Here is a 72,089-nt window from a genome sequence, read left to right on the forward strand (position 1 = left end):
TTGAGATTATGATCAAAGTTAGGTCACTTGTTCACATTCATTCACTGCTTACACTCATAAATACTCTGCCAAGAACTCTCTAGCAGTTCATACACAAACACAATTAGATATTCTTTGTAATCTTTGATCATATCTCCACCTTTGTAACCCGATTTTTACCATTAATAAACTTGACGGTGATAATTTTCACCGTCCGGGGGTTTTTTGTGCCGGAGATCACGATAATCATATACTCGTCGACCAAAGGTTACCTTGTTGATCATTGACTAAAGTAATTCGACCAAAGATTATCTTATTAATCCTTGACCGAAGTTATTTTACCAAAGATTACCTTGATAAGTTTTGATTGAAGTAAGACTATCTTGGTTAAGGGCTTTTTCCCTCGTGATCAAACCTTTGTGTTCACCAATATTACGATTACACACTTGTCATTATTGAGTTAGCACCTTACCTCACTTAACAGATTTGGATACTTGATCCTTAGCAGATTTTTGTCCAAAACACTTCCCTTTCTCGGACTTGTACAAATGCTTCTGCGTCAATCCATTTGGAGAAGTAGTCAGTCATAGCAAGTATAAAGACTTTTCCACAGGGTGCTTTTGGCAGCTTGCCTACAATATCCATACACCATTTCATGAAAGGCCATGAGGAGGATATAGGATATAAAGGCTCCGCTGGCTGATGAAGGATGTTTGCGTGTATTTGACAAGCATCACATTTCCTTGAATACTCCACTGCATCCTTCTTCATTGTTGGCCAGAAGTATCCAGTTCTAAGTATCCTAGAAAATAGTGCTCTTCCACCTGTGTGGTTGCCGCAGTCTCCTTTATGAAAATCCTTGAGTACTTCTTTGATCTCAGGATCCTCGATGCACCTCAAGTATGGACCTGCAAAAGATTTTCTATATAGCATATCATCTAATAAAATGTACAGTGATACCTTGAGTTTGAAGGATCTGGGATTCTATGTTGTTGGAATTTCTCCTTTTTGTATGTACTTTTTGATCGGGAGGATCCAGGATCCTTGATTTTCCGAGAATAATGGATCCCAAAGCACAATCTGCTCATCATTTGTTATGTCCCCAATTTCTTGCTCTCCTATTGCTGGCGAGAGTATGTGAATAATTAGGATCTTAGTATTTTCTAGTATTTTTAGGGATGAAGCTAAATTTGCCAAAGCGTCTGCCCCGGCATTTTCTTCTCTTGGTACCTGTACTATACTAAATACCTCGAAGGAGTTTGCTAATTCCTTCACAATCTCTAAATATTTGATCATATTTTCACCTTTTACGGTATAAGAACCGTTAAAGTGGTTAGTAATGAGTAAAGAATCCATATAAACTTGAAGATACCTGATCCTCATATTTTTGGCTAAGAGTAAACCTGCTATAAGTGCTTCGTATTCTGCTTCATTGTTGGTAGCTTGGAATGCACATGCAATGGACTGGGGTATTATGTCCCCCTGTGGCGATTTCAGTAGTATGCCCAATCCCGTTCTTCTTACGTTGGATGCTCCATATGTGAAGAGGATCCAAGGATCCTTGATCTTTTCCAGTTGTTGGACCTCTAAGTCAGCTTCTTTTTGTAGATCACTAGTGAAATCAGCCACAAAGTCCGCCAGTGCTTGAGACTTGATTGTTGTTCTCGGCTCGTACTGGATATCATATGCACTTAACTTCACTGCACATTCGGCCATTCTTCCTGATAACTCTGGTTTTCTAAGAACATTCTTCACAGGATAATTATTTCTCAAAATAATAGGATGAGTTTCAAAATAATGTCTCAATTTAGTAGAAGCCATAATTAAAGCAAGAATTAATTTTTCAATATGAGAGTACCTGGCTTCTGCATCTAACAGACTCTTACTTACATAATATACGGGGTGTTGTTCACCTTCATGATCCTTAACGAGAACAACACTTACTGCATTACCTGAAACTGCTAAGTATAAATACAAGGATTCTCCATCCACAGGCTTCATTAAGGATGGTGTTGAGGATAAGTAGTCCTTCAACGACTTGAGTGTTGCCTCATGTTTTTCTGTCCATTCAAACTTCTTATTCTTTCTAAGAATATCGTAGAAGTCTTTACATTTCTCAGAGGATCTTGAGATGAATCGGTTGAGAGCGGCTATTCTTCCTGTGAGCCTTTGGACATCCTTTGTATTTGCAGGAGATTTCAAATTGAGGATGGCTTCAATCTGCTCGGGGCTTGCTTCAATTCCTCTCTTAGTCACCATATATCCCAGAAATTTTCCAGCCTTATCACCAAAGTGGCATTTTGACGGATTCAGCTTCATGTTATATTGGTCGAGGATGTTGAATGCTTCCTCGAGATCTCTAAGGTGATCCTCAGCTTTCTTTGAGTTTACCACCATATCATCTATGTAGACCTCCATAGTCTTACCCAAATGATCATTGAACATCATGTTGACTAATCTTTGGTATGTTGCCCCTGCATTTCTTAGTCCAAACGGCATGGCAGTATAACAGTATATGTCGGTAGGAGTCATGAATGTTGTATCCTCTTGATCAGATGGTTCCATCTGAATTTGTTGAAATCCAGAGGAAGCATCCATAAAGGTAAGCATTTCATGTCCTGCCGTTGCATCCACCATGGAATCTATATGTGGTAATGGGAAAGGATCCTTAGGGCATGCCTTGTTTAAATCAGTAAAATCGACACACACCCTCCACTTTCCATTCTTTTTTGAAACAACGACCACATTAGCTAGCCATCGAGGATACTGAACCTCTCTGATCATACCGGCCTTAAGAAGTTTTTCAACTTCTTCATGTTTGATCTTGTTCCTCTCAGGAGCGAATTTCCTTCACTTCTGATGGACGGGTTTAACAGATAAATCAAGGCCGAGTTTATGAGTGATTACCTCTTTTTAAATACCTGTCATGTCCGAGTGCTTGAAGGCAAAGGTAGATCTTCTTCGCCCTAAGAAGGATATATATCCTCCCCAATCTTACTTGGGATACTGGATCCTAGGAACACCTTTATTTCAGGATCCTCGAGGTCCAATGATACTTCTTTAAGGTCTTTCTCCCGAGCTTCCATCACGTCCCTAGGATATTGCTGTAGTTGCTATGCTATGGTCGGCTTGGCTGTTGGCTTCATTGATGATGAATAATAATTCTTGGTCTCCGCTTGGTCACCTACTATCTTTACAACTCCCCAAGGAGTAGGTAACTTGATGCACTTGTGGTAAGTTGAGGCTACAGCCTTCATTCCATGGAGCCACGGTCTACCTAAAATAACATTGCAACAGGAAAGGTTATCTATAACACAAAATTTTTGGTATGAATTTAACCCTTCGATATAAATTGGGAGGTTGATGTCCCCTAGTGTCTTCTAGGTTTCGCCACTGAAACCAACTAGCACCGATGTTCTAGGGATGATTTCTGAATCCGGGATATTCATTTTCTTAAGGACATCATGTTGGATAATGTTGACCGAGCTGCCGCCGTCTACTAGGATCCTGCGTACATAATGGTTAGAGATAAATAAAGTAATAATCAAACCGTCATGATGAGGATCTTGAATGTTCATTTTGTCTTCCTCATCGAAGAAGATTCTCTTGTCTGTTGTTAGGGTGGTTGACACTATTGGTTGATCTCCGTTATCCATCTTTATCTCTTTAGCGAGTCTTTTTGCTGCAGAGAAAGAAGTTCCACATATGTCTGAACCTCCTGAAATGAAATTGATCGTTCGCACATCCAGCTTGTCCTGGTGAGGATCCTGGATCCTTGAATTGAAGAAGATTCTCTGATCAGTCACTCGAGTAGTGGGGATGAGCGGTCTTTTCTCGTCGTCCAGTTCGAATTCTACTACGGGATCTTCTCTTATGGCACAAGAATCTTGAAATAATTCGTAGTCTCTGGAGACAAAATTGATCACATGAGCATCTGGTGGTGGCGGTGTTGCTTTCTGTGGAAGGTCTTCAGGATCTTGGATTTCTTCCTTCCCAAGAGTTCTTTAAAGTGACCTTTGCTCAGGAGGTAACCAATTTCCTTCCTTAAGCCGATGCATTCGGCTGTTGCGTGGCCAAAATCTTCGTGGAAAGCGCACCACTTAGACTTGTCCTTGAAGCCGACAACCTTCTCATTTTTTCTGGGCCACCTTGCTTTTTCTCCCAGATCCTTCATGGCACAGATCAAGCCATGAGTATCCATAGAGAAACAATAATCGGAGATGCAAGGATAGTCTTCATCTTCATCTCCTTTTTCAACTTCCCGCACGTTGTGATTATTGGGCTTGGCGAACGACTTTGAATTGTTGTTTCTATTCCAGGATCCTTTATTCTTCTCGGGAGTTTCTTGTTTCGTTTGTCCTCCAAGACGATCTTGGATCCTTTTATCTTCTTCTAATCGGATGTATCTTAATGCCCTGTTTCTGACTTCGTCTAATGTCCTGCATGGAGTATTCACTAAATCATCATAAAAGGGGGAGCTCTTCTGAATTCCCATATTGAATGCTTCAACAGCAGTAGCCATGTCAAGATTTGGGATTTCTAGAGCTTCCTTGCCGAATCTGGTGACGAAATCCCTAAGGGATTCATCACTAGGTTGGACAACACGATATAAATCACTGGTTAACCTTTCAAATTTCCGACCACAGGAAAACTGAGTGTTAAACAAGTTAACTAAGTGTGAGAAAGAAGTAAATGAAAAGGGAGGAAGACTTAGCAGCCATTTTAGAGCGGCTCCCGTTAGTGTGGATCCAAAGTCCTTGCATAGGCAAGCTTCTTTGAGTCTCTCCGGAATATGATTGATCTCCATCATTTCCCTATATTGTGCTACATGTTCTTCAGGATCAGTGGTCCCGTCGTAAGTCTTCATATTCGGAGTCTGGAACTGCTTCGGGATTTCAGCATCACATATAGGCGGAGCGAATCTGGATACTCTGTGGCTTCCCTCAGGTATCTCAGGAATTGGTCTTATGACCCCGGGAACACTGAATATCATATCCTTGAGCTTCTGCAGCTCCTTGGCCATAGCTTGGTTGATACCTGCATCCTGCATGGAACCACGATTAGCATATAAAGATAAAGGATCGTACAAGTTACCTCTTTGCTGAGTGAAGGTTGGCATCTCGGATGAGTAGATGGGATATGAGAAGTCTGCGATAAGAGTTGGTCCTCCAGAGGCTATAGTCTGCATGGGGATTATGTTCCCTTCATGGACTTCGGAGGATCGTTGATGTTGGACGCCCGAGGATCCTTGATTCGGAAAGAAGGATCCTTGATTCGGGATGAAGGATCCTTGAGGTTGGGTACCATAGGATCCTTGTGGAAGGATGACCGATCCTTGCCGATAACATGAGGATCCTTGATTCTGCTGACCCATGGATCCCTGTTGATGGATAGATGATCCTGGCAGAAATAGCGAGGATCCTTGAGTCTGTTGACCCATGGACCTCTGTTGAAGGATAGATGATCCTGGCTGAAATAGCGAGGATCCTTGAGTCTGTTGACCCATGGATCCCTGTTGAAGGATAGATGATCCTGGCTGAAATAACGAGAATCCTTGAGTCTGTTGACCCATGGACCCCTGTTGAAGGATAGATGATCCTTGAGAGAACTGAGCCATGGATTCTGGACTGGTGAAATCCAACATCCTTGGCATCAAGGGGGTGAGATCCTCTGCTGGCCTCTTGTTCTTCTTGAGATCCTCTATCTCACGGAGGATCCTCTTATTAGTCTTGTTCTGCTGCTCCATGTATGCTTTAACCTGCGAAAACATAGATGAAACATCACTGTTAGTATTAACCACCGGGGCAGCAACAGCGGTCCTTGAGCTCTGGAAGACTGGTAGTTGCGTCTTGCTCCCAGTAGCAGCAGGCCGTTGCGTTCCCGTGATTGGCGGAGGAATCGGTGGCAAAGTCCTCGATGAGAGAGGAGCCGTGGCCGGCATGGTTGATGAAGCAGAGGTTAATTGAGAGGTCATTGATGGTGATATGGGTATGAAAAAGTTGAGAATGATAAGAATAATATGGATTACAGCACCAATTGCCCCATGGTGGGCGCCAAATTGTTTTGGATAAAAATATGTTAAGGATCAAGTATCCAAATCTGTTAAGTGAGGTAAGGTGCTAATTTGATAATGACAAATGAGTAATCGTAATATTGGTGAACACAGAGGTTTGATCATGAGGGAAAAAACCCTTAATCAAGATAGTCTTACTTCGGTCAAAACTTATCAAGGCAATCTTTGGTAAAATAGTTTCGGTCAAGGATTAATGAGATAATCTTTGGTCGAATTACTTTAGTCAATGATCAACAAGGTAACCTTTGGTCGAGGAGTATGTGATTATCGTGATCTCCGGCACAAAAAACCCCCGGACGATGAAAACTATCACCGTCGATTATATTAATAAACAAAAGGTGGTTACAAATGTGGTGGAGTGTATGATCGAGATTACAAAGTACGCTAGTGTAGAGAGAATGCTTGTTTCAGCTCTAGTGTGTGCAATATTACATGTGTCATTTCTACTCGATCATAGCTCGTTTAAATAAAATAATAACATTAACAATATCCACTAATTAACCGGAAGTCCTCCACTTAGCCACTCCACGATCTTTGACCACGTGCCAATAGTCATCCAGCAACGATATAAGCGGTAGACCAAGTCTAAATACTGTTGTTGTTATTAAACATCAATCTTCTAGAGAATTCGTCCATAATCAGCTGTGTTGAAGTACGATCCTGGATCCATGCTCCAGCTAGAAGTTGCTATATGAAGATAGTTGATACAAACCTGTCTAACACATCACCATACTAAACGCAATCATTAGTAAACAAATAATACCGATGATCGTCGGTCCTTTATATCCTGATACATATTTCAATGATAACCTATCCATAAGACAGTTAAGGATAAATGATCCTCGGTATAAAATTCATGGCCTAACAAACATGATAACAAGTCGAAAAGGAATTGAATATGTTACATTTTTTTAAGACCGGCTAGCACATTCACTATCTAAACTTACTTTTAGGTCTACGTATTGGCCACCATTGGAACTAGATATCTCAACCGCCTTGGGTGGAACACCTTTTCACACGCTTTTGTACCGTCAGACAATAAGCCATTTAGTGAATATCATTAATGGTTTGATAAAATATTAATGTATGTGCTGCAATGGGTTAAACATGTCAAAAAGAGGTTGACTTTACGTAATATATTTTAAACGGTTTTATTCTAGTAAATCTGACTGGTATAATTAAAAGCTTAAACGTTTCAACTCAAACCAATCACGTTTACTTAAAAAGGTTAAAAGGAGATAAAATAAACCATTACTAACAAGAAGAGAAAAAATATGTGCTAATGAACCAGGAAAATCACTATAATAGACAAGTTTGACCTTTTTTTTAAAAAAAAAATAGACTTTAACTTTTATCTTACAAGTTACAACTCTCTACCCATCTCATTCTAATCGGTTTGTCACAATGTCACTTGTGACGCAACTCGATTAGTCTAGAATGGGATGTATGTAGAGTTATAGGCTAAGTTAAAAATCATTTAAATAAAAACAAAGTTTCAAAATTGTCTATTTTGGTATTTTCCCCCGGTACTTCCACCTCATAATTAAAATTACATGATGTCATCAAATATAGGCAATGGAAGGAAAACGTTTCTGTCAAGGAATTTCCAATTTCCATCCCATAAAGATAAGATAAAATAATAGTGATAAAGAAAATATATTGTCAAAATTACTTCCATTCATGTTAATAAAAAAAAATAGTACGTGCCAAATAAAATGCATATAAAACAAGCAGCACTTCATTCTGTACTGCTACGAGAACAAACAGGCGACAAAGATAATATCTTTATGTTTTATTATCAGATTCAAGTGACACATGATCAAAATCATATATTCAAGGTGAGACATGTAGTAAAGAATGAGTAGTTAAAATATTCATTCCTTTTTAAGTAATATTTTATATATATGCCCCCCTGTGAAAATTAACACCGACAATGGAATGGACTAAGCTAGTGTTGGTCAATTTCATTTGTTAGTTAGGCTAGAAAAAAATTATCAAAATAACATAATCAGAGTATTAGTAGATTTATGCTCTATGCGTGCAAGTTTACTAGTTAGAATAAGTCCATGTTATCTTTCTAAATAGTATGGGTTTAAATCCCGCGGATGACAAAATAATAGAAATAAAAAAAAATGTCCTTCAAAATGAAACCATAAAACAAAGTAAATCAACTTTTAAAAAACTTTTCTTCATAAGATGATATTAAAAGATATTAAAAGTCTTGGTTGTATGGTTTCTTAAAAAAAAGTGTATATCAAAGTTATTTGAATTTATAAAATGCAGTACTAAATTAGTAAATTTAACAAAGGAAAAAGTCACTAACAAAGGCCTATTCAATTTTTTCTTATATACTTTTTGAGCCATTTGAAATTCCTTATTATACTTTTGAGTAAGTGCTTATACCCTAGCTCTTTTATTGTGTGTTTTGGTGTTTCTCTTTTCCTTAAAAAAAGGTTGTTTCTCTTTAAGTAGTTTAAAAGATATTATGTTTTTGCTCCATATCAATTCTAACTATTGAAATTGTATTGCTCCAATTTTATCGTATATCCCGAAGGAACGTCAATAGTCCATATCAATTCCTACGATGTGTTACATCATTTCACTTCACTTTGTATATCCGATACGAGCTCATAGGCCATCACACCTTATGGCTCCACGTAGTATGAAATTTGGAATGGCATTCCTTCACATTTAATTTTGTAAAACATAGATGGAGTTTACTCTGTTTATAAAGTATACTTTTTAGAGAAAAAAGACTTTGAATTTTGACAATTAGCTTTTGTGTAACAATTAACGACCTATTTTCCTTGTATCACGCGTTCTCTGATACGATCTTATTATAATATTATTACTATTATTATTATTGTTTAAGTTTATCTTTTATTTAGTTTCTTATTGTAATCAAATTATGTTTCCATATTGTTTATCTTTTCTAATTATTATGTCTTTGGTTTTCCTATATATTGTAATCTTGTTTAAGAAAAAAGAATAAGAGAGAATTATTATTTTGAGTCTCTTTTCTCTTCTTCTCTTGTGTTCTTGGGAGATTGACGGTTGTCTCGAATAAACCGTAACAATTGGTGCTTTCATTGAGAGAAAATATCATTCTCCTTTTGTTGTAGCTTTTGATCACACCTTTAAAATATCAACCATACAAATTTGAAATGTGAATCTAACTATCTATGTAATCTTGCTCATAAAATAAATTGATAGGTTTTACCATATTATGTGTTATTGCCATGTTGTTGGTTTTCAAAGAAAGATGTAAAAGGTGATTGATTCACATAACTCATGCTTAAAATCACGTGTGATATGGAATGGAGGAGTCGTGATATATCGATAGTTCAGATATCTTAAAGACACTTGCCTTTATGTAGTCAAAAGCCTTTTTTGACACTTTATAAAAGAAAAAAAGTTATTACACATATATTGTAAAAGATCTTAACTATTTAATACATTAAACAATACAATAATCTTGTTAAACTGTAAGTAAATAATATATAAGATTTAACAAATACACCCGGTATATCCCGCTCATAGTTAAGCTACCGGTTGGTTTTGGGAGAGAAAGATTTAGGTAAATTGCATGGGTTTTCTAGGTATACCAAACGGGCCTCTATACGCCCCGTATAAGCCTATACGGGGCCATATAAGGGGATGTCGTTAATAAGACCCTAAATTGCATATCATAGAATAAAGTGGTTGTCCAAAGAAAGTAAGAAACCTATGACTCCAACATCTGGACATGAAAAATATAATAGAAACATAAAATTTTGTTATCTCCAAACCCTCTAACCGTAGTTCAAACCCTCTTAAGGCCACCATCAGCTTTCCTAACCCAGCCATACGGGGCCTTTAAGCGTCTTCAAGTTATCTCCAATTCTGAGAGAAACACACCAGTCTGAAGGCCCGTTGGTGGTAGAACCCGAACGCCCTCAGGATCGAACTGAAAATCACAAAATCTCAGTTTTTCTTTATTGAGTCACTCATTTCACTCCTAAAGTGCTGTATGGCTTGAACTTCGGTCTCTATTGAGAAACTCATACTTTCTATCCTTACACCATATTGAAAATGACATTTATATTATTTTAGATCCAATTTGTGAAAAACAAAAGTTAAACCCACGAGGGGGAAAGTGCCAAAATGGGAAACTATAATGGCCCCCTCACGTATGTTCAGCCTACCTGGCTAATTTTGTCCACGTAGACTCGCGCCTCCGCTTAACGACAACATGGCTCACCTAATTTTATCTTGTCTACAAAGTCAAACCATGATTATAAGGATATTAATTGAAGTTTGGAAATTAAGAATAAAAAATATATTTAATAAAGACGTTTGCAATTCTTGAGGGAAAAAAACAGTAACATGATGTTATACAATGAATCGATGATTTTTAAATGCTTACTTTTCTATGAACCGCACACGTTAATAGTCTAACAGATACAATGAAGGTTCATCAATAATCACCCAAGCATACAAGAAAAAAACATCTTAGAAAAAGCATGAAAGTGGAAACTTCTTCATTTCATCCTGCGTAAGGCCTTGTGCTTTGTTATGTGACATCCATTAAATGCCAACTTGTCATTGTTGTAAAGGATGTAACTAGTGTTGTATACTTGTCTTGGACGATTGCTGGTTGATAAGTTGGCAGATTGAATTGTTTAATCCAAACACGACTCAAGTTTTTATTTCTCAAAAACATCAACCCACACACGCATGTGCGCATAAAATAGTGTAAAGCATAACCTGTTTACATAAACATGTTAAATGAAAGACTGATAATAATCAAGTTGTAAATGAATTAATTGTGGACTGATCGTGTATGTTCATAAGTGATAGGCGTGAATTAGATAATCGACTGGTAAGTTGGTGCCTTGGTGGTCAAGTTTGGTGGGGTTCAAATTTTGATGTTTGAGTCGGTTTAGGTTTTAATATTTATTAGAATATCTCCAATAGATGGTTTTTTATGAGTTTTCTTTGATGTCATATCGCACTTGCACCCATAAAAATACCTCATTTCTACTCTATTCTCTTTCCTTCCATTCATCTCACAATCCCATTCTTAGTACGTACTTCACCATGAATCTCACATCACCTCCTCCCCTTCACATCATAACCTCTTTCATCCACATCACTTATTTCCCCTCTAAAACACCTCAAGAATTCCTTTTTGTGGATGCTCTTGTGGTTGTTTATTTCGTTTTCATGTGTGTCAATGCATATATAAAAGTAGTTAGGTTTTCATATTGTAGGTCTTATTTCACCATTTAACTAAACTATACACAAACAGATAAACATATCCATTAAAATTCAATATTCTAAGATGATGTTTGATACGCAGAAATAACAGGCGGAATGAAATGAATCATTATAAGGAAATATAAATAGATGTGTTTGGTTAATTAATGAAATGAAATTAACGATTACATAATAATTCATATTTCATCAAAACTATGATATCAATCCATGAATATGATTACATATCCTGATACTAAGTATTCATCAATATCTAGCCAAATAGTCTAACACTTAATTGAAGGCATTTAATGACTAAAACTAGCAAAATTAACTGAACAATTAACTGGTCATAACAAACAAATAAGATTAACAATTTGAAAGTTGTAAGAACAAAAACATTGTACGTCTATGCTTCGATAACCTGGACAATTTTTCCTTTTGTTTTTTTTTTAATACTTAGTTAAACATTGTTAACCCACGACACCCTTGTTAACGGGTTAGCTAGTTAAAGTTTCACTGTCTACGTAACAGTGACGCGAAGTTAATGTTACATATAACGAACATTGCTAATTTAACCATAATGTGTGGTCTTATTATCTACGTATCGGTGTAAATTTTATCTGTAACCATAGAGTGAAAGCTCTGCCGTTAATTTGCCGATAATTTGATTCGTAATATAGAGTAAAGTAAAAATACAAAGGGAGACAACAAATGAGAAGTGTGATAAAGATTTGTGACCACACAAAAAACCTCTTAAAAATAAATTTAAATAAAATAATAAAAAAAATCATAACTCAAAATATAAATAAAAAACGAAAAAAAATCAAAAAACTAAAATGTTTATGTCATTATTCTCGTTAAAAAAAATACAAAAAATACAAAAAAATAAAAAAATTTGAAGAAAAGACATAACGGCGAGATCAAAGACACAATGACGAAAATGAACAAAATACACAATTATAACTAAAAAAGACACAATAGATCGCAAAACATAACACAATGCCGAACAAAATATAACACAATATAAAGAAAAAAAGACACAATTTAAGGAAAAAAGACACAATAAATGAGGAATATAAACACAAAACACAATGATAAACAAAAAGACACAACAACTTTTTTCACTTACCATTGTGTTTTTTTTATTAGAACGAGAAAGACGGTGGAAACATTTTTTGTTTTTACTTTTTTTGATTTTTTTTAATTTAATTTTGAGATATAATTTATTTATTTATTTTTATTTTTTAAGGAGTTTTTTTTGTGTGGTTAGAAATCATTCTCATCATTATCATTTTAAAGGGTTATTTTCGTTAATTTGATTCGTAATATAATACTCCCTATGTCCCATTATAAGTGTTCATGTTTGAAAAAAAAAAGTTTAAGGTGAATTAAATGATTACTTTTTTTTCTTAACAACTAACAATAATGTCCTTGAAAAGTGAATCCATCAATATTGTTTATTAATGTTAGTTTTGTGTGTTTAAAGGTAAACTTAAAAATTGACTATTAAATTTTGAAAGTTGACCCTTGTAAAGAGACAAATAAAAAAGGAAATGTAGACACTCATAATAAGACGGAGTGAGTAACAAATTTACAATTATATACTTTTGATTCGTAGCATACTCGTGGTTAAGTATACAGGGGAGAAGAACTTGCCACAACATGGAGTTGATAAATGCCGTCAAAATCTTGGTTTGACCCGCCGCCTTGCGTCATTTGACTCCGTGCTCGCTACAGTTCCTATTTCCTGATCTATGGCTTTTACTCTTGTAAATCATGCATCCATACATGTAACTTATCATGAGTTCTTGACTAATTAGCTACCTTTTATTATGTGATCAACTAATATTTTATTCTCTAAAATGTAATGTTGCAATAAAGAAAATAATTCTATCAACGTTAAGGAAGCCCTTAAATGCTTCTAACTACCGAGATAACTATTACATCATATCCTTATAAGACATTAAAGTTTTTACAAATTGTTCATAACCTCAAATTTTCATTTTCAACCATACAAACCTCCTTATTACATTTTTACGACTTATCATCCATTTTTTCTTAAATTTAAATAAAACTTATAAATCAATTTAATTATACAACAAAAACTTTTGTCATCTATTCAATTTAATTAGTCATTATTAATACCTTAATATGAAATGTTTAACTAAAAAGTTATTTAACTAAATTGTTGAATTTATAACAAACATAAACTAAAAAGGACTAGCATGAAATATAAAATTAATGTAAAAGTTTTTTTTTTCAGTGACTACATACATCTCATCTCCTTCTACTCTTAACAAATCTATCTCATTTCATATTTTGTACGCTGGTATTCACTCTCAACTCTCAATTAAAAGACCATTTATCACCTAGCCTGTAATAACTCGGGTTTCGAACTTATACTTTTACCCGACTCGGTTCAATGCTCGGGTTATTTCTTTTTATTAAATAAATATAACTATCGTTTATCGAGCAAAATTGATTATTTTATTAATATAATTAAATCTTTATTTATTTATTTATTTACACTTATAGCCCAAATCATATAGTTTAACCCGTTTTTGAATCTGGATCCAAACCAAACCCGAACCCAAAACGTTTAATACAAACCCTAGTTTGTTCTTGAGCACAAACCCATCAACCAAAGTCTAATTAAGTTTTCCTAAACCATAATTCGCTTCCAGCCGACTCTAAACCCTCATTTAATTGCGTTTAGAAGGATCCATATCATGGGCCGCAACTTATTGCTCACGCTATGAACCCTAATCTCGTTTTCTATATAAACGATCTCATAAACACAATTAAACTCACACCAACCTTCCACTCACCATCGCCAACAGTAACCCTATAAATAATTTCATTACATTTGCCATTTACTTGTCGTTCGTCATCGTTTTCTGGCCGACAACTGTTTGATCTCATTCACCATCGATTAGATCGAGTTAAGGTAATATATGTATATGGTTTTGATCGCGATACAGTACTAAACAAAAGCCCTAAGGCTAATTTGATTATCATTAACAGATTTGGCTCAATTGAAGTTGTTAGGATTTATAAGCAACTCTGTTCAATCTGCTTCTGTTTATAAAGTTTTGGTTCTGGTCATACTTTGCGTGTGTTGGGTTGCCCGGCTGCTTAAAACAGCTGAATATCAGGGGGCAGGTCGCGGGTTCGAGACCCTGCCACCCTGATTTTTCTGCTTTATTGTTTTATATTTATTTTAAAACATTTTATTAAGTATATTATTAATATTAATAATCAAATAAAGTTATTTTATCAAAAACCGACTATGTAAATACTTGTTTTCTAACGTCTTGAGTCCGTGTATGTATGGATATGTAAACATATACGTATATATACATATATATATAATAACATGAAAACAAATATTTATATTGTAATATATATATATATATATATATAACTAGTAATATTTTTAAAGGATATATTTTCTTTTATATACGATTAACAAACTAACTATTTTATATAATATATCTTTATATATAATATTATATTAATCATGATTAAAAAGGGAGTATAATATTAATTTAATAATAATTATAATTATCAGGTTTCATAAATCAATCTTGTACATTTACTTAAACGTATTCGTATTATCATTGCTCTTTACTAGGCTTTAACGTTCACGTGTGATTTCCCGCATTCTTAATATTCTCATTCACCATTGTTCGTCTATCGAGGTGAGTACCACATTTCCCTATTTTACTTGTTTTTCACGTTTCGGGGACATATGCGTAAATATACTTTTCATATATACTTATACTAAAAACTGCAACCTTGTCTTATGTATTAACAACTTATACCTTACTTGTTTACGTGCTTATTTGCTTTGTATGCTTCCGCATTCGGAGAGGTCCAACATAATCTCAGTCCAGTACGATCATACGTCAGTCGTTAGCCTTTGTGCTTCTCGACATCTCAGTTATACTTGCTCATTTGGTTAATTTGTTATTCTCATATGACTTGTTGCAACTACATATTTTTGTTATATACTATATGTACATTTAAACTGGTGTGTTCTCACTCAACCTTGTGTTGACAAGCTATATTATTTTCAACGCATATGCAGGTTATCGTGTGACGTGATTATCAAGACTGTTTGAAGCAACTTAGGATGTATGTTAGAGAAAAGACACAAGAACTTAATTTTGAATGTTTAATTTAATTGTTTATTTATAACATTGATGTACATGAATATTTGTTTTATTTGAAATTATTAAATAGATATTGAAATTTATATTGTGCATGATAGTAACCTTGTGAGCTGTGACAATCAGTTCACGTCCCGGTATTTCTGCCGTAGGTTGGAGTGTGACATAGCCAGCCAAAGCTAGAATGACATGTAACTTGAAAATTAAAACCCACTTTTACCTTGGCTTTAATTTACCAACACGAGAATCTTTAATATATTTCTATTTGCGTTGAACTTCTAGTTAGCAAGTTCATCCTCCATCTCTCACTTTTTTTATTTGTTCTTGATAAATTGATGACAGAAAACGCCCTCCAAAATTTAGTGTATCTAGTCTTTTTTTTTCGTTCTGAAACTTGGCTCAATAACCAAGGAAATCCACACCCGAAATTACGGACTTTTTTTTTCAGGTGATGATCAGACATTGGCCTCCAATGCATGGACAACTTCCAACGTGGCTAAGGTGGATTCTAGACGGGGTGGGAAAGGCGTGGTTGATAGAGATAGTCTAATATATGTTTCTAAAACAAAAAATAAATATAAAAAAAAATAAAAAAGAAATATGTATTATAATATGACCTTTTAAATCAGTAACAAATGACTTATGAATAAATGGGGTGTGAATATGTGTGTGATTTTAAAGAACTTTAATGTACAAAGAAATGTGGCTGTGCTCATGTTTATTCTAGAAAATGTCAAGCTCAATATAATATAATATTTTCATATTAATTGTCCGAGCTCTACTACTCGGAAGGGCTACCAATTACCATCATACCATGTACTAGCTCTCCGAAGTCCGAATTGAACGCCCCATCCACCCTTGTTGTTTAAATATAATAATTAAAAATAAAAAGTTAATAGTTTCAAATTTATAACCTCAAGTGATTTCTAATTTGAGTAACAAGCATTAAAAGAAGCATTAAAAGAAAGAGAGATTTATCACCAAAACAATTCTTATAATCGACTAATAATATATAATGAAGAAAACATACCTTTTAACCGAGCTTTAAAACCCATCCCCATTAAAGTATATATAAGTAGTAATTGATAATTGATTTGTGTTTATAGTATTTTATTAGATTCGTTTTAGATCTCGTATGTCATATATAGTAAAGTTATGCTATATATTAATCGAACTCTAGTCCCTACATATTGACTATTCATTTAAATAACAACTTGAAGTTTAATATTAGTCTAACACTCATATTGTATCCTAAATTCCTAACCATACGTTTTATTAGATGTGTGTTTTCAAAATAGTTAATCGACTTAAAAACCTAAATTAACTATCAAACAATAGACTGATCATTTATTTAAAAAGAAGATATTTATTTTAATTAAATTGTAGTGAAAACAATCAAATTAGATTTACTATACACTTCAAAGTTAATATTAATTTTCTAAGACACCTAAACAAGCCGCTAAAAACATGCTAAAAGTGACAAAGCATACAAATCAAAGCTTATGTAATCAATTTCTTTTATTTATAACTAAACTAGTTTTTATCCTCCCGTATTACAGAGTTGTTTTATATTATTTATTTATAATATTTATACATATTTTTATTTTTAATTTTATTTATTGTATGGAAATTAATAATGCTATTATGATTTGATAATCACATAGTTTCATAAATAAATAAGATGTTATAACATGTTTTAAAAGTTATCTCGGTTTAGCGAGACTCATAACCATTTTAAAACCCTACTTGCGGTGCGCACATATAATGTATATATGTGTTAATCATCGGGTGGGCAAAAGTGAAATTGTACTAATTTTGACGTTATTTTACTAATCTCATGAAAATAACGTTAAAGTGTCGGAAGGTTAATCAGACATCATGTGGTGGCGTTGATAGCCGAAAGACAATGGTACATGCACTAATCAGCCGGTGTCCCGATGATTCAGTGCTATGTGCCTTATGTCCAATGCTTGATGCAAAACTACTATCGAATCGGGGGTCTCACCGGAAGCAGCCTCTCTATCCCTATGAGGTAGAGGTAAGGATGTCTACATCTTACCCTTCTCAGACCCTACAATAGCTTTGTGATTGATGGAATGACTGAGTACGATGGTGATGATGAAATTGTTTTTTAATTAGAAATAATTTTTTATTTAAAAAAAATAGGATATGAAGTTTTAGTATATCTCTATTTTATAGGAATTTTCATATTGAGATTAATTTTAATTTAATAAAATGTTATATATAACCTGTTTAAGAGCTATCTGGGTTTGATGAGACTCATACCCGTGAATTCGGGTTAAGTGCATGAAAAACATTTATTTACAAATAAAACAATACGATGTTTTGAAAAAAAAATAAGAAAGCAACGAGAGAGCTTTTAAATGTGTCGTTTATATATATTTTAGATATAGATATAGATTTAAAACACTAAAACTAAAAATAGATTCACTAGCGAATTGATGTTTTTTTCTTCTGGTTACTCTTCTAATATTTGGTGGGTCAATATAACTCAAGTGTCTACCTTATATAAAAAATGTATATAAGATATCATATAGCAAATACGATTTTGTACACGTGCCACTTGATTAAGTAAATTTTTTAAAATAGAGGAGTTCGGACAGCTTGAAAAAAAAGGAAAAAACTCGCTCAAATGTGATTCGGTAATAAATGAGCCAAGCCCAGGCTAAAGTTGGTTCGCCTTGAGGTGGCTTGTTGGTTCGCAAAAAGTCTAAATAAAATATTCAATTATAACATCTAAGGTAGTGTTTGGTATGCAGTAATCATAGAGGGAATGTAATGATTCATTGCTTGGGAATGAAAAATATGGTGTTTGGTTGCTTAATGGAATGGAATTATCCATTACACATAGAATCCCATTCCATCCCACCCTCCTTTTTTTTCATTCCATCCTCATTCACCATATTTTCTTAACATCACCACCTAAGAACATCAACCACCACCACCTGCCGCCAGCTTCGTCGTATCCACCACCACCTCCGCCACCACCTCCGACGCCACCACCACCACCACCGTCGTCACCACCACCGTCGTCGCCACCAACACAACCTTACCACTAGCGCTACCACTGCCACCACGCCGCTGCCGCCACCATTGTCACCGTAACCACCACTACCATTTCCACCGTAACCACCGCAACCATTGTCACCGTCGCCGCCTGACTATCACCGCCACCACCACCTGACCTCAACCACCGTCGCCACCACCCTACCATCGCCATCACTACCAATGCTACCATCGCTTGACCACCGCCACCACCACCTGACCTCAACCACCGTCGCCACCGCCCTACCATCGCCATCACTACCAATGCTACCATCACTTAACCACCGCCACCCCTCCCACCACCACCACCATTACTACCGCCCTTGACGCCTGACCGCCACTACCACCACCGTCGCCACCACCATTTTTTTTTGTAAAATAACTTACTCTGAGAAAAAAATATTTTTATTATTTATATTTCATTCCTATAATTTTTTTGAATACCAAATAACATTAACTAATGATTCATTTTTTTGAATACCAAACAAGACAAATGAATGGTAATGATCCATTTCATTCCCTTGTTCATTCCATTCCTTCTCCCATTCTATTCCCCATTCATTCCATTACCTCCAACCAAACATACTAAGATTTAAATACATTTGTAGCTTTGCAATAGATGGTAATGTCTTCCCCAAGTCGAAGGTCTTCCCCAAGTCGCATGTTCGGCACCTGACAACTTTTTTTTCTTTTTTATTGTCCCGCAAACTTCTAACCCCCTCTCACTTCTGGTTGCCTTACTTATCTCACATCATCCTAATCAACAAACCTAAATAATAGCTATTCTCAATAAATTAAGAACTTGAGTATATTCACAATTCATCCATTATATTCCGTGACTGTGGTTTTTATGATATAAAAAGTGGTTTAAGGTGTTGTGAGTGATATGGAGAGAATTTTATGATTTTTCTGTATACCTGTAAAATTTTTGTAACACCCTATAAATTTTTTAATATTTTTTTAAAATGGTTATGAGTAGAGGAGAAAGAAAAAATAATGATAAATGTGTAAAAAAATTAGTTAATTATAAAATTTAGAGAAAATACAATAATTTTTTAATTTAATTTTGAATTTGATAATATAAGAATGGATGAAAATGCTCTTAGGTGTCACTCAAGTCTTATCAAAACCCAAGCCGGAAAGGAGCTGAAGAAACACGGATCTAATCTCCTTACGGTTCTGTAACATCCCGAAATTTCAAAGGTAATATTAATTATATTACTTATTAATAGATGGGAAGTTTACTCGGGTTATCAGGAAATAAATAAAAGAATAGGAGTTGGTATGGGTCGGGCTAGTGTCGGGTAATGGAAGTGGGTTATGGACTTGGGTTAATTGAGATAGGTTAAATGAGAATGGGATTTCAGGGATATAAATACCCCCAAAATCCCAAAATATCTCATTTTCTCACCAAACTCCCTAACACACACTCCTTACACCCTCAAAACACACACATTCTAACCGATCAAGATTCGGAGCCGAGACCCGAGGTTTTGTTGATAGATCTGCGTTGGTAAGGTAAGAACATATCCAACAAAGCTAATATTACTGAAAATGGTTAGGATTGGATGGGTTAAACCGGACCCGAACCCAAACTGCCCAAATCGGATCCCTAAAACGTCGATTTTAGGCCGATTTGATGGTTAGGGTTTGTAGGCGCCGATCATACGATTCCGTGGGTACCAAAATCGAGTTATTTGGCTAAGAAACGAAGGAGTTATGGGCAAACAGATCTGCAGCGCGACAACTTCGCCTGCAAGATCAAGTTCGCCTGATGAACTTCGCCTTCAAGCGTAACTTCGCCTTCAAGCGTAACTTCGCCTAAAGTATAACTTCGCCTACGGCCAAGTTCGCCTAAGGTATAACTTCGCCTGAAGCCAAGTTCGCCTAAGGTATAACTTCGCCTGAAGCCAAGTTCGCCTAAGGTTTAACTTCGCCTACGGCCAAGTTCGCATAAGGTATAACTTCGCCTGAAGCCAAGTTCGCCTAAGGTATAACTTCGCCTGAAGCCAAGTTCGCCTAAGGTTTAACTTCGCCTGAAGCCAAGTTCGCCTAAGGTATAACTTCGCCTGAAGCCAAGTTCGCCTAAGGTATAACTTCGCCTGAAGCCAAGTTCGCCTAAGGTTTAACTTCGCCTGAAGCCAAGTTCGCCTAAGGTATAACTTCGCCTGAAGCCAAGTTCGCCTAAGGTTTAACTTCGCCTGAAGTGAAGTTCGTTTATAAAATAAATTAAAAACCTAATGGAAAATGTGTTAAGGCAGTTATCGAAAATAAAATTTTTCCAAGCTGACCTGGCAGCTTAACCCCAGCCAGGGGCTCTGCCCCTTGGACCCCGCTAGGGGCTGCCGCCCCTAGAACCCCGCTACCAGGGGCGCTGCCCCCGGACCCCCGTTCGTTGTGGGTCATATAAAGATAGAAACGCAACATAAGTAGTAGTAGCTATTTGATACGTGTAAATATTATACAGTTAGCCGTGCACAGCTCAAGAGGGGAATAACTATTAACGGAGAGCGTAACAGTATTCAGGTGAGTTTCTAGCCCCATTCCTTGTTATGTTTTCGGGGCTGTGTGCATACTCGATGTGTTGTTAATACATTTATCCTAAGTGATAAGTGTATGTCATATGTGATATGTGTGATAGATATGAATGATTGTTTGTCGGTACGCGAACGATCTTCGGATATTGCGCGTACAGTCAGGTTAAAAATAAAGGTACGAATATTATATATCGTAGATGTATGAATATTCAAATGAATACTTGTCGGGGCGTGAACGATCTTCGGATATTGCACGTAACGACAAGGGGTATAGTTGTTAATGAATGAGGTAAAGAATGCCTAGAGTGTTCTTATGTTATAATGTAAGTATGTGTGTATAGGTACACGAATGGTATGTGATATGTGTGATATGTATGAATGATTGCTTGATGGTACGTGAACGATCTTCGGATATTGTACGTACTGTCAGGTTGTAACGTTATAAATATGGTAAGTATGATATGTATGTTTATGTGTATGAACGTAATAAAGTTAATAAAAGAAGGAAATGACGGTTGTATGGTTGTATAGTCACGAAAAGGGTACCGAGCCCTAATAATACTCGAGGTAGGATGTATGGTTGTATGGTAACGAAGAGGGAATCGAACCCTACTAATATTCGAAAACCAAGGGACCAGACCCTTATAATATCTGTGATGTTAGGGACCAGACCCTTATAATATCTGTGATGTTAGGGACCAGACCCTTATAATATCTGTGATGTTAGGGACCAGACCCTTATAATATCTGTGATGTTAGGGACCAGACCCTTATAATATCTGTGATGATAGGGACCAGACCCTTATAATATCTGTGATGTTAGGGAATCGAACCCTTCTAATATTCGAAAACTAGGGACCAGACCCTTATAATATCTGTGAGGTTATAGGGCGAAAGGCTCTTTAAAACGTATGATTATGAATGTAAAGAAAGTATGTAAGTAAGAAAGAAAGTATGTAAGTAAGAATGAAGGTATGAGTACTTATGTGTGTATGAAAGAAAGTTATGAGGTTAAGTACGTATGTATGTAAGAAGGTATTGCATGATATTGTATGATTAACTAGAACTCACTCAGCGTAGCTGACTTTTAGTATGCACGCAGGTGAGCTGATTATAGAGTTAGCATGAGGATGACACACGGCATGGATTGAACGGCTGGCATCTGAAGAAAGAAGTAAAGATGTTTTAAATATAAAGTTTTGTGTTATGGTATCAAAGAAAAGATTTAATGTTTGGTAACAAATGATTGATGTTTTATATTCCGCGAAAAGTTTTAATAAACTCTGATTTGAAGAACTGTGTTTATGAGTAAATCCGACGCTAAAGTAGGGTCACCGGGTTCGGGGCCTTACAGGTTCTTAGATCCAATGAGTCCACATGGTATGGGTCAAGTACAAACCGACTAACGATACGAGTTCAATCTCCAGAAGTCCAATGAAAGAAACCTGCAAAACAATCACCGTGAGTTCGTTACGGGAATGACAAGAGGGGGGGGGGGGTCTTCCCGTAACCCCCCTCTGGCGTGAGAATAAATACGATTTCCGGTGAAGATAAAGTACTTAAGTATTTAGAGTAGATAGTGAAGAGTGAATGTATTACCTCATGGAGATTGTGGAGTATCTATAGTCGAATAGTGTGGGAATATTAATTGCCCAGTTGTCCCTTTCTAGAAGATGCCCTTGTAACCGCCTAGACATGTGTCCTCTTGTGATAGGATGGGCTATACGACCCATGTGTATGGTTGTAACAACCTAGACACTTGTCCATATATGATTGGACGAGATAAACCTGGCCATGTGCACAATTATAACAACCTGGCCACCTGTCCTTACTTATATTGGCTAAAGGGAAACGTGTTTACCAAGAGAGGATCTTGGTAAATCTTTTAGAACGAAGTTGGGAAATCACAGCTGTAGTATGACGTTGCTTTCTGGTCATCCTTGCGGGTGTAAACAGTACCCTGCGGATGTCTTATGTGGGCGTCTAAATCCTCCCGCACACAGATTCAAGGATATATAAATATTCTTCCTTTGTCTTGAGTTATGGTGATTTATATGACCCGCGGGTGGCTTGCGATGGTGTCCCCTCTGACCCGCGGATAGTACTTAAAGATATTTGGGTATTTTTGGTACCCTACCTCTATAGGAGCCTAGTTAAGTTGGCTCAGTTTATAAAATTCAAGCCAAGCCAACATAGAAAGAAGCCAAGTTAAGCTTGAACTCTCATGGCTTGGCTTGATTTGGTTTAGCTTGTGAACCCCTAGATCTTGTAAAAAAAAACCCTTTTGAGGGTGGACATAAAAAATATATAAGTGAAATATATCACAATTTGAAATATAAAACTATTACATTTAATTAGTTAAACACAGAAAATTAAACAAGCCACCATTTATTACTCTTAATAAATCTCTCTAGAACATCAAGATTTTCCAACAGTATATATAAGGCAGAACACTCTGTTTCCATCACTCATCACAAATCTCACAAATGGCAAACATTTCCTTTATTCAACAAAACCATCCCACCTTAAACCAATCATGGGACCAACTCCTGTTCCACCACAACTCCCTTCCCTTTAACCTCAACGACTCCGAAGACATGCTTCTTTTCAACATGCTAGCCAAAATCCCTGAACCCGAACCCGAATCCGAATCCTCAACCACCCGAATCATCAAAGAAGAGGACGTAACGTCCGAATCATCCCAATCCAAACCCGAGCCCCCACGGACACCAAAGTCTTACCGAGGGGTAAGACGACGCCCATGGGGGAAATTTGCGGCCGAAATACGAGACTCCACCCGACACGGGGTCCGGGTGTGGCTCGGGACGTTTGATAGCGCGGAAGCAGCCGCCATGGCGTATGATCAAGCCGCATTTTCGATGAGAGGGAGCGCGGCCGTGTTGAACTTTCCAGCCGAGAGAGTGAAAGAGTCTTTGTTGGAAATGAAGTATGGGTTTGAAGAAGGGTGTTCACCGGTAATGGCATTATAAAAACGTCACTCCATGAGGAAAAGACCGGTTAATAGGAAAAAGAAAGATAATATTGGTGTTTGTGGGACGGATGACAAGAGTTTGGTGGTGTTTGAGGATTTGGGTGCGGATTATCTAGAACAATTGTTGTGTTCCTCGGAAACTAGTTCCACAATATCTTGGTAATCTTGTTTTATCAATCTATGATCTTTGTATTTGTTGTATCTTCATCTCTATGTAAATTTTTCTAAGTTTAGTTACGGGTTCTCAATGCAGAACTGGTTTTAAGTAGAGAACTTTGAGTTGAGACGCATACTGCTTTTTTATATAGTGCGTGGTAGATATAATGGGAGTCAAAAGAGAGTGTGGTAAACGGTTAACTAACCGTCTAATCGTCTTATGTATTACATTTAATATATATTGTATACTTGTTTATATAGTTATTACCGTTATGTGTTTAAAGTTGTTTATGTATTAGGCGTGTAAAATTATTCCTGGTAATTATATTTATGATTTAAAGATTAAAGATGATGAAAATACTTACATTTTTTATATGTTTCTTTGGAAACGCATTAGATGGTACGTGGCAACGGTATTAACGTGACATGATCAGTTGTAAAAAGCTTATTTTTCATATGCAAACGTGACAAATATGTATGGACTTGATTTTATGTTAAACATGACAAAATTAATAATTGTGTTGGCCGAATGTTTTCTTTCTATATATGACAAACAATTGTGGTGCCCTAATCGTCTTCTGAAATGCCATTCTTGGTTGGTAACTCTTTAGGTCGTAATCTAACAATTATAACTTTTACACTTAAAACACGTTAAAAGCGCGGCTCTTTCGGTTTTATGTAATCATATAACCACTTGTACTAGTGTTGATCAGATATAATTTTATATGGACATCAATGGCGCCATGGCGGTGATAGCGGAAGTGGAGGTGTTGGCAAAGGATGTGGATGGTGGGACAGTAGCAATGGTGTTTGCAACTACGAGCAGGTGGTAGCAATAAACAATGGTCACGTATGATACTAACATATTTAATATTTTTTTAAGACCATGCGTAGTGGCCTAGTTATGGCAGGCGTTTTGGCCCATAACGCCGGGGAACACCGCCCCCATGCGCTATGGGGTTTTTTTGAGCGTTTTGTGTATAACGCTGGTGGAAGACACAAAAATAAAATAACAAAGTTATGGCTTTATGAGGGCGTTATGACTACACCATATTTTTGTAAAAATTCATAACTCTGACTGAACGTCACGTGACACATAATGCCTGAGGATAAGGCTTTATGACTACGCATGATCTAAGTTAGCAAACTATTCTACCCGTTTAAATAACATTAAATACATATTATAACATAAAAAACCATGCCTACTTGTGTTCAATTATGACTTGCAAGAATTGTAAGGCATATTTGGATTGGCTATGCCTTTACCAAATTGCCCCTTATTTTGTTGGAAATAACGAGGAAACAAAATCGCAAATTAAAAAAATCGTGTGAGCTTGGTCTTTTGTGGGACATCTTTTCTAAATTAAAAAGAAAAAAGGGAAAAAAGACGAAAGAAGCATGTTTCCTAAAGGTTAGCTAGATTTTTTTGACTTAAGGGAAATAAAACACAATTAAGTGAAACCTGCTAATAAATATCCCATTCGGAACCTTTTACTATTAAGAAAGTTATATTAATATTACTTAAGTAATTTATCATTATATTTTCACCATACTCTTCATTGTTTTTGTTGTCGTAAAACATGTATAATCTTTAACTAAAAATAGGGCCGGTTTCATATTTTTACTATGAATATTACAATTATAGTAGTATAAATAATAATAACAATAATATATTATTATTATTATTATTATTATTATTATTATTAAGTAACTCATTATCCATCGATCCTTTGTAATATATAAATTTGCAACTTGTAAAATTAAGATGATTGATTTTAGTTTAAAGCACGGGTTTCATTGTTTCAGGCCGTGTAATACTTGGATTTCTAATAATAATTATATAAAAGAATATATTCAGTTATGCTTTAATAGTTGCATTTTAGCGACTGTCAAACAAAGATTCAAGCATTTAGCACACATCTAAAAAAAAGTCAGTATTCATTGAATACTTGAATAGTTGAATGTGGTTCTTTTGGGACTCTTCGATAAAGACTACTGGGCCGTTTGCCCCATTCTGCTACTTAACATCAAATTATTTGAGAGGAGACTCTTCCATTGGGTCATTTAAATTAAACCTTCTTCCAAGTTCTTTACAAATTCATTTTTTGGTGTGAAAATAATGTTTTATTAACATCTAAGTACGTAGATTTGTGCATGACTCGGTTTGGTATATGGATCCATGATTATGAGCTTGAGTTGGACATGTAAATGATGTTTAGTTTTTGTACTTTGTAATTATTTTCAATTACCACGGTAAGGTTATTTGAGTTATTTAAAAAAATGGGTTGGTTAAGCGGTAGTTATATATAATACTATGTTAGATACCCGTGTATTACACAGGGTGAAATAGTTAAACGCTAAAATTCATAAATTTGTAAATTATTTTTTGACTGAAATCATTACGTGAACCGGACCATTAGCATGAAGGGTCGGTTCTATGTTTGTACAAGGGTAAAACAAATAAAACCGTTTAGCAATTTCCACACAACTCAATGAAAATAGATAGCAACACATTGTTCCAAGTTTTTTTTGAACGGCCAACTAAGTAACGCCGGGTACCCTGTACGCGGCCCCCATTGGCTAAAGGTAGCCCGAGCCGGCCACTACTCCGGACGGACGGAGCCCCTAGCTGTCCACCTGTTGAGGGATTCACCGGATAAAACCCGACCCCCACGCCCGCCAAACGATACGACAACGAGGAGCTGGTAAAACCGGGTGAGATCAGGACTCGAACCCTGGCAAGCCAGGGTCATCCCTCATATCTCCCATATAAGTTGGTAGTAGTGAGGTTTGATCCCCCTACCTCTCACTTGTAAAGTGAGTGCTCTACCATTGAGCCACAACCAACTTACATTGTTCCACGTTTAATTATTAAATGCTGCACGTTGATGCAAACACAATAATACACACAAATTAATATATCCATAATACAAATACACAACATATATGCAATATATCAAATTAAAAACTATCAAGTATTACTACTAATTTATAGTTTTAGTATTAATTTTATAAATATTTATAATATCTTTTCTTTATAATACAAAATAAACCCTAAACCCGAAATCATAAAAAAGCGCAATTTGAAAAAAAAAATTAAATTCTTAATTTTATGCTAATTTGGTAATTATCTGATTTTAAAGGGTAATATGAAAGTTGGTTTTTCCAGAAGGAAATGGATGGGGTATGACAAGGGGGTTATGTTTAGCTAACCCCAAATAAAATATTAATTTCCAAATATTATTTTACGTAATCTAGACATGAATTTCCATATAATTCAAAAAATCAATGAATTAATTACTAAATTAATAAATAAACATATTTCCCTAATTAAAGTATTGGTATCATATGATGATATCATGTTTACAAAGAAATAAATTAAATTAAATAGTAAAATATGGTAGTCTCAACAATCGTAGCAAATATCACGGCAGATCAAACTTTAATATCGGATTGTTTGTTGCAAATCAACACCCTGCAGGCCTATTAATCTCTATCCTAACTTAATTCCAACTCTAGTTTCTTCTCCTCTACACAAAGATATATACCAAACCCTCATCAAATTCTTAGACCGAATGGTTTCAGTTTCGTGACCTATTCAGGTATCTAGGTTTTTGTTTTCTTCTTTAATTTACTGATTATGATGCATGCATTTATATATCAAGTCCAGACCAAGATTTTATGCAAAACCCAAAAAGAAGATGAATCAAAACAGTTTTTGGGATTTTGGTAGGATATGGTCACATAAGTTATGATCAAGATGAATATTAGATGTTACGAGTTTTATTAATATTCTTGTAATCTGATTAAATTTATGTCATCCGCATGAAGAAGTTAGGGTTACTAAAACTTTAATAGTTGAGTTAAATTTTGATGGAAAAACGGTTAAGTTTGATGGAAAACTCTATGTTGTTTGCCTAAAAGTATACGTGAATCGCCTAAAAGTACAAAATTTTTCAACACATGTAAAATTACCAATCTTGCTAAGTGAACTAATTCTGTATACAAAGGTTGCGAACATAAGTTTTAACTCTGTAAAATACAAATTTTTTTATTAATGTTTTTAATATTCGAAAATCCATGTCGTCCTTCGTCCCCTATAAGTCCCAGGCCCATGAAAATATATCTTGGGAGTTCGGTAAAAAAAAAATAAAGTTTGGTGAGAAACTATGGTAGGACGACCGGATTTTACCAGAGCCAACTGGGTTTTACCGGATTTTAAAACATGTCGTGCCTTCAGGCAAGGTGACCCAACTGGGTTTTACCGGGAACGCCAAGCCAAACTCGGATGTCAGCGTGGATCCCGATCATATCAACATAGTTGGCCTGAGTGGGGTGGCGGGGCCAACTTAACTGTGAAAGTCACCGTTAAAAAAAAAAAAGGGCTCAAATACAAATAAGTTTCTAAAATAAACTGAACGTTACACGTCTTTTTCCTAAATAACCTACATAAAGTTTATCCTCATTGAAGAATTATTTAACTAATATTTATATACATGTTGTATTTTTGCAGTGAAATAAGGTTAGAGATCATTAATTCCTTAAAAGAATGGCATCTAACGGTAATCTACAAGTTCTTAACGCCCTAGACGGTGCAAAAACACAATGGTACCACTTCACCGCAATCATAATCGCTGGTATGGGCTTTTTCACCGACGCGTATGATCTCTTCTGCATATCGTTGGTTACCAAGATGCTCGGTCGAATATACTACCACCAACCCGGCTCCTCGAAGCCTGGAAGCCTACCTCCAAACGTTTCCTCGGCGGTCAATGGGGTCGCGCTAGTTGGAACGCTCTCGGGTCAACTATTCTTCGGGTGGCTCGGTGACAAACTTGGTAGGAAAAAGGTTTATGGTATCACACTCATGCTAATGTGCATATGTTCAATTGCTTCGGGTTTATCTTTCGGAAGCAGTCCGAAATCGGTTATGACCACTCTTTGTTTCTTCCGGTTTTGGCTTGGGTTTGGGATCGGTGGTGACTACCCGCTCTCGGCCACCATCATGTCGGAATACTCGAATAAGAAAACACGTGGGGCGTTTATTGCGGCGGTGTTCGCCATGCAAGGGTTTGGTATTTTAGGCGGTGGCATTTTCGCAATTATTGTGTCGTCGGCGTTTAACGCAAAATATCCATCTTCGCCTTACGAGATAGATCCCGTGGGGTCCACGGTTCCCGAGGCGGACTATGTGTGGCGGATTATTCTAATGGTGGGAGCGGTCCCCGCGATATTGACTTATTATTGGCGAATGAAGATGCCAGAAACTGCACGGTTCACCGCGTTAGTGGCGAAGAACACTAACCAAGCGGCTGCGGACATGTCAAAAGTGATGCAAATGGAGATTAAGGACAAGCAGTCAAAGGTTGACCAGGTTGTTGGGAAACCTAGTAACAGTTTCGGTCTTTTTAGTAAAGAGTTCCTTAAACGACACGGGTTACACTTACTAGGAACAACAAGCACATGGTTCTTGTTGGATATTGCTTATTATAGTCAAAACTTGTTCCAAAAGGATATCTTTAGTGCCATTGGATGGATTCCAGCAGCCAAAAAGATGAATGCGATCTATGAGGTTTATAGAATCGCTAGAGCACAAACCCTAATTGCATTATTAAGTACGGTACCCGGGTATTGGTTTACGGTGTTCTTGATCGATCGAATTGGGCGTTTTAAGATACAACTACTCGGGTTTGCGATGATGACAATCTTTATGTTTTCCTTGGCAATCCCATATGATCATTGGACTCTTCCTCAAAATAATATCGGGTTCGTGGTGATATACGCTTTAACGTTTTTTTTCGCGAATTTTGGGCCAAATGCGACAACTTTTGTGGTCCCGGCCGAGATTTTCCCAGCTAGGCTTCGGTCGACTTGTCATGGTATATCCGCGGCTTCGGGGAAATTAGGTGCGATTGTGGGTGCGTTTGGGTTCTTGTATTTGGCTCAGAATAAGGATCCGGCTAAGGCGGATGCTGGGTACCCTGCGGGTATTGGGGTGAAGAACTCGTTGATTGTATTGGGCGTGATTAATTTTTTGGGCATGGTATGTACGTTTTTGGTGCCCGAGTCGAATGGGAAGTCGTTGGAGGAGATGTCCGGTGAGAATGAAGAAGAAGAAGAAATTACTGAACAAGTTTAAACTCATAGCCTGAATTGTTTCATTCATTAATATTTGTTTGTTAAAGATTTTAGAGTTGTTGGACACTTGGACTTGCTACTTGTTTTGTTTTATGAACTTTGTTCTTCAAGGTTGTTTTCTAGTAAAGATTGTTTGAAGATTATGACGATCAAATGTTGATTTCAAGCATAATTGCAAATGTTAATTGTATGTAACAAATGATTTTAGAATTCGTATTAAGTTCCACTCGAAAAACATGAAAACCATCTAATAAACATCTTTAATATCGACAAAAGCAATGAGAGAGGGTTTTAATTTATGAAAACAATTTGTTTTAGTCATCACCTACATGAAACCAGATCGTTTTTGATGACAGTATTCGTCGGAAATGCATAGAAAACAATCTTTAGTGATAGTTTTCCTACAAAACTAATACATGCATTCGCAATAATAAGTTAACAATAACAATCTATACTTTTTAAAAAATTACACATCTACGGTAGTTTATATGGTTTGGTTATATTGCTAAAGGTTGTATAATTTATTTGTAAACAATTTAAAGCTTTAGTGCAATTTAAGAGTAAAAAGGACATTTTGTAGGAAAATTTGATAATTTTTTTCATTAAGAGAGGAGATATATATAGGATTTTAGTTTTGAGTTGGTAAAAATAAAATAAATTATTGAAGTTTATAAGAGCTTATATGCAATTGCCTCAAAACTTTTATAAAATAAAGGTAATTTTCCTAACATTTATATGTTGTTAAAGAAATAAGAGGGTTTACATATCTGCCAATGCCATCATATGATTTTAAATTTTTATTTGGTGAGTGTTTAGCATCTTTACTTAAAAAAATGACTAGTTGTTTTGATTGGTGATGACTATTATTAAAGACTAAATATTAGAGTTAGTTATTTGGATTTTCCACATGATTTGCGCAAATTGCAAGTATGTTCTCCACCTTTCTAAAATTTCAAGTATGCTCCCAAATTGCTTCTAATATGTAGCATTAACGCTCCTTAGAATGGATGGGTATTAGATTTTTCTATTAAGTGAATGCAAAATGACTAAAATACAATCACTATTAAAAAAAATAAATGAATTATATTATAATAAGTGGAATTGATATTTAAGTAAAAAAAAAATAAATAAAAAACCAACCCTTTCTAATAAAGAGAGGTAGTTTAGTCATTTCATACTAACTTAACTAGAAAAACTAAAGTTTATTTATTCGAAGGACCACCCATGTTATGTTTTAGAAACAATGAGGAGCATACATATAATGTTATAGTGGTTGGGAGCATACATGCGATTCACACAAATCACATAAAGCATCGAGTAATTAACTCTAACAACTACAACGCTAACACTCACAAACCTTCACCTCAGCATGTCACATCCTATTTCAAACCTGTTTAAAAACCTTCATTTTTTCAACCCATTAAAAATATTAAAATCTTATATATATATATATGTGTGTGTGTGTGTGAGAGAGGGAGAGAGAGAGAGAGAGAGAGAGAGTGGTGGCCACCATAACTCGCCCTACTCTTGTTTGCATCCACAAACCTTGCTCATGAACTTGAGCTTCACAATGCAAGGAAGTTTGTCTCCTCAAACTTGTCTACCTCCATATAGAACCAAATCTCGGGTTCCGGTGTATGTTATGGGTGCTCTAAGTATCATAACCGAAGTAAAAAAATTGTATAATTTGTAAGTAAGGGGGCCCAAAGTAGCACTTTTTAAAACTCCAGAATCCAGGTTGGAGCAAGTATAAAACAAAACAAAACAAAACAAAAGAATGCCGGAATATCCAACCGTTATCACTATCCCAGTTCACCGGCGGCAAAATCTGATCCAATGAATTTACTGGTCTGTTCACTTATTAATCCAATTCTCTATTCCATTATTATTATTAAACTAAACCCATTATTCATTCATATATTTATCAATAACAGGAAAAGATAAACCTGCTGAAGAAAGAAGCCGGAGATACGCTGCCGGAAGTAGTCCCGATGGTCGTCTCCTGGACTGAGACATCCGACACCGTCTCCCGCCACTTTCAGTTTCAACCCGACGGCCAACTCTCCGTGAGTTTTATTTATTAATTTATGCCTGTTAGGTGTTCGACGAAATGCCAATTACAAGTTATAACAAATTTTGGGTTTTTTTTAGTTTTGATACACCAGAAAGTCATAACTAAAATGATAAATTCTGTTATTAGCCTCAACTTAAACTGAAGTTTTACCAATGGGGTTTTGGGTAATTTGGTTATTTTTCGGCTTGATTCGTTTAGTTTCGGTTTATAACAAAAACCAAACTTGGGTTAACATTTTTGCTTAGAAATGCGTGAAATGGAGGTATAAATACATGAAATGCAGGTATTATAATATGAAATGGATGTATAAATACTTTAAATGGAGGTATAAGCTAAGAAATATATGAAAATACAAATGGTTAAGTTCGGTTAAGTTAATTTTGGTTAACCGAGGGTACACCCCAATAACTGATATTGGTTAATTTCGGTTCGGTTTTGTTGGTTAGTTTGGTTACTTATTACATGAAATTGATGCATAAATACATGAAATGGAGGTATATTTACATGAAATGTAGGTATAAGTACATTAAATGTAGGTATAAATAAAGCATGAAATACATGAAATGAATGTATAAAAGATTGAACTATATGAAAATATGAATGGTTCTGTTAATTTCGGTTAACCCAGGGTACACCAAAAACTGATAACTGATTTTTGGTTAATCGATTTTTGGTTAATTTCGGTTTGGTCTCGTTGGTTTTCAATTCAGTTTTGGTTGACGATTCGGTTATTGCTCTTTGGAGGTTGTTTATGATTTGCCGTAGTTAATTGGGGATTTGTTTTTTAGGTGAAGGTGCTTAATGATTCAAGACCAATTATCCACAAAGTTTCTGAGTCTTTTGTCAATACTTTCTTCCCTTCCGGTTATCCATATAGGTGAGTTCATAAACCCCAATTTTAAGTTGTCATTTAAACTTTTTAACTGCCATTTCTTATGAAACTCAATCTAGTGCAGTGTTAATGAAGGGTATCTCAGATACACACAATTTAGAGCATTACAACACCTTTCCAGTGCAGCATTATCTGTGTTATCAACGCAGGTATTCTTTTGATACTTCATATTATCACATAATTCCATTCATTATAAAATGTATTTATTGATTTATCATATTTCTTTTGCAGTCATTGTTATACGCTGCAGGATTGAGACCTACACCTGCACAAGCAACTGCTGTTAGTTGGGTAAGAATGAGTTTCTAACAGGTATCATGAGATCAAAATCATTTTAATTGACTGTTGGTTTAAATTTTCAAATAGATACTTAAAGATGGTATGCAGCATGTGGGAAAGCTAATATGTAGCAATTTAGGTGCAAGAATGGATTCTGAACCCAAACGATGGAGGATTTTTGGTTTGAATCATTCCATTTCCACTGAACATATTTTTAAAACTTTTTGTTAACATTTTCACTGAAATATTGTACTTTTGACTTTTAGCTGATGTGTTATATGACTTTGGCACCGGTTTAGAAGTCCTTTCCCCATTATGCCCTCAATTGTTTCTTGAAATGGCTGGACTTGGAAACTTTGCAAAGGTAATTTTTTGTTTATTTATTTGAACGAACGGATATGAACACATGTCTCACTCGTTCATTTATGTTCATGAACGTTGACTCTTTTATGTTTGTTGTTCGTTTACGTTTAATCATATATTGAATTTGACTTTTATGTCCGTTACAATTAGTCTAGTTTTATTAATCTTGGCACTACAGATTGATATCCACGTTTACTTTTAATGGTGTTTGCCCGGTTATGATTTTTTATCTACTTTCAATTACGTTTGTTCGTTTGTGTTTGTTTACGTTCGTGAAATGCTTGTTTTTACTATTAACAAACAAAGACAAAAACGAAGACAAAAACGCTCATATTCTTAACGAATGAACACGAACAAGAAAACCCCATTCGTGTAGTTTGATTTTCTGTCCGCTTAAAGTTAAACAAACAAACAAAAATATGCCCTGTTCGTGTTCATTTGTTTGTGTTCGTGATTCATTTGTTTATACTATTAACAAACGAACACCCTCATTTTCTGTAAGAACAAACACAAAAAAGAAAACCTTGTTCGTTATTGTTCGTGTTCATTCGGTTCGTTTACAAACTTAAGTTTACATGATAATTATCTCATCAATAACAGATCTTGATTTTGTTAATTTAATAGGGGATGGCAACTGTTGCTGCAAGAGCAACAAGATTGCCAATTTATTCTTCGTTCGCGAAAGAGGGCAATCTTAGCGATCTATATGCAAAAGGCGAGGCGATTTCTACTGTGTTTAATGTGGTCGGATTAGGTGTTGGGATTCAGTTAGTTTCTACGGTTTGTTCATCAATGCAAGGAAAGGTATATACTATTAATATCTTGCAAACAAAATGGTTTGCGTATTTTAAATCTTTATTGCTGTTTTGCAGATGCTTGTTGGATCTTTTCTTTCTGCAATACATATTTACAGTACATATGAAGAAATGAGATCGGCTCCTATTAACACGTTAAATCTACAACGAACTGCAATGATCATAGAAGATTTCTTGAAGGTTATGTTTCGTTTTCTCTTGTTACTTTTTTGATATCTAATTAATGTTATTACTCATATGTCATTAGTGTTATTCAGAACCTAATAGGAACGAAGCATTTTTATATACATACTAATGGATAAATATGTTAATATTTAGTTGGTCAAACTGTTTTGACTCATTCGGTTATTTAACTGTATGCTACAATTCAGACAGGAAAGGTATCAAGTCCTGCAGACCTAAGATTCAAAGAGGATCTTTTATTTCCGGGGAGAGTAATAAAAGGGGCGGGAAATGTTAAAGTGGGAAGAAATTTGCACAAAGTTATGAAGCCTTCAAAACTTCGACAGCTCAAAGAAATATTTCCAGATGAAAAATTTGTTTTGAATTTTGGAAATACATCCTTAGATATGGTGTTGGAGCAGACCGCTAGCGGTGAGGATGCGTTACGAGGGTGGTTGGTGGCGGCTTATGCCTCTTTGGCCGCCAACCGAGAGGTTGAAGTGTTAGAAGAAGCTTATGAAAAGATGAATATGGTAATGCCGACACTGGTGTCTGAGCTACGCGCAAAAGGGTGGCATACCGATCGGTTTCTAGACGGAACGGGTAGTCGTTATGGTTTCTAGTTGTGTAGATTTATTTTGTAATTAGGTTTTCATGTATATGCATGTTTTAGATGAAATGCTGAATGGAAGTATGGTTTTTGTTTTGAAAGCAAGTGGCTCTTATATAGTTATATCATAGATCATAGGATGTGGTTCTTTAATAAACTAAATGATCTTATTTGGTCAAAACACCTAACGGAAAACTCTTATCTTTCATTCATTACAGTATAGATGAACAAGTTCTTGGATAAAAAAAGTCTCAAGGTTTTAATGATATCGATATTGATTTGATGTTTAGATGAACTTATTTTTGGCCGTGAAATATGGATGTGAGATTCATAAACAATTTTTAAACATGGGACCAATTATATACAATATAAATAAAAGATTTTTCACATTTTATGTTTTCAAAATATTATGTATAAAGGGATTATAAAATACTTTTAAATTATAAGCATAATTCAATTTTTGCTAAAAATAGAAGAATATGGTTTTGGGGCACTTGAGAGAAGTCATAAGTGTTACGTGTGATTAAAAATGCATAAATAGATGTCAAAATGAAAAAAATGAAGCCAAAAAAAATAATTGGACACAAAAATAAAGAAATGAAAGCCAAAACGCATAAATAGAGGATAAAATGTAAAAAAATCAAAGCCAAAATGAAGCAATGGAAGCTACAATGCATAAATGGAAGCTAAAATGCATAAATGAATGCCAAAATTCATAAATGGAGGGAAAATGTATAAATGGAGGCCAAGATGCATAAAGAAAGCCAAAATACAAAAATGGATACTAAGATGCATAAATGGAAGCCTATATGAAGAAATGAAAGTCAAAATGAAGAAACGGAAGCCAAAACGCATAATGAAAGCCAAAATGAAGAAATGAAAGCAAAAATGCATAAATGAAAGTCAAAACGCATAAACGGAGGCCAACACGCATAAATTGATGCCAAAACACATAAATAGAGGCGCAAATAAAGAATTGATGGCCAAAATGCATAAATGGAGTCCAATAAATGTAAAAGAAAATGAAGATATGGAAGCTAAAATGTGTAAATGGAGGCCAAATTGAAGAAATGGATGCCGGAATGCATTAATGGAAGCCAAAATGTATATTGGAGGCAACAATGCATATACAGAGGCCAAAATGTAGAAATGGAAGCCGAAAGCATAAATGATGGCCAACACGTATAAACGGAAGCCAAAATCCACGAACGGATGCCAAAACGCATAAATGATGGACAAAAGGCATAAATGGAGATCGAAACGCATAAATGAAAACCAAAACGTATAAATGTAGCCAAAATTAAGAAAATCTGATGTTGGAAATCAGGCCCAAGAACACAATATTTGATCTCAACCAAGATCGACTCTTTCTCTGTTATATTATAATTCTTGACTCTTACAAATTACATAAACCCTAACCATCTATTTATACTAAACTAACAACTTGTAAAACAAGACAACTCATTCTAGGAAACTAAATAACTAGTTTATTCTTACCATACTAAATCAAAGTATCAAAATAAACTTAGTAAAATTCTTTCACTTAGCCTCTTCAACTTTCTTGATGAACCGTTTCAAGATTAACTTTCAATATTCCCCCTTAATCTTGAAACCGACAGATTCTCTTCTTTTCTTGCTTCTTGCTCATTCTTATCATTCTTTCTTGTTAAGATCTTTCTTTTGATGAATTAAACTTTCTTGCTTTGAGGTTTCTTGTTTTGTTCTTTCTTGCTAACGATCTATCTTTAACTCGAAAATGAGTTTCTTTCTCTTGCTTCAATTCTTGCAAATTTAATTTTGTTCTTGCTATAACCCGAACTGGGTTTCTTGCTTTTACTTCTGATCATAGGATCATATTACTTGCTCCGAACTTGCTCTGGCCAACTTGCTAATCAGTTTCCGGCCTACTTGCTAACCGGTTTTTCTTGCTCCTGACCCACTTGCTAATCAGGTTTTCTTGCTACAGACCTACTTGCTTATCTGACTGACCTACTTGTTGATCAAATTTTTCTTGCAACTTGCTGAAACGGACTTGCTTTCTAAAACACAGATTCAAAACAAACCTGCTCCCTTCTTGCAACTGCTACTTTGTTAAAAGAAAAGAACAAAAACAAAGAAAACTACTTTCTTCTCGGCTTGCGTCACTTTTCACACAAACCTTAATTTGATCGTAATTTTACCACCCTGTCACACTCTTCCTTGATATGCATAAACTAATATCAACCACCAACAAAAACAATAGCACCCCACTATTCCGTCTTTTCGGTCGTCAAACTACTTTCTTCTCGGCTTGTTTCTTCCGCGACACGCCCGCTGGTTATTCCGCCATGAAAATCAAACTCCTCGCTATGATTTTCAACCTTGGCGAGAAAGGGTGTCCAACACAATAAAACACAATCAAACAACCAAGTTGAACCTACCCAATAAACTTACCCAATTTATGTCTTACCCAACCAAAGTTGCCTCTTTTTAGCCATGACTTAGTGTGATACACAAATCAACATCTTTATCAAATTATTGTTGCGACGGCACCTTTTATTTAATATTATGACTTCATGAATGATATTCCAAAAAAAATAGAAGCCGCCACATGGACTTTTCACCAACTTGGAACTCCTCCAAATTTAATTCCAACGATTTCAAAATTAAGACACCACTTGATCGACAATTAATTCGACCACCGATTTCACTCCAAACACCTCCTTTACAGCCGTCAATCACCACCTTCGGTTTAACCGGCGTTGCAACCCCGCTAGGGGCTGCTCCCCCTTATTGAAGAACGACTCTCAAAACCGCTAACCCCAAGCTCTGATACCAATTGTTGGAAATCAGGCCCAAGAACACAATATTTGATCTCAACCAAGATCGACTATTTCTTTGTTATATTATAATTCTTAACTCTTACAAATTACATAAACCCTAACCATCTATTTATACTAAACTAACAACTTGTAAAACAAGACAACTCATTCTAGGAAACTAAATAACTAATTTATTCTTACCATACTAAATAAACGTACCAAAATAAACTTACTAAAATTCTTTCACTTAGCCGGCCCCTTCAACTTTCTTGATGAACCGTTTCAAGATTAACTTTCAATATCTGAAACCCAAAACAAAGCATTGAAGATGCTGTTATTCTTGAATGATGCAAGGGTGGATGGCTTGCGGGGGTGAACGGTGATGTGCAGGGTGGTCTTTATAAGACCATAAATTAAATGTTAAAAATATGAATTCAATCTGTATCCAAAAGTATAATTGCGTTTATATGTATTTTTGTGTTTTGCATGTGCTGATTTGTGGGGTTGGATGTAAGTGAGAGGGTGATGGCTTGTAGTGTTCGTGGGCTTATGGATGCTTATATCCATATTTTTAAAATATCAGGTTTTATCATTTTGTTACGTTTTTATTTGCTCTGGTTTTATCATCTTGCTTCGGTCGTCAACGTCTCAATCTCCATCGTTTTGATTGCATTCGTATGTTTGATCATATAGTTGTTTTTAATTATTAGTAGTCCGAATTTGTTGTTCGTTTGATTCAGTTTATATTTGGATTTGGATTTAATAAGATATGATTCTATGTATGTGGCATTAAGCAAAATAGTTTATACTGCAACATCACTATAAATTAAACGAACTAAGGGTCGTAGGTTCTTTTATTATTCAAGGCCTCGTAGTCTTTTACATACAGCTCCACACTGATCAACCAACAAACCGCAACACCTTAATTTTATTATTCTTAACAAACGTACTCTAGTCTCGACCATCCAACCACAACCTTAAGCCTTCTGGTCACCACCAACAAAGGGGGGAACACGTTGGTAGGATGTCTGACCGTGTTCGAACATCACAGATTCCCGCCTATTGTACTTGAGTTTTTGAGCGTCTTCCCTCGACAACTGATACGAATATGCTATGACGTCCAACGGCAACGCCCTCATGACCGAGTTCTTTCCAGCTAAGGTGTTTATTACCGAGTTGTCGTTGGTCCTGAAGGATATCCACATACACCCTTGTTCACCCGCTTGTTTCACCACCGCAAAACCCTGTGGGATCACCACTAGTTGTTGTTGGTAGACTTGGTCGTTGAACACCTCCATGCCTTGGTCGTTGACTATCTGGATCCTCATGTCTCCGTTTGTCACGTAGAGTATGTTGTGCGCGTTTGGTATCCAGTATGGTGACACTATAGCGAACTGTAAAAACAATACTTTTCATTAATTAATTCGTTCATATGGCGACACTATAGTTTGAAGTCTTTTCTTACCCTGTTGAGAACGCCACGTTCGACGCTGAGTTGAAGTTCCTTAAGAACAGGGAACTTGAAGCTGTTAAGGTTTGTGCTTTGACCGGCTTGCGGGTTGTAGAAATCGGCTTTTGAAGGATCATTGATGTTCATCCGTAACTTCAATGAGCAAATGGTTTCTTCTAGACCATTAAGACCATCGTAGTATTTTTCTTCAGGGTGGAACGGTGGCTGAATAACTTGCATGCCTCCTTCCACCAACACGATGTGACCCCTCTGGTCATTCTCACTCTTGAGCAACTGTGCCGTCTCTTGATCTACATTAAACACGGATGCAATTATTTCAACTGGGAATGCTTTGAATATGTTATCGGCCCCGGTTTGTTGTGATTGCCCTTGTTGAGTCGGTCTTTGCCATGAACTTTGTTGTGTCTGTTGTATTTGTTCTCCTTGTGAGCTTCCGGCTAGGAAGAATCTCTACAACAACAAACATTAATTAAAAACTAGACAACTGGGACACTGATATTAATTAAAAGATAATGGTAAGTGCAAAAACAAAAACAAAATAAAAATTTGGACAATTATAACCGGTACAAGAAAATTGGACAATTGCAACGACATAAAAAGATAAGAGTAAATACCAAATAAAAACTGGATAGTTGTAACATAAAAAGATAAGGTAAGTACCAAATAAAAACTGGATAGTTGTAACGAAAGAAGAAAACATTGAATGGTTTATAACCTCTTAATGACTTTAAGTCTGAATGTTTAATGACCTTAGGTCTGAATGGTCAAGAGGTAACCATGACTCCTTTTAATGACCTTGAGTCTGAATGTTTAATGACCTTAGGTCTGAATGGTCAAGAGGTAACCATGACTTTTAAGACGTAGTTGTAACAAAAGAAGAAAACATTGAATAGTTTATAACCTCTTAATGACTTTAAGTCTGAATGGTTAATGACGTTAAGTCTGAATGGTCAAGAAGTAACCATGAGTTTTAACTTTTAAGCATTTAGACTTAAGAATATCTAACCATTCATATGCTACGAATCTCTTAACCATTTAGAGGCTATGAACCTCTCTTAAACTAGGTTCATAGCCATTTATAGGCTATGAACCATTAAAACGTAGCCTTTTAATAACCAAGAGGCTATGAACCATTAAGACGTAATGAAGCCCAAAAAAAATATGGTATTATAAAACTGGATAATTGTAACCATATAGAAAACACTATACTAGAAAATTGACATGAAAAAAAAAAGGTACTAAAAAACTAGAAAATTGTAAGAAAAAAAATGATCATAAAAGTAGCGACTGATTTGCGACCAAAATCACAGTCACAAATTTAGCGTCCAACTATGATTTGGTCGCAAAACAGTCCGCCAATTTTGTTAGCTTTCTAGTTTCTGGTACATGTAATGTAAGTAGGCTATTATATAGACTAATTACCCTGTGGTTTGAATCAAGCTGGTTATCATTGTTTGTGGTGTCGAGTAAAGCAATGATAACAAGATCACTCTGTCCGTCGTTGTAAAGCCAGTGTGCGGCTCCGGTAGGGATGGCCACCACGTCTCCTTGCTGGAAATGTTCGATCTTCTGGTGGCGATCGGTGAACGAGCTTCCAACTTTCCGTCCTTCGAATTGTTCCGTCGACACTTCGAATGTCTCCGGACAGCCAGGCAACATCACTCCTTGGAAACCACTTCCTATATTTCCCAACCAACAAATAATAATATATCAATATATTGATTATTTATAGTTTATACGTAAGTTTGATATAACTATAATATGATCTTATTATAATTTTGTTATGATTTAATTAATTAGGCTATATATTACTCCCTCCCATTATAAGTGTCCTACTCCCTCCATCCCATTATAAGTGTCCTAGTTTGACTTTTCAAGTCTTTCTTTTGCAACATTGACCGTAAATATTTTTGTTCGTGTCATATAATAATTGATGAAAATTATATCAATGTAAAATACATTAAAAACCCAATCCATTCATATATTTTACATCAAGTATTATATAACACAAAAAAAAAATATATTGTCGGTCAAAGTTAAACAAGAAAGACTTGAAAAATCAAATTAGAACACTTATAATTGGACGGATGGGACGGAGGGAGTACAACATTGAATGGCCGTCCACAAAATTCTTAGATCATGAACATTTGATTAAGCAAATATCGATGGCCGGGTCCACAAAAGGAAAAGCATGAAAAATAAAAATACTAGTTAAAGTGCCTATCAAGCAAATATCTGGACGGCCGGCCGTTCTGACCATAGATAGTTACACATAAAGTTTTTTTTTTCGTTAAAACGGCCAGGCCTGTAGGCCAGGCCGTTCTGACCATAGAACGCCATATACTTCAAATTTTTTTGTTAAAACGGGTGTACCACCTCTATTCAAGAGGGTTGTTTGAAACAGTGTGGTGTGGTATTAGATGTTAGACGGTGTGTATAGATAACACAATAGATCGAGCTCTAAATAACACAATACACGATGAGATGCAATAAAAGTGTTTTTATATTAAAGTTTCTATTATAGGTTTATGTTACATTAATCAATGTAAGGTTATATATATATATTTAATATCACACTTTTTTACTAAACAAGTCTTATCGTATCTAAACATGTGCTCATTGTGAGCACACTAATATATATACCTTGTTCAACGAAGAAGAGGATAGGGGAGTTAGCGTAGGAGGGCAAAAGAAGTCCTCGTGGACGAATCTGGTGGCGGATGACCTCTACACCGGCACACTGGAACTGCTGTTCCTCAGAGTTAAAGAACTCGGTGAAGCCACCTTCGGACTGGACTCGTTCAACGGGTACAAGAGCATTGATTTGTTGAATCTGGCACTGGTTTTGCTGTTGGAAAGTAAAGGGACGTTGGAAGGCAAGGCAGCCATGGATGAGAAGGAGGAAGCTTAAGGAAACAAAGAGTTTAGCCATCTTGGTTGCTTGGTTGGGTTGTGAGGTGATGGTGAATTGGTGGTGGTGGTATTTAACGAGGTGGAAGGGTGGACACATAGGGTGGTGGTGTCAGGATAATTAAAGACAAGTTGCAGCCTGCATGGCATGGAAGGATGACTAGGTAACACCTCAAATATTGAGTGGGGTTCTGGTTTTGCACATCAAAGAGCGGCACCGGGTGTCTCACTGTCTTGTTTGGATTTTGTGTTCGAATAGAATATGTGTGTCATACCTTATAGTCTAATTTAATTTGTACATGTACTCATGTAGTGTAATTACTTTTTAAGTTTGTAGTTTGTGTATTAAGTATAGTATTAAACACGTGGTTTAGAAAAGCGCCCACCTACTAAACGTGTCTAGGCTCTCTAGGACCAATGCGACACAAGGCGCCATGTCGTGTGCTTTTGGACTATATATAGCGAATGTTGTACCAAAAGCGAGCGTTTTTTAAGAGGCGACAAGGTGATGACTTGTGCGCTTCATGTGAATTGCAATAATAAAATAGACGTTGAACTAATGTGCCGGAGATAGAGGTTATCAAGTTAGAAAATACTTTCCACTAGAGGTAGATTGATCTTGCTCACCTCGATTTTGGGTTCTATTGGTGTTTATTATGTCTTTATTCTTAATACCAGTTAAGATAAAGAATAAACTAGAGTTCATGAGATCAGTTTTTTTTGGGGGAGGGGTTGGGATTGACCGGAAAATCCCATGGGTATAATGGGACTTGGTGTAGGCCTCGAAAGATATATAAAGGAGGTAGGGATGAACGTGGATAAAGTGATTGGAGCGTGAAATCGAATTGTGAGATTGTCTATTAATGCTTTGCATTCTAAGTATATTATTCCAATTCATTGACTTATGTCATCTAATTCAACAGGTTTGTTTATCACAAAGTATTTGAGACAAGACTTAGCGACTGTTTTTATGTGGTAAAGCAACTCAGGAATTTTATTGACTTTATCTCTAATAATTATTGAGTTTTTTTTCCTTACAAATAAATAGCATGAGCATTGACACATGAAAAAGAAAATCAGCTGATAAAACAAAAAATATAAAAACTATATTTGCGGCTGTTTATTTTCTAAAATCATCCTAACACGTGTAACGGGACATCGACGGACGAGGATGACACTCACAAAGGAATATGAGAATATCCCATTTTGACACTTCATCATTTATCTTTTGTAGCTTGCTGATTTGGGATGGCACTTGTATTAAACTATTAATAATGGGACACACGTGTAAAAATATATGAGATATCATTTAAATTCAGGGTAACTTTTTTTTTCTTTGCCATTTACTCTTCGGTGAGCATACAATTACTAATATTTTATTATATTTGACTTATATTAAAAGACTTTAATATACTTTATATATACGTTAAAATCAATATATAAGTTTTATTTATTTTTTATCGTTTATTAAATTTAGAAAATAAATACTATATTAAAAAACAATTTAGTTATAAATGTTAATAAAATAAACGTAGTCTCCATCTTTCTTACAATCCTTTTGCTGTTCATATCTTTTTCTTTTTGATTTATTTTATAATTTTTTAGTTAACTCACGTGTAAACCTAACAAATTAATCGAATACATTATATTTTTTGGGATTTGTCATTTTATTATTAACATTTTTATTCCTTTTTTAATCACCAACATATTAATCTAACCAATTAACCAGTCACGTTATATATTTTCGGTTTTATATTTTGTTTGATATCCGTTGCAAGTTGCAACACGTAGGTTTGAACATACTATAACAAGTACAATGAAATCCAATAGGTACTACATCCACTACAATGCGCCGGTTTTTTCTGACGAGTTTGGTACAACTAGTAAATTTGTTGGTGTAAATAGCTTAAGCTTTGTGTTAAATTGTAGGAACCAAAAGGGTATTGTTTAAGAGCCCCAAATGTAGCCCATTTTCTCATGAAATATGAGCCCAAATAAACCCACTTTAAACAATCCATTTAATTCCACATAATTAAACCCACTTCAAATTATCCACTTCTCGTGCTGCCACGAACTCGTTCTCCAAAAACGCCATGGGGATTCGCCACACAATGAAAACATGCCTCCCAATCTAGTCCAACCATTTTCTCCATATTCTTCACACGTAAAAACGAGATGTGTTTTATATCTTCTTTGATTCTATTGATAGACACCTGCTTGCTATTGAATATGGACTCCTTCCTAGCCTTTCATAAGCACTGACATGTCGTGAGGATGATTGATATGATTGCCTTTCTTTTACCTTCGTGTGTGTTGATCTTACGATGAATCTTCAATAAGTCCTTTACTTCAAACGCATAGATCGGTCAAATGCTAAACCAAACACTAACAAGTTTCCATATAACCGATGCAACATAAAAAGATATTAGAACATGGTTGACCGATTCCAATGAGTCTTTGCATGACGGGCGCACCACTTGATCTCTGCGAGTACCTTTCTTTTGCATAGTGCGTCCGAGATAGACAACGATCGGCCTAACAAGTTTTCTATTGCACACATGCTGTTTTGGGCTGTTCGTGAGATCATTTTCTTAACTTTCCATGTAACCAGACATGAATGTTGATATGACACTGAATAAAGGTGTGGACTATGTTAAGAGGGAATACAACATCACTCATGCATGTTAACATCCAGATTCAAAAAGAATAAAAATTAGGTTACATGTAATTTTCAACTGCAATTTAAAATTAAATAAAATTTATTCCATAGCTTAACAAAGTTACGCATACCTAGTTATTTTTTGTGAATCTTTCTTTAATGGTTTATAATATGTTACTGATGTAAAGCCGTTGGTTTTCAAATTATCCCGTAGTTTAACAAAGTTATGCATATATATATATATATATATATATATATATATATATATATATATATATATATATATATTTTTACAATTTTAGGCCTCTCGGGAGAGCACCGTTTTTGGTCGGTCACCCTCCTCACACTCCCTTTGGGGCTGATGTTGTATTCTCAACAGTCAAGTCACTTGCATCACATGTTAACACCCTATGGTTGGTATTCATGTTTTAGTTACTTGCAATTGGACTCCTAAAGGTTCAAGCATCTTTTTCATCATCCTAAATACTTTTAATTCGAAGGCATGAAACCTAACGATGGTATCAAATTTGCTTTGGTAAGTTCTAGCTAGAACACTGATTCGGGTTTATTTGATAAATCAAATTAAAAGTTCGATTCAGTTGGTATTGGTTCAGAAATTCACATGGTCACTAAGCTTTCAATCACTTACACTATGAGTGATCCTTTCTTGTATAGAAAAATTTACATTGAGAGCAAATTATCTTACCGTAAATCAGGTAGAGCCCACTCATAGTATTATAACTTTACTAATTTACATCTTTATTTTATACCTATAAAATTTACTTACTTTCAATGAATACTCTATATTTGATTCTCTATATATACTCATAATCAATTAAATAATATTTTTTTTCACTCTTTACCATATTAAACTATAGAATAGGAATGGATAGCGAACCTCAAATATGAAGATTTACTTTAGTTTGTCATATAATTTAATAGTATGAGTTACGAGGATGAGTAATTCAATGTATGAGTGAAAAAGAAAAAAAAATCTCATATCTTTGTTATATTTTGGGTGTGATGAAGGGATGTTGGTCAAAAAGCTCGTGGTTTGGGGTTCGTTCAAAGCTAGCTCGGCAAAAGCTTGCTAGATATGGCTCGATCTGTTTGACAACTCATTTCAGCTCAAATTATTCTATTTTTAATATAATTTATCTTTATATACATATAATATATTATTAAAAAAAGTAAAAAAGAAAAAGAAGGGGGATGCTAAACATTGGTTCAGATGCTAATGGTCTTATATTGTATTCAATTGAACTCGCTATGTATTTTGCATTCGGTTGAACTCGTTATGAACTTATTTGTATTCGTCTGAAATTATATATATATATATATATATATATATATATATATATATATATATATTAAATCTGAGCCAAATCAAATCGAGCTGAGCCAACTTGGTTTAAAACCAGCAGAACTTGAGCTCAAACTTTTAGCTTGGTTTTAAAACCAAGCCAAGCCAGCTCAGTTTAAACTGACCCGAATCCGAGCTTGCCATAACTAGGCACTGATGAGCTCATGAAGAGCCCTAGATGGGGACTCCATTACAAACGTGTTGAGCCAAACTAACTCGGTTTAAACCGAGCCAGACCCAAGCTTGTCATGGCTAGGCACAGATCGGCACGTGAACAACCCTAGATGGGGACTCTATTACGAACGCTAGAGTTAACATTTATTACTAGCGCCTAGCGTTTTAATAAACTATTTTTTAAACTCAACCAGAGTTGGGGGTTTGCTTGCCCTATTTTAGCAAACCCAATTTGAAGGATTAGCATTTACATGACAGAACACAACACACACCAACCTTTTCTATCTTCCCAAGATTTTCTTGTAATCTATTTCTCATCAAACATCACACTTTCACCAAACCCTAACTCTCTCACCAATCTCTCTCTCATCACATATATGGAAACATCAATCTAACCATCAATTCAAACTCCTTGTATTTACTTCTTCTTCCCCAAAGAAAGCTACCTGCTTGTGTATGTAGGTCTGCTTTCTGATCATCTGTTTCTTTCTTTTTATGTGTTAATATATTGTTGTTGATCATGAAAGAAGTCTAGAAGTTACAGACAAGACCAGAAAGACCTGAAAGACAACCATCATGTCCTAGATCTTCTCTCAAGAACCCAAATAAGGAAAACCCTAAATCACATCAAATTCAATTTCTTGAAAATATGGATCTTTACCCAGAGATAGAAAGCTGTAACAACTCCCAAAACACTCATCATGCCATCAACAGTTTAGTCACCGGGGCAGCCGTCTCTTCCTCCACTTCACCTTCGATTACTTCGACCCCAAGCCGCTACGAAAACCAAAAGCGTCGAGACTGGAACACTTTCAGCCAGTACCTCAAGAACCACCGTCCGCCGCTCACACTCTCCCGGTGCAGCGGCGCACATGTTCTGGAGTTTCTTAGATATCTGGACCAATTTGGAAAAACCAAAGTCCATACTCAGATATGCCCGTTTTACGGGCATCCAAATCCGCCTGCCCCTTGTCCTTGTCCACTTCGACAGGCCTGGGGCAGTCTGGATGCCCTGATAGGCCGCCTCAGGGCGGCCTATGAGGAAAACGGATGGCCTCCAGAGACGAACCCTTTTGGGGCTCGTGCTGTGAGGCTTTACCTCCGCGAGGTTCGTGACTTACAGTCAAAAGCAAGAGGTATCAGCTATGAGAAGAAGAAACGAAAGAGAGGTCCAACACAAGAACATCAACAGTTGTTCACACCAAACTTTTCACCATTCCAAGCTTTCCCTGTTCCACCAGGTGATCATATATGAACTTCAAAACAAAGAGAGTATTATATATCCACACAAGAATCAGATTATGGATCTTGGTGTTAATCTTGATCTAAGTTTCTTTGATTTTAAGTTGTGATGTTTATGGTATTGTCAACCTTCTATGAGCAGGATATTACTGGTTACGTTTGTTTGTTGCTTGTACCAAGATATTATTAAGTTGATCCGCCTGTTGTTGCCCTAGGGCTGGTTTTAGTATTATATATAATTATGTAACCTAGTATTGCTATTTTCAAGTATGAACAATGTGGAATTGTAATTTTGTATTTTTGTTTATGTTAGTAAGTTTATTAATCTGAATGTTTACATGGTATTAGCAAAAGTAGTAGCACTACTACGAGTGGTTGCAGAAGTTTTACTAGCAGTAATTGTACTTTCTGCTGGGGTAGTGTATTTATACAACAAAGATAAAAAGTACTAGCATCTGTTCAAATCTTGGTTTCAACATAAGTTTGATCCAGTATCCAACTGCTAGAACTTGTGTTTTATTCATTCTTTGACCAGGTAAATATTTACACAAGATCCGACTTGGGTTGATCAAGCATGTTTCAAATATATGCAAGCTAGTGAAATGATGAATGGTTAATTTATATTTGAGTTTAATCTGAGTTGCAATATTATGTGATGATTATCTATGAAATTAACTATTCTATATGTAAAGAGTACAGTTATACTTATTGCTAAGTATCATTCAAGGCCATGGTTGTAAAAATCTCATCTAGGAGTTAATTAATTCTCGATTACTCCCTAGTCGGTATCGCACCGCCTAGTCCCCGACTAATAGTTATTTGGTCAATATCGGTCAAAACTGAAAATTTATATATAAGATTTGTCATATATATATATATATATATATTTGGAAAATTACAGATAAATTCCAATCCGAATAATTATGATTAATCGTTAGTCCCTACTCGGCGCTTAGCGATTTCTACAACTCACTATTCAAGGATGTGAGGAATGACAATATGGAATACAAATAAGTAGTTGTGTGCTCTAAATATTTTAGTATAAGTTTGTTAGCTATATCTACACGAGATCATTTGCTAATTTGTCAATTCAATTATCAGGTGGAACGTGAGTCATTATTTAGTGTTGTCTTTTCAATATAAATCAAAGAAGAGAGTGATCAAAGAAAATGCCAGTCTTTGTTCATTGAGTCAGTGACCGAGGTAGACCCAAAGGTGAATTGATCATATATGTCGTACATTAATTTTACTGGAATATTGTATACTAATGTTACCTAACCATTCAGCCTTTCTCATAAAGTTAGAAAACTACTTTACAAGTCACTCAAGTATATATATATGTATCTAGATGCATTTATATCACATTTCGTTAAAACATTGCTAATGATGAAAATTCGGGCGTGTTACACGCGCAGGCAAATCTAATCTCACAACAGTAAAAAAAATCAAAACAACCGTCAAGGACAATCCTTGACGGTTGTTTGTACTTTTTGGCGGTTATAGCGCAAGCCCTGCAAGATAAATGGTTGTTTTGATTCCTAGTGGACGGTTGTATGGTGCTTGAATTTCACAGTTGTTGATACGAGAGACCTGAGATCATTCCAACGACCGTCAATGTTTACCACTAATTGTGGTTTATTATAGATGGCTGTCTAACATATGCCTCCAACAGCTATTTGCGAAGTAAATGATTTAAGTAATAGGGCTATGTTTTACAATTTCAGTTTTATGCTTAAAAGATGCAAATAGGGGTAAATGCTTCCATTAATAACACCTTGTGTGGAAGATTAAAAGTAACTTTGTAGACGGTAGTCTGTATTTTTGTAGATGGTCATGTGACATGTATAGCAAAGTAAGTTTGTGTTGATTTTACGTACCGTGGATCCAAGGGGCTAAGGGGTCTGTTTTAAGAAAACAACTAATTCGTTTTTGAAAATCGATCTACCACGTACACAGAAACTTTGACTTCTTGAAATGCTCCTCTAATTAGTGTGAGATTATTCAAGCACAATTTGATAAATAAAAGACAAATTAACAAAGTCATTCTGTAACTAAATTAACCCAAAAAAACTGTTACGGTTAGAACAATAAAAAAAAACTGATATTTTTATGACAACCTATATACAAGGGGAGTTCTGAGTTGATTAGCATAAAACATAATGGATTATCTATCAAGGACTCAAGGGGATTATTTATATAATTTACTCACTCATACATGGAGCTCACTCTATAATTATATTAGACTATTATCTATATCTGTATCTATATCTATACTATATATAATATAGAGTAAAGGACCTTTTAAATTTTAAGAGGTACCACTCTTGTTGCATATAGTACAAGTAGCAATGCATATAATTTTAATAATTTAGGGGTAAAATAGTCTTTGCTTATTCCAAAATAATATACAAAAATGGTCCTTCAAGTTCAATAAAGTTTTGTTAATATATTAAATAGTTCACATTTCTCCCCTAATTATAAACCACATACCCCACAGTTTTTTAACGGTCGTAACCTTTTCAAACGTTAATATATTTTAAAAAAAAATTACACCATAAAAACAAACATTTTTTTCTCTTTAATTTGAGTATAGTATTGCTATAGTTTATTAATTTAAAAAATAATAACATGTTACGTGATCAGTTATTACCGACAACGAGTCGAGCATGTTCGGCTAATGGTGTTGGAACGGGTTAGGATTGGAACAAGTTAATACAAAAAGGGTTACTTTAGTTCATGTCGGGATGAGTTTAGATCGAAAGGGTTCATGTCAAATTGGGCTTCGGGTTAAAACATTTTCGGGTCAGAATATGTCCGTCAAAACAGATTGGGTTTTGAAATTACAGTACATTTCATCTTTGCTTCTTGCTTGTCGCCACCAGTTACGCGCGTTCAGGCATCATTACGTGGATGATATTGTTTATACATATCGGGTTTTTCACGTGTAGGCATTATGTGGCGCGCTTACTGGCATTGGTTACACATCCGAAGCCACGTTAAATGCATATGACCTTCGGGTTACGCACATACCGTTGCGAGGTTACAAACGTACTACCACCGGTTGCGTTTGCGCATACACCGCTGCATCGCGCAGGGCAACTGACTAGTTTATATATAAACCAGCCAAATAAAGTTATTAATTAAAACTAATTTTTTAATCAGTTACGTGGATGATATTGTTTATACATATCGGGTTTCTCGCGTATAGGCATTATGTGGCGCGCTTACTGGCACTGGTTACATATCCGAAGCCACGTTAAATGCATATCACCTTCGGGTTACGCACATACAGTTGCGAGGTTACAAACGTACTACCACCGGTTGCGTTTGCGCATACACCGCTGCTTCGCGCAGGGCAACTGACTAGTTTATATATAAACCAGCCCGATAAAGTTATTAATTAAAACTAATTTTTCTCTTTTCTATCTAGATAAATCATTTAAGCCAAAATTTTTACTTCTATTAACAATCCAACCAGATTAACTTTTTTATTACTCAAGTATATATTATGATTAATTTTTATTTTGTATAGAAAATTAACTAGAATAAATAAAGAAATTTTTATTTCTAATAAATATAAAATTTTCTATTTTAAGTAATAAATAAATAAATTAGATGAAAAAAGCTCATAGTCAAAATATTCCTTTAGCATAATTAACAAAATTACCATTCTAGATAATATATAAATTACATAATTATAAATCAACGCTGAATTTTGTAACATCCCGAAATTTCTAAAATAATATTTAATATATTAATTGCGTCGGGTGAAATAGTTGAGTTAGTGGATTAAATAATAAATATAAAAGGATAACTAGGCTAACTAAAGGGAATTAATTATGGACCAAAAAGGAGAGATGGGCTTTGAGTCCATGGGCTTAAGGGAGTATAAATACCCATTAAACCATAATCCTTTCCATTTCCATCCATATTTTCCATCTTATTCTCTCCACACCATAAAACACACACATAGACACCGCCATATGCGGCCTTGAGTAAGAGGAAGATTAAAGACCAAAATCCGAGCCTAGATTCTTGTAAAGCTTGAATATTTAAGCAAGATACACGATTCAAGTCCATAAACAAAGCTAGCCGTGACCCAAAACTGTATAGAGGTATGTTCTTGACCTTAAAGGTTACGTTTTTATGAATGAATAGTCATGAAACTCAAACCTAGAGTAGATCGGGTTTAGATAAACCATAAAGTTGCAAACTTGATGATTAGAATGGATTTAACAAACTTACGGGTATGAACGGTTCATCAAGAAAACCCTAGATTTAGCTTAATAGACGTTTTATGCTTAAAGGTTTATGCTTTATGCTACGGATTGAATGGTGGTGAAAGGACACTAAAGAACGTAAACGGTTAATGAGGTTTGAGGTTTACGTGATAAAAAGGATAGTCATGAACCGATTAACTGTTATGGAACCTAAAATGGAATTAAAGATAGAAAATATGAACTGGAAGCACCAGACAAAGGTTCTTGGTGACCTGAGCCTCCATATGGGTTTTCGGTCAACGCGAGAACTCGGTCAACCTGAGATTTCAGCCAAAACGGGTTCTCGGTCAACAAGAGTACTCGGTGACATGGGTTCTCGGTAACTGGGTTCTCGGTCACCAAGAGGTTCTCGGTCAACATTGAGTTCTCGATGGCAGGAGTTCTCGGTCACGAGTTCTCTGCCAAAGAGTTCTCGGCCGGTCCTCTGTTGGGTATTGGGCTGAATCCAGTTGGGCCCAGATAGTGAACAGATGGGCCCAGGTACCATAATGGGCAGTTGGGCTAAGCCCATATCTAATACAAAGCAAACTGGCCCATTATCTTAGGCTTAGCAAATAAGCCCAACTTAGAAAATGATTTAAAATGTTAATGGAAAATGTGTTAAGGCAGTTAATGAAAATAAAATTTTTCCAAACTGACCTGGTAGCTTAACCCCAGCCAGGGGCTCTGCCCCTTGGACCCCGCTGCCAGGGGCGCTGCCCCCGGACCCCCGTTCGTTGTGGGTTATATAAAGATAGAAATACAATATGAGTAGTAATAGTTATTTGATACATGTAAATATTATAAAGTTAGCCGTGCACAGCTCAAGAAGGGAATAACTATTAACGGTGAACGTAACCGCATTCAGGTGAGTTTCTAGCCCCATTCCTTGTTATGTTTTTCGAGGCTGTGTGCATACTCGATGTGATTAGTTAATACACTTACCTTAAGTGGTAAGTGTATGCTATATATGATATGTGATAGATATGAATGATTGCTTGTCGGTACGCGAACGATCTTCGGATATTGCGCGTATTGTCAGGTTAATAATAGAGGTATGAATATTGTATGAAATGATGATTGTTTGTCGATACGTGAACGATCTTCGGATATTGCACGTATTGCCAAGAATAGTGATGATCGTCTCCTTATATGGATATTAAATGATAGCTTATATATAGAGTTCCCTCTACGGATAATTTATAGAGTGTTCCTTTGATGGAAAGCATAGTGTTCCTTTGATGGAAAGCATAGTGTTCCTTTAATGGAAAGCCCAGTGCTCCTTTGATGGAAAGCATAGTGTTCCTTCTACGGAAGTATATAGGATGTTCCTTCTATGGAGAATATATATATATATATATATATATATATATATATATAGTGTCCTTCTATGGAGAATATAAATAGTAGGGGTAATAGTAATAGTTCCTTTAATAGATGTTATGTGACATTCCTCTTATGGATAATTATACAAGGTTAAGATATGTATGTATGTAAGATATGTATATGTATTGTATGTTGCCTGATTAACTAGAACTCACTCAGCGTAGCTGACTTTTAGTATGCACGCAGGTGAATATGATTAAAGAGCTAGCATGAGGTTGGCACATGACATGGATCGAACGGCTGGCATCTGAAGATGGAAGAAACGATATTATAGATATGATATTTTATGTTATGGTTTTAAAGAAAAGATTAAATGTTTTGTAATAAACGGTTAAAGTTTTATATTCCGCGAAAGGTTTTAGTAAACTCTGATCTGTAAGAACTGTGTTTATGAGTAAATCCGACGTTAAAGTAGGGCTACCGAGTTCGGGGCCTTACAATTTTAGCCATTAAAGATCATCATGAGTTTTGATGTAGTGACGGGCCTGGAAAATTTTTTCACAATGATTGGAATTTGTTGGTGCATAATGTCAGTAGTTCAGTATCTCGTGTTTTGTATGTGTCTGTAATCGTGTTAGATTGTTTGTTTTGGTATTGAATATTGTTTTACACAAGTTCGCCTGGGATGTAGGCGAACTTGGAGATAAGCGAAGTTATGACAACTTCGCCTAGTATGTTAGGCGAAGTTGTCGAGGTTATTTAAACCTCACTTCGGCTTATTTTGATCAATCTTTTTAGACGAACGTGTTAGTGATTATCGATATCACGTGTTGAAGTGTTGCAATACAATCGTGTTTATTAGTATTGTAACGTGTCTTTGTTTATCGGTTCAACGTATTATCTATCTTACGCTCGTATCGTATTACGTGGGGATTCTGCATCCTCGTGTTACGAGATACTCCTCTGTAGATCCGGCTGGGAACCTACAATTGGTATCAGAGCATTTGCTCGTGATTGTGTGGTTCGGGATTATCACACGGGTGTTAAGATTGTTCCGTTCGACTATTCGCGGAACGAGTTTACGTTGAAATATCTAGTTTTTGTGTCTTGCCCATCTCCCACCATCAAATAAACCCCAAAACACCTTCGCATTCCTCACAATACATCCAATTAAAACCTGCAAAAACTCGTGTTCATCAGGCGAAGTTGCCGTCGTCGTACGTAGGGTTTAAGCGAACTTATAAGGTTTAAGCGAAGTTATAGTGAAGGCGAAGTTAAGTACAAGCGAAGTTAGGAAGCAGCGAAGTTAAGCACAAGCGAAGTTAGCCACAAGCGAAGTTATTATAACTTCGCTATCTGATCACTGTTTACAAAATAAAATAAAATAAAAACTTTCTTTGTATTTCGAGTCGTGTTTCTTTCAACTATGACTTCAATAAACATTACAGAACTGGTAAAAATGGAGGTTGAAGCCGGTTCAGCAACTAAAGCTCTAAAAATGCTTAAGGGTACCGATTTCGTTGCATGGAAAGATCGGTTTGAACAGTATGTGAAGTATCAAGATGCTAAGATGTGGGTTTGCATTCAAGACGGATACATTCCACCAACTTCCTTGTTTGAAGGTCGAGAACAAATTAAGAAGTACAGTAAGATGGAAGAGGAGGAAAATAAAATGTATGAGGCAGAGAGTAAAGCTCATGCAGCAATAACAATGGCTCTTCCACAAGAGATTCTTCATACATTCAAGAAGTACAAAACTGCTAGAGAGCTATGGGAAGCACTAGAAAATAGATATGAAGGTAATGTGGGGATACGTGCTTCCAAGACAAAGCTGCTAAAAACTCAATTCTCTGTATTCAAGTATTTGAAAAATGAATCACTTGACGATATCATCACAAGATATTATCACTTGATGACCGAACTTAGTAATTACTCCGTTGAATACAAGGAAGTAGAGATAGTAGTGAAACTTCTTGATGCTCTTCTACCGAAATGGGAAATGTACACTGTTCTGATGAGAGAAGATAAAGACTTTGCCAAGATTGATTTGGAAACAGCGGTCAATAAGTTACGAAATTTTGAACTTAATATGGTTCGGAAGGAGACACCAACTGATCAGGTTCAGGATCCGGGAATGTATGGTGCGAAAGTCACTCCAAGCTCAAGTTCAAAATCAGAATCCTCTGCCTACTACTCCAAGGGAGAATCAAACTCAAACACAACTCGTGATGGTCATGTGATTCTCAATATGGATGGCGACGTATGTTTCGTAGCTGGAGGTAGTAATCCTTCAAAACCTCAAGCCACAACTGGAAATTTCTCATCAAATGTTCCGAGCTACAACTACTCACAGATGCCCATGAGTGTTAAATCAGCTGAACAGCAGTTTGCTCTCTATGCATCCTTCATTGCATCTTATGAGAACTACATCAAAGGTAAAATAGTCGACCCTGCGACTTTGGATGAAGACTATGATCAGATTGATGCTGATGATTTGGAAGAGATGGACCTACAGTGGCAGATGGCTATGATAGTAAGAAGGGTAAAGATATTCATGAAGAAAACGGGTAGAAAGTTCGTTGGAGAAAGACCAGGGTTTGATAAATCAAAGGTTCGATGTTACAACTGTCAACAAAATGGTCACTTTGCTAAGGAATGTACAAATGAGAGAGTCGAACGAAGTCAGAACAGGCCTGCACAACAGAATGGGGGAGGTAGTGAGAATAGGGCTATGGTATCTAGACAGAATGGTGGATACAACTGGAATATACAAGTTGAGGAAGTGTTCGAACATGCTAATTTGGTAAACATCGAAACTGGAGGAAGTGAGAAGGAGACGGGAGAAAATCAAGCATATATGGCAGAAGTGAACGATCAGCTCTCTGAGGTAAGTTCTGAACTTCATTGTATACAATGTGAAAATCTGTCTGAACAATTGAAAACAATAACTGATCAGTTTGTTAGTTTGGACACACAATTTAAAACCTTAAAAGAAGATCATCACTATACTAAAACTAGAGAAAACAGTTACTCGGTGTGACATTCGTCAATTTCGGGTCACTTTTGTTATGTAAACCCGACCCGTTTGTAACCCGAACATTTCAAATATATAAAATATTGGATCTTGTCATTTAAAATATATAAAATATTGTTATTTTTATATTATGTATTGTTTGACCATTTAAACATACCCATTTTTATGCAAACCATAAAAGAATCTTTATACCCAACCCTTCACTCATTCCCAATATATACACACCCATCTTCTTCATTTTACTCTTGCTACATCTCCAAAAAACCCTCTCAAACTCCATAGATTCAAGATTGTTATTTCTTATGTATTTTTTTGAAGTTTTGACTTCTCAAGTCAAACTAACTATAGTCTTTCATTCTAACTTGTTCATCTAACATTACTAACTCTTGAATATGGTGGTACAACATATATATAATACACACCCCTTGTTTCCTTTATTTGTTACTTCACCGACTTTGGTTGGTTAAGTTTCGAATGTCATAAGGCAAGGCTTCATGGAGGACTTCGTGTTCTTGATATATATTTACACACACATAACTTATTATACATATCACTTATGACTAACTTCTAACCCTTTAGTTTGTTCATCTTATTTACAAGTTCCATGGTGTGGGTTTGCATAAGACTAACCTCGGTTTAACCGAAACTAGTCCAAACCGGAAACCGAACTTTTGTTTACTAGTTTTGTTAAAATAGTTGTTTAAACATGTTTATTGCTAGATTTGAGTTTCAAAAATCATTTTTACAAGTTCTTTGATATTAAGCATATAAAATCCATCTATGAACTCGTTGGGAGATGGAAACTGAACTAAACCGAAACTTTTGCTTAAAAGACTTGTAGTTAACTTTTTTTGTTGTAAAATTTAAGTTTTCTTCATTTATAAACCAATATACAAGTTCTATGATATTTGGGCATGTAGAAACCATCTATGAACTATTTGTGAGATGGAGACCGAACTATACCGACTTTTACTCGCTTAAGACACACAAGTGTGTTTTTAGTTATCAAGACTTGTATATTTCTTTAAAAAAAATATTTTACAAACTGATTTTAATTATTTTTCTTAAGTACTTGGAATAGTTGGATCCAACTTGATCTCATAACATAGTTTGGACCGACAAAACCGAACACTCGCTTAACGTGCGTTGTTAGTTCTAAACAATAGATCTACGTACTTGGCTAAGTGTTAGTATGTTTTAATGAGTTATCTCATAACAATTAATATTTTGGAAAGTTGACTTTGGGTTCGACCATTTGTCAAGACCCGAACCGACAACCCGAACACTCGTTAAAAACCCGTTTTAGTATCTTTAGCCTAATGGAACTTGCATTTTAGCATTTTCCCCACCTTATTACTTAACATTGGTTAAGTAAATATTAAGGTTAGATACTTTAACCCGGTTTGAGCAAACTTACATTTTTTAAAAGGGTTATTATTATAAATTCTTAAATAATTACATTTTAAACCTTGAACTTTAATTGATTAGTTTTTGCAACAATTATTTTATTTAAAGATCTTCAAGACAACCTTTCTAAATCCAAGACTTTCTTTTATTTAGGCTTCATACGTTAAACTCGTCGTTCCGGCAAATCTCAAAATAATCAATCTTTCAAGTTTATTACTTGAACGTGAGTAACTTCATACCCCGTTTTCTATCTTTTATTTTGGGGGTGACATTTCAACTTATCTAAACTAAATGTTTTATACTTGGGGTCTTAAACCACAAACGTTGTTGTATACCTTACTTGAATAATTGCTCGATTTGGTGTTCTATGCTTATTTGACTATGTGTTTATCGCTTTTGGATGGTGGAACTATAAATCCTAGACCATTTGGCAACCCCTCATGGCAAGGTGTCGTTAACGTAATGCAATTAACGATAACTATAAAATCTTAAACTATTTGGCAACCCCTTATAGTTGGGTGTCGCTAACTTGTTAGCAATAACTATTTATCCAAGTTTATAGCTATTATTTATGGTTTTGTATACTAGTTTTGTGGCTTTTCATACTATATATCTATTGTTCAAACTTATGAATTGCTCACCAACCTTTGTGTTGATAAACTTTATTTTATGAAATGTTACAGGTTTGCATCTAGGTTGATTATGGAGTTCGGTGAAGAAAACATCACAAATACCGTTAGGATATTAGCAAAAATGAACAATATTTGATTTGCTATATTTTGTTATATTTTGTTGTATTTGAGTTATGAATATTTGGTTATGTGACATTTTCGATGTTGTGAAATGAAATGAGTTTGTTAAATATTGTCGCTTTAAATAGTGTCATGCGCTTATGAGCAATCGTTGCACCCCGGCATGTTCCGCCGCCTTTGGTCGGGGTGTGACACTCGGTAAAAATAAAAGCTAGTGAAAAGGATATCAGAAGTCTTAAAGCCAGTCTAGCTGAAAAAATACAAGTAATTGATCTTAGTTATGAAGTGTTAGAAGAAAAAACCAAACTAATTGCTGAAAAAGATAAACAGATAGCTGATTACCAGGTAAAAGTGGTGGAACTAAACAGAAAAATTGAACAATTTAGAAATTCATCAGCAATGCTAGATCACATCATATGTGTTCAACGTTCCCCGGTTAACAAAGGGGGAATTGGATTTTCTGAAGTTCCACCACCGTATAACAATAACTATACTTATAATCATAGTAATCAGCAATCTGCGAATGTTGAGATTAGTCAGACAGTTCCAATCAAAATTTCTACTAAAGAACCTGAAGTTAATAAGAGCGAGACGAGCAAGTCAAGTTCTAACGTTGCGATCTCTGTCCCTAGCTCTGTCTCATCAAATTCGGACAAGTCATCCGAATTGGGTGAGATAAAAGAAGAGGTAGCGTTACTAAAACGTGGGGAGGAATATAAGCCCGATAAAAGGAATTCTTCCCTAAATCCGTCTGTCCCACCATATGTTAGACAAACGGGTAGTAATGCAACCTCGACATCTGCAACAACTGTTGAGACGAAAGTTGAAAACAGAAGTTGTTTCAGATGCAATCAAGTAGGACACCTTATTGCTGATTGTCCTCTAAACCAGAGAAAATTTAGAGGTATGAGGCCTCCGAAAACTGAGAATACAACGAATATTAATTATGATACTGGTTAGAATGCGAACACACCAAATTTCAGACATTGGACTAATCCAAGATTTCAAAGAAATCGGTCTCATTTTTTCCTAGTTAACTACCAAACCAACAATTATAATTCAGTTAATTCATGAAGGTTTGGATGGCCTCATAGCCAATCCTCTAGAATGTTTCCTTTCAGAACTTACAGAAATCATCCTCAAACTGACTTTGGACAACCAAAGTACTGGATGTCGGTCAACAGATTTAATCGACCCAAGACCAGTAGGTCTTGGGTCCCCAGATTTTAATCTATTTCTTTAATTGTGTAGGAACAATCAAACAGAGCTGTAAACAATCTGTGGGTTGTTGACAGTGGCTGTTCCCGGCACATGACTGGTAACAAGAATTTGTTACGTGACTGGAAATCTGTTCAAGGAGGAAGGGTTAGTTTCGCTGGAGAGAGTGGAGGTAGAATCAGTGGTATTGGAACTGTGACAAATGGAAGAATGAAGTTAGAGAAGGTGAATTTTGTGGAAGAGTTGAACCATAACTTGTTGAGTGTGTCTCAGATTTGTGACAAAGAATACACGGTGCATTTTACTAAAAATGAGGCAATCGTTCTTTATCCTGGTTTCAAGATACCAGAGGCCTGGGTAGTGATGAAAGCTCCAAGAGAAAAGAACACGTATGTGATGGATATGAGGTCAACTGAGATGACCACAGAAGAGTCATGTCTTCTGTCTAAGGCAACTGAGTCGGAGTCAGAGTTATGGCATCGAAGAATAGGACATATACATCTTCGCAAAATGAATTACATTGTCAAGAATGGGCTGGTGCTTGGTGTTCCCTTGAAGAATTTTAACTTTGAAGATCAATGCTTTTCGTGCAAGAAGGGAAAGGAACACAAAAAACCTCATCACTCCAAGAAGGTTAACTCAACTGTCAGTACCCTAGACCTACTTCACATGGATCTCTTTGGTCCCGTGAATGTAAAGAGTCTAGGTGGAACGTCATACTGCTTGGTTGTAACCGATGATTACTCTCGATACTCTTGGGTATACTTTCTGAAGGCAAAAGATGAGACAGTTCAATTGGTAATTAACTTGATTACCAAGGTTGAAAATATTGTTGGGAGAAAGGTTAAGTACATCAGGAGTGATAATGGTACATAGTTCAAGAACTATCAGATGGCGATGTTTTGCTTATAGAAAGGGATAGAACATCAGTACAGCGCCCCGTATACTCCGCAACAAAATGGGGTGGCTGAGAGGAAGAATAGAACGCTAATCGAAGGAGCCAGAACCATGCTGACAGATGCTAAACTTCCCGTGGTGTTCTGGGCTGAAGCTGTTGCCACAGCATGTTATATCCTTAATCGTGTTTTAACTGTTAAAAGACTAAATAAAACTTGTTATGAACTCATGCATGATAGAAAGCTAAACTTGAATGGTCTCGAACCTTTCGGGTCCCCATGTACGATATTAAAGACAAACTCAAAATTTGGTGAGAAAGCCGACGAAGAAGTTGATGAGAAAATTGCTTCACAAATTCTGTATGACGAGGAGGAGAATATTGTGCAACGTCCGCGATATGAAGAAAGTCAACCTTCCTCGTCAAATGCCGTTGATACTCCTGCTGCCTCTCCTGAAGAAGAATTCTACAATCCATTTCACTCTCAACATCAATCACCCACTGATGAACTCTCTTCGAATTTAGAAAACAATCTGGAAGTCGGTCCGGTTCAGACTACTGCAATTCACAAAAATCACCCTTTGGAGAACGTGTTAGGTAATCTGTCTGACGGTGTTCAAACAAGAAGAAGTTTGGATGAACACACATGTGTTTACGCAAGCATTAAAGACACGGGTATCATAAATGAATGCTTGTACACCTGCTTCATTAGCCAGATTGAACCGAAGAATTATCAAATGGCTCTAAAGGATAACTCGTGGGTCGAAGCCATGCAAGAAGAATTAGCACAGTTTGAGAAGATGGAAGTATGGAAATTAGTTGAAAAACCACAGAATGTAATTGTTATCGGTACAAAGTGGGTTTTTAAATGTAAGAGAGATGAGAAAGGGATAATCATACGGAACAAGGCAAGGCTGGTGGTAAAAGGGTTTAATCAGCAAGCAGGAATCGACTACAACGAAGTGTTTGCTCATGTGGCAAGATTGGAGGCAATTCGACTATTTTTGGCATTTGCTGCACACAAAGAGATGAAAGTGTTCCAGTTAGATGTGAAGCCTTTCTTAATGGTAAAGTCGATGAGGTGGTGTATGTTGAACAACCTCCGAGATTCCCTGACCCTGATTTTCCTGATCATGTGTACAAACTGAGTAAAGCTTTATATGGGCTACATCAGGCACCTCGTGCCTGGTACGCAACCTTGTCCGATTACTTGCTTGAGAATGGGTTCGAAAGAGGAAAGATCGATAGCACGCTGTTTGTCAAGAGAAAAGGGGGAGATTTTCTACTAGTTCAAGTCTATGTGGACGATATCATTTTTGCTGCATCAAAAGTCGCCATGTGTCAGGAATTTGAAGCAGTCATGAAAAAGAGGTTTGAAATGAGCGCCATGGGCGAATTAACTTTCTTTTTGGGATTGCAGGTTGATCAGAAGAAAGATGGGATGTTTATTCATCAAACAAAATATGTCCATGATGTGCTCAAACGCTTCAAGATGGACGATAGCACCCCATTTGATACTCCAGTTTGCGTCAACCACAAACTGGGTGCTGATTCTGACAGTGATGAAGACGTTGATCCCACCAAATATCGAGCAATCATAGGTTCTTTAATGTATCTAACTGCATCTAAACCTGATATTATGTTTGCAGTTTGTCTTTATTCTCGTTTTCAGGCAAGCCGAAGGAATCTCACATGAAGGGAATGAAGAGAATATTGCGGTATCTCAAAGGCAAGCCTAAGTTGGGATTGTGGTACACGAAAGGGGGAGAACTGGATTTGGTAGCTTACACAGATTCTGACTATGGAGGTTGCAATCAGAACAGGAAGTCTACAACCGGTGGATGTCAGTTTCTGGGAGGAAGATTAGTGTCGTGGCAGTGCAAAAAGCAGACCTCAGTAGCCATTTCCACCTGTGAAGCAGAGTACATGGCAGCATCAAACTGCTGCTTCCAGGTTCTTTGGATACAACAGCAATTGCGCGATTACGGTCTGAATTTCACTCAAACTCCTATTTGCATTGATAACACTGATGCAATCTCAGTAACTAACAATCCCATCAAACACAGCAAAACTAAACACATTGACATTCGTCATCATTTTATACGGGATTGTGCTGAGAAGAAATTAATTGTGCTTGAAAAGGTTGTTTCTTTGGATAATTTCGCCGATCTTTTTACTAAAGCGTTTGACCGATCCCATTTTCAAAATCTTGTTGAGCTTAATGGGATGATCAATCCCGAGTAACCTTGTTTTCCATTTTATTTAAAAAAAAACATCACTATCGCTTAAAGTTATGTCGGTTGCTTAAGTTTGAAGGACACATCTTCGGATATGTTTGGTCCTCACTTCTACTAGTAGATTATGAGGATAGCCATTAACCAGATGACTGAAAGTGACCGGGGCGGTTTATGATGCGTTTTTATTCTTTCGCTGAAAAATAGTCGTTCATACTTAGTTAGAAGGACACATACTCGTATGTGGTTGGTCCAGCTGATCCAATGGATCTTCAGGATAGCCGTTTACCTGAAGACTTTGACTTGATCGGGGCGATAGAATTTAAATTTTTTTTTGGGAGATGATATAATTTTTCAAGTCTATAACTTCGTAAGAAGTTTTAATATAATGTTTAAAAGAAAATTGATCAACCATGGAAAGTGATAGAAAAACTAATTCTGTGTGCCTAACTGGTGAAGTTATTAGGCCTAAAAGACTCTAGAACAGCCATTGTATGTTAGGGTAGCTTTCTATGGTGCGTAAAAGTAGAAGTGATACAAACTAAATCTCCTCGATTTAATGTGGAGAATCATTCTGAGTTGTGCGTATCTCCATATACATCTTTCCGAATGATAGGCAGAAAAGTGATTACCCAGTCATACACGAGCCCGTAAGTGTTCTGATTCCCGAGAAGATAGTGTCAAGTACCTGCAGTGATCCAGATTCGGGACTTGCAGTTGTCTATATTTTGAAGCTGTATTAATATCTTTATTAATATATATATATATATGTGTTGTTAAGCCTTCGGAAGCTTAGGTTGTTTCAAATATCAATAAAGAGGCAAGAAAGAGAACGGGAAGAAGACTCTAAAGATCGATGTGTGCTTACTGTTTAATCAGACACTACGGGTTGAAGTCAACTCGGGGTGACTTGGGGAAAGCCAAATACGCTTTGAGAATAGATAGGAGGCATCACAATCTCTCATGTGACGTCCATCTAAAGTTTGAGCTTAATTGAACCTAATCCATATCATAGAAGCGATGAAAACCATACTAAGTTTTATACATGCTTACAACCTGTTTCTTTATGTCATAATACCGCTGAACATGGATCTATGTGATAGCCACTTAATTAGTATGATTCCTGTTCGGATCTTTTCTAAAACATGTAGGTTCTCGTCAAGACTGAAATTTGATCCCGTTTATTTAGTTACTAAAATCTTCATTGCATATCTCGTTTTATGGTTTAAAACTTGGTTACTTGGTTCTTAAAATCCATTCGCATTTTGATCAAATTTATAAGGTTTGTTTGTAAATTAAAATAGGCGAACTTGTGATAAGGTAAAGAGGCGAAGTTGACCACTTGGTTGACCTTAAGCGAAGTTATGACAAGCTGTTTAGAAAGCGAAGTTGTCACAGGGGCGAAGTTAACCTTAACTTCGCCCATGTATTTTCAAACCTATATAAGGGGTCAATTTGGTCAAACACCTTTCAAACTCTCAAACACTCGGCGAACTTATACCAACACTCCGAACCTCGGCGAACTTGATCCTTGAATCGAACCTCATTTTTATCTATTTCTTGTCCGTGATAAAGGTGTGTAGGATCGGTTTATCCTATAATTCATATTAATGGTGTTAATCGAACCTTGAAATGATTATCAGTTTGCGCCGTTTCAGTTACGTGTGAAGTTAGGTTTTAGGCGAAGTTGTTCTCAACTTCGCCCTAGGTATAACTTCGCCTGCTCAAGTTTTTTATTTAATTAATCTGGTTTGTTCTCAGGCGAAGTTAATGTTTAGGGCGAAGTTGTACTCAACTTCGCCATATGGCTAACTTCGCATGCTCATAAGATGTTAACATAACTTGGCTCATGGTAACAGGCGAAGTTATGATCTGCTACGTCAATGCTCTAACTTAGACCATTTGTTGTGCAGATATGGCTGCTGTGGCAGGGGCTGGTGGTGCTGGTGGTGACGAAGGTGGTGACAACAACCGACAGTTCTTTCCAGGTCACAACATGTATATCACTTTGTATCCGGATGGTAGTGGTATCGACGACTATCGCGAGATCATATCCTTCCTCATACGCTCACGTATTTTTCACTCCATCACTACTACTCTACCCATTTCTCTACCAAATATTGAAGATTTTTGGCGAACGGTAGAATATGACTGTAGAGTTGATCCTCCGGTTATGCGCGCTACTGTGAACAATCAGGTGGTACAGTTCTCGGCAGATCAAATCAGAGTCGCTTTGCAGTTCGGGGCTGAAACTACAGATGATCCAACAGATTTTTCGGCTCCATTCAGAGATGGTGCGTTTCTACGTATGGGCTATTCGGGTCCGTTGGGTGACACTCAAAGGAGAAAGGGATTTTTATTAGATCAGTGGCGTTTTCTGATGCACGTGATGATTGTGTGCATGTCTGGTCGGAAAGCTGGTACTGACGGTATGGGGGCAACGATGCAATCTGCAATGACAGCCCTGACTTACAACAAGCCCTACAGCTTTAGTCAGATGGTGTTTTATGAAATTGATCGTCAGAGACGCGCGGTCGCCCGGGAAAGATTTTTAATGTACCCGAGATTTTTACAGATGATTTTGAATCATGTAGCACCTACGCTGCCTCAACGACGTCCTATCCGTTATGTTAAGAGTGTAAGTAAGAGAATCTTTGCGCAATGTAGGTCGTCAAGTGCTCGTAGCAAACCAGAGCTTCGTCCACGGCACACAGCATTGTTTGGTTATTTGGTGAACCCTGTTTATATTGCTCCCCCAAGAGATGAATTTCATGACCTGGCACCGCAACAGGCTAATGTTCCTCAACCACATCCTGTAGTTCAACTACAACCTGTGGTACAGCAAGCACTGCCTGCTGATCCTGTTGCAGCTCCGGAAGAACAGGTCGATCTTGAAGCAGCCTTTGGTGGGCAAGGGTTCTTTGACATGGAACAAATTGATCCAGCTGCTGAGGTTCGAGCCCCAGTAACTGAGGCATCTGGTGTGAATGTTTCTATGGTTGCTACGTCTGTGGCGGATTCTGAGAGAACCGACTCTGACTCTTCCACTGATGATATCGCTGAAGCACAACAGATTCTGGTCAGACAAGAAAGAATACATGGCAAGAGAGAGAGAGACTCGAATGACAGTGAATCTGACTATGAGGAGGAGTTAGACAAGTTGGTATGAAGATCGAAGAAGGTCAGAGCTGGTGAAAGTTCGGGAGTTGGTGAAAGCTCAAGGGTGGTTCGTTTCTCTCCACCCTCGTTATCTGGTATGACTATGGTTCCGGCTTCGATGACTGTGACAGTACCGATCACCTCAAGTGTTCCCGTGGTGACAACATCATCATCATTTGGTATTCCACCAACCACGTTTCAGTTTTCTGCTCCGGAGATAGTTTCCTTGCCACCTCCTACTGTTACTCCATTGGAGGTTGTTGCAAGATTTGTTGAGTCAACGTTGGTAGCTACTGCGGGGTTATCGGTCACAATACCACCCGCGGTTACTGTTCAGCCTGCTTCTGATACTCCAGCCAGTTTGGGAATACCTCCACCTTATGCTCAAGACGTTTCTCACACGCGTTTTGATTTTGATGCTACCTTGTCTGATTCTGAAAGGATAGCTGCTCTTGAACGGGTAGTTGCTGAACAGTCAAGAATCAATCTAATCCAGACTCAAGCTATCCAGCGACTTGTAGCAGAAAATCAGATCCAATCGTCCCTCCTTGTTGAGCACGGTAAACTATTTGATGCTCTAAAACAGTTCTTAGCATCTCAGGGGGAGACGAGCTGCAAGGGCGACGAGTTAAGAACCAAGAAGAGTCAAGATAGAGACGATGATCCCAATGCATCGAAAGGTGCAGGTGGTGAGTTGCCAAGAACTGAACAAACTCTTGGGACTTCCACATCTCAGGGGGAGTCAACTGGTACGGCAGGTGGATCAGGTGGTGAAAATGTCGTTGTTGTTGATGATGAGGAAATGTTGGGTGATGATGACGTGGGCGATGATGATGTGTTAACTATTGAGGAGATTGAAAAGATAGGAGAACAGATTGTGATTGATAGTGAGATAGAAGAAGGTGAGATTGTGGATGATAGTGTAGAACATGATATTCCAGACGTTGACAAGGTGAGTGTGAGTCAAGATATGGATGTATCGGATGAGTCTGAGTGGGAAGAACAGCCGATATGGAAAGAAGGCTACGCTTAGTGGTTTGTTAAGACAAAGAAGCCATCGGTCCCAACGATGTTCAAAAAGAGTTACAATATCAAGGGGCATGCTGAGTCGAAGAAAGGTATTATTTGCTGGCTGTATGATGAGCAGTTAAAATTATTTGTGATTAAACGATTTGATGGGATTCAGTATTTTAAGAGGACGTTGAGATCTCTCAATACCTTGCCTGAGTGTGAGGTGAAGGATTTAGCTAGATTGAGATTGATTAACAGGAGTGATGACAATATGGCTAGAATAATTGGGAAGATTGTGTGGCAAGAAAGTGTGAAAGAAAAGAAGTTTGAGTTGTTAAAGCCTCAGAAAGGGAAGTTAGTTGAAGATAAGGAAAGGGGAATGCGAGCTGATGGCAAACCTTGGATGGTGATGAAATATAAGCCGATTCGGTGTTTGAAAGAAGTGCCGATGAAGACAATGCCCAAGGATGTTTTAAAGAGTCTCAAGTGGTGGTACGTTGATAGCCAAACAGCTGAAGCGGTTATGGAAGATGAAGACGAACAGGAGATTCTGAGAGTGTATGATCCCATGCACTTGGTAAATTTGTCTCAAGCTGATTTGCAGGTACTAAACGATAAGAAGATATTCTACATTCCTGCATGGAAAGATGAAGCCAAGAAGCACCAGAGGGCGGTCTCTGTCTGTGTAAGACAGGGCGTTCATGCTTGAAGACGGGTGACACGAGATTTTTGGAATTACTAGACATGAGAATGAAGATAGAGATATGAAGCTACTGCCAAGGGGGAGTCTGTTGGTGCATAATGTCAGTAGTTCAGTATCTCGTGTTTTGTATGTGTCTGTAATCGTGTTAGATTGTTTGTTTTGGTATTGAATATTGTTTTACACAAGTTTGCCTGGGATGTAGGCGAACTTGGAGATAAGCGAAGTTATGACAACTTCGCCTAGTATGTTAGGAGAAGTTGTCGAGGTTATTTAAACCTCACTTCGGCTTATTTTGATCAATCTTTTTAAACGAACGTGTTGGTGATTATCGATATCACGTGTTGAAGTGTTGCAATACAATCGTGTTTATTAGTATTGTAACGTGTCTTTGTTTATCGGTTCAACGTATTATCTATCTTACGCTCGTATCGTATTACGTGGGGATTCCGCACCCTCGTGTTACGAGATACTCCTGTGTAGATCCGGCTGGGAACCTACAGAATTTTTTTGGGATGGTACGCATTTATATATAAAAAAAATTCGATTCGGTCCGGCCATTCGGTTGGGCTCAAATTGATATGTACATTTTATTGATCCGGTTTGACTATCCCGGTCGGGTTGTACAAAAAAGATAACTAAACAAAATATCAGATAATCAATATATTAAATTGTTTTATACTGAGTTCTCAATTTTTGAAATCTAACAATTACATTATCTAATTTAACATTAAAGCAGGTCTTTCTCAATGTAACCACTACAACTATGATCTATCGCTTAAATTTTCATCATCGGTCCGATTACGCAAATGACTTCACATACTTAATTGCCGAAAAACATCTTTCAACACTTGCGGTTGCCACGGGTAATACGAGAGCGGACTTTAATAAACGATACACCAATGCGAATGAATGGTGTTTCTTAGTTTGAACCATCAATTAAACAAGACTTGCTAAATCAGTCAGTGTTTAAATTGTTTATCTGCTTTCAAATTATTGATGTATGCCGCGAGTTTGACTGTGAGTCTTCTTTTATCACTTTCATTGAAATCGTATTGGCACATCTCGACTAACGTAACATTTTTGGAATAGACGTGAAGGATTGAAGGGTCGGAAGTGAGTTGTGGGTTTTACCGGTTCAAAAATTAAACAAAATAGAATTGGACCGAGTTTTGGGCTATAAATTGGGTAGGGTTTAGGTTAGGTATTGGAGTATTGGAATTAAAGATTGGTATTAAGCAAACATTTAATAGGATAAATTGTTTATATAACATTTTTATAATTATATATGTAAAATTTTCATTTTTTTATTTGGGTCGGTCTCAAATTTTCATGGGTCGTCATGAAATTCAACAGGGTTCGTAGGGAGTTTTATAGTATATTAATGCTAAAAAATTTCACAGGGGACAGCGGACTCCCCCTCACTTACGAGTAGGTCTGCCAATGCTTCTATGTTGCAAATATGTGCTCTGTAGGTCATATTACTAGATATGCATGCAATTCGCGGAGTAACGTATCAAAAATGTTTATATAACATTTTTATAATTATATATGTAAAATTTTCATTTTTTTATTTGGGTCGGTCTCAAATTTTCATGGGTCGTCATGAAATTCAACAGGGTTGGTAGGGAGTTTTATAGTATATTAATGCTAAAAAATTTCACAGGGGACAGCGGACTCCCCCTCACTTATGAGTAGGTCTGCCAATGCTTCTATGTTGCAAAGATGTGCTCTGTAGGTCATATTACTAGATATGTATGCAATTCGCGGAGTAACGTATCAAAAATGTTGTCCATCGTCTTTAATAAAGCTTCTTCGTTATTGATTTTTTTTAAGTTATTTATAAATTGGGAGGTATCATAATAGTTAAGGTATGTGTCTCGTTTATCCTCGACAATTATATTATTCATTATGATACATGCAATCATAACTTTCCCCGTTATATTTGTGTCCAACACAAGACTTGGGTGTCGAAATAAAAGCAAAACGAGCTTGCAAAAGTACTTCACATGCAGAAAGGAAATGTGTTATGTCACGTTATAATTGTAAATCTCACTTATCGTGTTTACACATAACTTCATTAAAAACAATAACGTTTTTAAATTTGTTCCTACATGCCTCATACATATAAGAGCTTCATTCTCAACATCTTTCAAGCTCATTCCACTTCGTTTTTGGTGATATGCTTCACGACATACAGGCATACAACAATCTACTTTTTATATTTTTGCAAAATTGTTTATTCAACCTCTCATTTGATCTTCATATCTCTTATAATTGTTTTGTGGATTTTTGTCTAAGTTGCATCATACAATTGCTTTACTCGTACTCACAAAGAAGCTTTTTTTTTTACTTTTGCCACGGATGTATTCTTCGCTAACTATACTGCATACTAGCATTAAAGCGATGCATTCATCAACATCTCACTTGTTGTTTCGAAGTTGTTTTTTCAAACAAATGCATATATATTCATGCAACAGTAAACTTTTAAACGTATAAATTTTGACGATCAATGGTTAACTATTTATGTTATACACTTTATGCGTATTATGTGTGCTATCATCACTCTTCTTCATGCTTCCACACATCTATCATATGAGTTGTGTAAATCTCATACGACTTTTAATGAGTTGTGTAAATCATATACGACTTCTATTGTAGATGTATAAATAGTTAAATTCTCATATAATACTATTATTGAGATAAAAGAAAGTTGAAAAAAGTTGCAGATTAAATGATGAGTCAATAAGGTGAAAATGTTATTTTATTGAGTATATGATACGTGCAGTGAATAAAAAAATGTGTAAATATAGGTGCATAGTGTCCTTACTAAATAAGGGGAGGAAGAAAGAAATGAGAAGTGACTTTACATGCAACGTGTGAAATGTCACATCGTTCAAATTACTGCCCTGAATACATTTGACGGGACAGCACTTGTATTTTTACAAACTTTGAAAAAGAGGTTGTATGTGCACAAACTTGTTACTCCATGAAGTAAACTATAGCATATTGTTTTATATTTTTTTAATTGTTGTTTGGATCATTGATAGACCGATGGACCGTTGATTTACTCGATCATCTATATTTTCATTCCATCACTAAGATAACCCTCTCCTAACCTGAACACACCTATTTTTTTGTCACATGTGGAATTTGAACCCGATATTTCCGTTTTTAAATTGAAATTTTTGGGTCTCTCAATTTAACTACTTGGGTTTGGTTTTTTATTTTTGACAAAATGGAAAAAGACGTCCTTTATGTTTGCACGGTTTTTCAGTGGACGTCCATTAGCAAACTTAATGACAGAAAACATCCTTTATGTTCAAAAAACGTTGCACGGTTCGTCATTTTCACTAACGATGGTTAGTTTTTCTCGTTAAATCCAGTCATGTGCACCTCATGTGAGGGAAATTTAGTCTTTTTACCCCCATCAGGGGTTATTTGTGTAATAGACTTAAAATTTTGAGCTTTAAATAAATAAAAGTTTTTTTTTATTTTTAACCATCATCTTCTTCCCCAAATAATCATAATCGACCATCAATACCACAACCAAACACCAACCACCACCCATCATCATCTTTTATATTATTAAACAATCACAGATCTTAACATCAACACAATAATTTGACCTAACTGCGCATACCCGTAAATCATCCCGTTCCACGACACTACATTTCTCACATACATTTCATCGAAAACCTGGCGTTCATCCAAAACAGACTCGCATTTTGTGTACATATCGACAACCGAACGGGCAACAAACACATCACAAACAAACCCAATCTTCAACGCAAAGCAATGAACCGACATACCCACATCACACCAATTAATAATGGCACAAGATTTAGTGGCACTAGGGAAGATATGATGTAAGGCTCCGTTACTGGTACCTCACTTTAACGTTGGATTTACTCATAAACACAGTTCT

At 36.3% G+C, this 72,089-nt stretch overlaps 4 protein-coding genes and 1 pseudogene across 4 annotated transcripts; 4 read left to right on the forward strand and 1 right to left on the reverse strand.

Annotated features, from left to right (window-relative positions):
- The first annotated feature begins 23,394 nt into the window (after positions 1–23,394).
- On the forward strand, positions 23,395–24,421 carry LOC143637470 (ethylene-response factor C3 pseudogene; annotated as a pseudogene).
- Positions 24,422–28,762: 4,341 nt separating this feature from the next.
- LOC143637471 (inorganic phosphate transporter 1-4-like) lies at positions 28,763–30,536 on the forward strand. The gene has a single exon (XM_077104854.1). The coding sequence runs from the start codon at positions 28,763–28,765 to the stop codon at positions 30,350–30,352; it is 1,590 nt and encodes a 529-aa protein (XP_076960969.1). The 3' UTR covers positions 30,353–30,536.
- A 1,751-nt stretch (positions 30,537–32,287) lies between these two features.
- LOC143637496 (protein root UVB sensitive 2, chloroplastic-like) lies at positions 32,288–35,720 on the forward strand. The gene is made up of 9 exons (XM_077104876.1): positions 32,288–32,417; positions 33,214–33,302; positions 33,382–33,466; positions 33,549–33,608; positions 33,684–33,777; positions 33,863–33,960; positions 34,584–34,763; positions 34,832–34,954; positions 35,146–35,720. The coding sequence occupies exons 1-9, from the start codon at positions 32,343–32,345 to the stop codon at positions 35,557–35,559; spliced, it is 1,218 nt and encodes a 405-aa protein (XP_076960991.1). The 5' UTR covers positions 32,288–32,342; the 3' UTR covers positions 35,560–35,720.
- A 3,535-nt stretch (positions 35,721–39,255) lies between these two features.
- Positions 39,256–42,790, reverse strand: LOC143637495 (11S globulin seed storage protein Jug r 4-like). The gene is made up of 4 exons (XM_077104875.1): positions 42,462–42,790; positions 41,241–41,497; positions 39,813–40,268; positions 39,256–39,741 (listed from the first exon to the last, which is right to left on the reverse strand). The coding sequence occupies exons 1-4, from the start codon at positions 42,748–42,750 to the stop codon at positions 39,325–39,327; spliced, it is 1,419 nt and encodes a 472-aa protein (XP_076960990.1). The 5' UTR covers positions 42,751–42,790; the 3' UTR covers positions 39,256–39,324.
- Positions 42,791–47,554: 4,764 nt separating this feature from the next.
- LOC143637472 (protein LIGHT-DEPENDENT SHORT HYPOCOTYLS 4-like) lies at positions 47,555–48,295 on the forward strand. The gene has a single exon (XM_077104855.1). It carries the CDS (start codon positions 47,574–47,576, stop codon positions 48,177–48,179), a length of 606 nt encoding a protein of 201 aa, XP_076960970.1. The 5' UTR covers positions 47,555–47,573; the 3' UTR covers positions 48,180–48,295.
- The last annotated feature ends 23,794 nt before the right edge of the window (positions 48,296–72,089 follow it).

This window comes from Bidens hawaiensis, unplaced genomic scaffold, assembly GCF_021521415.1.
Source record: "Bidens hawaiensis isolate Kalapana, Puna unplaced genomic scaffold, B.hawaiensis_p1.1 tig00008321_1, whole genome shotgun sequence".
NCBI lineage: Eukaryota > Viridiplantae > Streptophyta > Magnoliopsida > Asterales > Asteraceae > Bidens > Bidens hawaiensis.

Coding starts and splice junctions, on each gene's coding strand:
- LOC143637471 (XM_077104854.1), top strand. CDS start 28,763: ATGGCATCTAACGGTAATCTACAAGTTCTTAACGCCCTAGACGGTGCA.
- LOC143637496 (XM_077104876.1), top strand. CDS start 32,343: ATGGTCGTCTCCTGGACTGAGACATCCGACACCGTCTCCCGCCACTTT. Junction 32,418..33,213: donor AACCCGACGGCCAACTCTCC/GTGAGTTTTATT, acceptor TTTGTTTTTTAG/GTGAAGGTGCTTAATGATTC. Junction 33,467..33,548: donor TATCTGTGTTATCAACGCAG/GTATTCTTTTGA, acceptor TTTCTTTTGCAG/TCATTGTTATACGCTGCAGG.
- LOC143637495 (XM_077104875.1), bottom strand. CDS start 42,750: ATGGCTAAACTCTTTGTTTCCTTAAGCTTCCTCCTTCTCATCCATGGC. Junction 40,269..41,240: donor AGCTTGATTCAAACCACAGG/GTAATTAGTCTA, acceptor TTGTTGTTGTAG/AGATTCTTCCTAGCCGGAAG. Junction 39,742..39,812: donor AACGTGGCGTTCTCAACAGG/GTAAGAAAAGAC, acceptor TTGTTTTTACAG/TTCGCTATAGTGTCACCATA.
- LOC143637472 (XM_077104855.1), top strand. CDS start 47,574: ATGGATCTTTACCCAGAGATAGAAAGCTGTAACAACTCCCAAAACACT.